The following is a 72,089-nucleotide window of genomic DNA, read 5'->3' on the forward strand; positions in this document are numbered from 1 at the left end:
CCTGAGCACCATTCCCGGTGCATCCAGTGGACAATGAAAGCAGACTCTGGACAGCTCAGCTCCATTGTGGAAATCACCCAGAACTCTCCTCACCCTTCTCACTCCCAACCCTTTCTAGTCTGCTTCTAACTCCTGCCTCAGTTTTATGTTCCAGATTTTGATTCCTATCCTGCCCTTTGGTCTTCACAACTAATGTTGGTTTCATCTGTTGAACCAGAGAGTCCCCAAGAGCTTTTCCTCACATACTCCCCACCTCCTTCCCCAGCCCACTGTGTTCCCCTTATTCATGCTCCAGCCCCAATGAGAATACAAATCCCGACATTAATTCATTTGGGTGTTTCCACAGATGTATCTATCCCTGGTCCCTGAAGGTAGAGTATTGGGCACTATAAGCAAAGAGGAAGGATGGAGGCATCTGTAATGAACAGGGGTGGGTTACAAACAGAAAGGCACATTGACACGAGTTGAAAAGTCATTGGTCAGTGCATGTTACAAGATGGAGGAATTTCTGTACAGATTCATGGCAGTGAGAATAACATGGGTCCCATAGTTTACCATCTTGCCCCATTAGCTGTCTTGGTTGGCTTCATCTACATTTAGTGCTGGCTGGAGAACGTTCAAGAAGAATTTACAGCACCTTTTATTTTGTTCATCTGTCTTCCTATCCAAGGAAGAAATAGTCAGTATCTTGCTTGTATCATCACCTAAAATAGATCATTGACTCTTGTTATTAATAAAACTTGTATTTCCTTTCTCCATGCACGTTCTAGAGAGCAAAGGAGGGGAGCCCAGAGCTGAGTAGAAAGAGCTGCTGAGAGGATTTCAGTGGTTTGCTGGGCTCCCCCGCACCTTGTGTTCCTTCCCCTCCAAACTGGGGCCAACTTTCCCCCTCCACCTCCACTTCCTTGATAGTTCAATTACGATCGTTCTCTGCCACCTTCCAGATTGGATTTAAGACAGCTAAAAACAAAAAGCACACACAAGAGGACAATTTGGAGTAATGATTAAAAATGGCTTCAGAGGACGCCTGTGTGACTCAGTGCTGCTCAGGTCATGATCTCGGGGTCCTGGGATCGAGTCCCGCTTTGGGCTCTCTGCTCGGTGGGGAGCTTGCTTCCTCCTCTCTCTCTCTCTGCCTGACTCTCTGCCTACTTGTGATCTCTCTCTGTCAAATAATAAAAAAAAGAAATGGCATCAGAATCTTAGCTGGAAGATGAGGGAAACACAGTGGAACTGGAAACTTGGGTAAAAATGATAATGGACAGTAAACAATTCTCTATTTGGGTTCTGTTGTCACTGATGGTAAAGACTGACGGTAGTACTGAGTAAGGGCTGTACAGTGACTCTTAGCTCAGTAGGTGATGGGTTTTCCCATGGTTATTGAGCATTTCCTAGGGCCAAGCACTGTTCAGGATACAGAGATGACTAACGCTTTTTAATCCCCATCCTCAAGGTGCTCACAATCGAATCTGTTCCCATTATAACCTTATGTACTGAGAATAGGCATAAGTTTCTCTGTGTCTGTCCCCACCCCATGGCCTGTTCTGTTATGTCAAGCCTCATGTAGGTGGTGAAAACTACCCAAAATTACTGGACAGGTATGTATGTCTAAGCCAAGACAGCCATAGCATGGGGCCACACCAAGTTTGGCAGATGATGTTTTCCAGAATGCCTATAACATATCTCCTATTCCACTTGCTCTTGACACCGAAGGGTAGCATTTATGTCTTCTTGCCCCTGAACTTTGTGACTGTTTCAAATGACAGGGGACAGAGGAAGTGATGAATTGTGACTTCTGAGTCTAGCTTTTAAAATGCCATGTCCTTCCACTTTGTTCTCTTGGGATATTTGCTCTTGAAACCCAGCTACCATGCTGTGTGACAGGCATGGAGAGGACTATGTAGTAGGAGCCAAGGCCCCGGGCCCACAGGCCTGGCTGGGTTCCAATCAAACAGCCAATAACGATACCAGCTTACCAGCCATGGGAGTGAGACATCTGAAGGCAGATCCCCCAGCCCCAATTTTCAGTCGCCCATGGCACGTGATGCCATGTGGAATAGAGAGGAGCCACTCCCAAAGACCCCCCACCCAAATTGGAGACTCACGAACAAAATAAATGATTGTTGCTGGGTTAAGCTCCTAAGTTTTTTGGCTTTGTTTTGTTGTTACTTTGGTTTGGTTTTGGTTTAACCCACCCAGTTCTAAGGTAGTTAGGCAGCAATACATGGGCAAAATGCCAATTCAATCAGATTTTTCTCTTTTGCAAAGTATGACTGCTTCTGGAGGTGGGACTCGAGGTCAGAGCAAATCTCAAACATTGCTGTTCTTCCTCTTTTACACAAGGGCTACGGACCTGCCAGGTTTGGCCATTCTGAAAGTCACAGTGATTATGGCTGTTAAAGAGGTGATCTTTCAAGCAACTCTGCATTTACACGTGATCGCCCTAACCACCTGTATTTGAGAGTAACTGGGCATAGCTCTCTATCCCAACCCTGAAGAGGACAACCACTACCCTGCTGACTTCAACCCCAGTAAATGGGATTTTATTTTTTCACTCAGTGACCAAATCCTTACCGGAAGCTAGATCCAGAAACTAGTTTTTTTCCCCCTTACCCACTTTATTCCAAGCCCAGGCTTCTTTTTCTCAGCCGGATACACCATTTCCACTGGCACTGTGTGGCGCCCTTCCTTCTCCACCAGCCGTCAGCTTCCATTACTTCTCATCCGACCATGCCCACCCATGGGCCTCCTTGACAATGACCAACACCTTCTTAAACATTCTCCTACTGGTTATTACTGGACAGGCGGGTTAATGTAGTAGTTTAAAGCACGTGCTCTGCAGTTGGGAAGACACGGGACAAGTTCATGAGTTCTCTAAGCCAATCTTCAAAGTATTACGGTGAGGATTAAAATGAGATGCTACATGATTAAGTGCTTCACCCCTTCTGGCCTGGATTGCTGCCTCTATAGATATCCAATATTCTCTTAGTGCTTTGTGAAATAGAACCTTATTGTTGGATATGCTAATGTGCCAACCCTGGAGACTACTGTTCCTGGTGGCCTGGCAGATAGGTTAGCTAATAGGATAAGGCTGAGGTGTCTCAATGCGCCAGCAGGAAAGTTCTTTTAAGTGACTCACCCCTGGGCTTGTTCCCTTTCTCTCCTCCTTGTGAACATGATGCTGGAGAGTTTACATCATGTGGCCACCTGGTCGACCGGAGCTCTGCACTGACGGAGGTGGGAGTCTGAGAAGGAACCCAGGTCTCAGGTGACCGTGCACTTACCACACCAGCTTACCTTTGTGCTCCTTCATGTGGGAGAAGAAAAGACCTTGCTTAAAACAACTGTATTTCATGTGTCTACTCTTAGAAGCTGAACTTAATTCCTGAGACACACAATGGATGCTAGGTACAGTTAGTATTATTGTTCTCTCTTAGTATCATTTCCCTAATGTTGTGGGACTCTCTGCTCTTTGGGTCCAAGCCATCTCAAGGCTGATCTGTCCCAACACTTCAGTCCTTCAGTCGTTCTGGTTGAAATAGGAAGGAAATACCCACTGCCACAGACTCTCGGGGTTTAACGTTGCCCTAAGCGACCAGGTTTTACTTCAGCTGGGGCCTGGAGGAGGGATCTTTCTGCTTGTTGTTTGTCAAGGTGCTGACTAGTTTTTGTGACCTGCGAGAACACATCCTTATTCACAGGTGTCTTCGTAGGATCTGTGTATGGTGAACCTGCCTGTCAGCCTTGCTCTAACTATTATAATGTCAATGTGTGGAAAATGAAATTAGAATTAAAGGCATGAAGAAAAGTGAATAATCAGGACAAAGAGAAGGCTTTAGCTCTGAGATTTTCCTATTTTTACTTAAAAAATGTTTAAAAATTATATTCCATAGACAATTAAAATTTCATTTTTCAATTTAAAAATATTTTTCAAAGAAAAAAGACAAGAATGTGTTATAGTATCTTTTTAGATATGTAGAAAATCCAATTAATTTTAGGGTAGATAATTTTGTGTAAAAAAGGTTCAATTCTATAGGAACTTTTAAAATTGTCATTGCTTCATTTATTTAAAGAGATATATAGATCAAAAGAGCATAAGTATCAAAGGTAAAATTTTTTATTTTTCATAGTCACAGAAATTAAAAGAATTTTCCTTTAAAAAGATGTTAATTCACCCCTTTACCCTCAGTCAACATTTTAGTAAACAAATACCTTACCTTCAAATAAACATTAATTTAGAATGTTAATATACATTAATTACATAGAAACTAATGTTAAAGATATTTTTTACTCCTATCTTATAGCACTTTATTTTTCAACTGAATTTAGAAATGCTTTTTAATTCCATTACTGCTGATTGAGCAATGTAGCATACAAACAGGTATGGACTTAATAATTTTTTTAATCAAAAATCATGCAGCTGAGAATAGAACAATTTATACATATGTAATGTATAGCTGGCATTTCTAAAGCCATAAGGTATGAGGGAAAAATAATATTATATATATTATTCTCAGCATGCAAGACAAGGGGAAAAAAACCCTAAAACCTTTCATCAGTGTTAAAACTTTAGTAGTTGTAGGGCGCCTGAGTGGCTCAGTCCGTTAAGCCACCAACTCTTGACTTTGGCTCAGGCCATGAGCTCAGGGTCATGGGGGTCAAACCCCATGGTGGGCTCCGTGCTGGGTGTGGAGCCTGCTTGGGATTCTCTCTCTCCCTCTCCTCTTGTCCCTCCCCGCTCCCTTCTCTCTCTAAAAATAATCAAACAAAAAGAAAAACAAACAAACAAACAAAAAATCTGTAGGGATGCCTGGATGGTTCAGTGGGTTAAGTGGCTGCCTTTGGCTGAGGTCGTGATCCCAGGGTCCTGGGTTCGAATCCTGCATCAGGCTCCTTGCTCAACGAGGAGCCTGCTTCCCTCTCTACCTCTGCCTGCACTCTGTCTGCTTGTGTTCTCTCTCTACCTGACAATAAATAAATAAAATCTTAAAAAAAAAAAAAACCCACTTCAGTAGTTTTGCAAATAAATTCTAATCAATAATGATTTCTTACATGAAGCTTCCAAGGCAGAATTTCTACATTGAAGCTCAATGGTAAATACAACATCTGTTGATCTTACTGACATTCCGAGAAAATACTTTATACTGCTTGAAAAATGAGAGAGTCTAATAAGGTAGGGTTTTTTTTTTTTTTTGCAATATTTTCACTTAACTTTAAAAACAAGACATGTACATGCTAAATTACCAACGATCTACCAGATTATTTTTAACTTGTTGGAAAACTATAATCACTGCTCTTTCTGGATGCTGACATTTATTAAACACTCAGAGTTTTCCTAAGTTCTTGATGTTATATATAATTTCAGGGGCTTTACCTAAGTCAGAGTAATATGGTGATTACTTTCCACTGATCTTAACACTGAAAAAAATGTTTCTTACTATTTGTAGTTTCTATGTGTCATTCATTTAATTCTTGCCATGCAGACCAAAAAAAAAGTGAAAAATGTGAAGATCGTGCTTTTTGTAAAAGGTCCAATTACTTATTTATGAAATACCAAAGGCCAGTGATGATGCTGTGGTGGGAAGTGAGGAATATGGTTATCTGTGCACTCCACACTTGAAGTCCAGTGGAAGAAAATCCAGTCACCTTTGCTTGTCTTAAACAGCTCAGTTTTGTATTTCTAAACTTATACAGCACTGAAATAAAAGTCTCCATGTTATTGGATGTACTTTGGTTTAGAAATTTAACTTCTTGGAGCACCTGAAGACGTTAAAGATGGTGGCTCAGTCGTTAACCATCTGCCTTTGGATTCAGGTCAAGATCCCTGGACCCTAGGACCGAGTCCCACATCGGGATCCCTGCTCAGCGGGAAGCCTGCTTCTCCCTCTCTCACTCCCACTGCTTGTGCTCCCTCTCTCGCTGTCTCTCTCTGTGTCAAATATATAACTAAAAAAAAACTTAAAAAAAAAGAAATTAACTTCTTAAAATATTTCAAAAAGAGCTTAGAGCATCTATGGAATTGATTTGAAAAAGTTTTATATAACTGAATGGATTGCTATCCTATGAATATGACATTTTTTTGGAGAAAAGGTAGTAGGGCAAAACCCAAAAGAAATCAAGAAAACCTGCTGCGTATCTACCAATAGCCACCCCCAAAAGGACTAAGAGGAAAATAAGACTTTGATAACCAAATGGGAGAGTGCCAAGGTAATGTCAAAAAACTGCTCAAACAAATTTAGGATTCATTGTTTGGATGATGCAATTATTAATCACAGTTACAATTATTAATAAGCAATCTGACTAATTTCATTGCACGCTATTATACCGTGACTCTCCCGGTTAACTTAAGATTGAAGAAACGTTATCTGTGCATGAAGCTACTCTGGTCTGCCTGTTGTCCCTGTTAAATGGAAGCCGAGATTCATCCTGAGTATCTTCCAAGTGTGAAAACATAGCATGTGTAAATTTAATTCAGCCTAAAATGTCAATGTTTTCCCCACAATGAGAATTTCAGCGGTGTCTTCCTAGTATGTAACTGTGTCTTATCACTCCAGTACATTCAGAATTTGTATTAATTCTGACGGGAATTTAAACTAAAGTCTATATTTTTTGTTTACTCATCATGGGAGCCTCCTTCCAGACATCGTGCAAACTGATAAACAATCAAAATGTAAAAATAGACAAAAGCATTTTTAAAGCATGCATTTACACTGCTAGAGGCATTTGCCCCCCCTCCCCCACCCCACCATGGCTCTGAAGTTTGATCCCTGCTATATGCCTGTGTCTGGATAACAATGAGCTCGCCAGAAAGAGGAGTCGCATCATTGCAGTAAGAGTAGCTGGTTGATATCCTTACATATTTATTAAAACAAGTTTCCTGAGCAGTTCGACTCGACAACATTATTAACCTGGTTTGCTTAAAATGTACAAAAATGCAGTGAAACTTACATATCTTTAAAATATCCCCAAGTCAGATTTTGTTCTGATTGGCTACCCAATTAAGGGAAAATTAGTTAGCTGTTTATAGACATTAATCTGAAGCATAAAATTAACTTTGAGTTTAAAACAATTCTTAAAATTATCATAAATATATGACACCTATTGATTGAACAGTAATTAATAGATACAGGAGGCTAGGATTGACCCTTCACTGTTTTGATTCCTATATCTTGCCAGAAAAAAAAAAAAAAAAACCTTTAATAAAATGCTTGTATACTGTGCAATTACAGAAGTTAGTACATTTTTCAGAGATAAATCGAAAGGCATGATGCTGAAGTTTGTTTCTAGAATTTGAAATGATTTTACATACTAAATGAGAGTATTTTTATTGTATCGTAAAATATTGCTTCATCAAAATGAGATTCCAAGACCTCTTATAGTTCTCTGAACTTCTAAAGTCGCATTATTGGATGGTCTTGGACAAAATTGACAGGCCTCAGTGTTCCCCCCAAATCTTGGATACCTAGAGAGAAAAAGAAGGAATCAGAGAGTCTTCTGAGAGTCAAAATGTTGAGAAAGAACAAATTAACAAAATAAGCTGAAACGATGATTCAGAAAATGGCAGTTTTGGCATAAGTATCTGGGAGTCACTGTGGACCACAAGTTGAATATGAATGTGCAGAAGTGAAAACAAAGATACCGTATTAGGATGTACTAACGAGAATATGACACATAAATCTGTTGAAATTATATACCATGAAGACGGTCTTTTGCCAAAGCTGTATGAAGTCTCAGGATAGCAGAATAGTCGTGGTTAAACACAACCAGATAGTTTTCTTTCTTTGTGTGGAAAGATCTCCCCAGCTTTGGAGCTCTGTCTTTAAAATTATGGGCAAAGTCCTGAAGGCGAGCATGCCAGAGGGATTCCAAAAGGAGGGAGAGGGGCCGTTTTTGTTACGCTTTAAGGAGGCCTTTCAAACTCAAGACCCCAGATTCAGCAGCAAATGTTTGGTGAACCTCATCTCCCCTCAGTTTATATGTAGAGAATAAAATAAATAAAGTTTTCCTTCTTTACTTCTTTCCTAGAATAAAATATCAGGTGTTGTAGAAGATCTGAGGACTCCCAACTTGCTAGATTGCTTTAAAGTAGAAAATTAAGGATTAAATGAGGAATGATTTTACGTGAATGGGAATGATAAGCAGACCCTTCTGCACCACTGCTTCTTGGCAAGGGTGTCAACAAATATGGCAGAGATCGTCCTCTCTGATGGACTGATTGTGGCCTCCTGGAGAGCTGTGTAGAGGAGGACACGAGGCTTGTCCCAGCCTGATAGGAAAGTGCACTGAGTGATATCTGCCACAGACACAGGTATTTTCTATTCCTATTCTGTTTGTTTCAAATGACCTTAAGGATCTCAAGAACAAAGAAGGCTGACAGCTGATCCTCCTGTGTACATGTCCTTTTCACATACCACAGGCAAGGCAGGTGTGCTGAGAGCAAGAATGAGGTCTGGGGAAAATGTGAACAGACAGGTAGGTGATTTTAGCTGAGAAGGAAATTACTTTGCTCTCTCACTGAAGATTCCTATTCCTCAGAGAAGGTCCCAAAGGGTCCGGCCAACTCAGAGTCCACAAGGCACCAAACAGCATTAGGATGGCACGTTCTCTCTGTATGTCTTCTGGGCAGGTAGGTGAGCTTACCAAGCCCCTGGGATGATGTATACAGTGAACCACTCGCTTTGTTTTCTGTCTCTCCCATGATGTAACTCGCCTTGAGGAAAGTTCCTGCTGAACGCAGATGACCTATCAGAGGACTTGACTAATCAGAGGAAATTATCCAGAGCTAATTTGGTAACAAGGTGACCCAGAAGTAAGCCATATATAAAACAGCTTCCTGATTTAAACTCCAAGGAGTGAAGCAGAAATGTAAGACCTAGAGAGCATGGCCAGAGTGAGTACAGGCAGTGAGAGGCGGGTGGACCGGAGGGAAGAGGCCCTGATGAGAGGTGGATACCATGTGGTTCCTCCTCCCTCAGCAGCTAGCATGGACGGCAGCCAAGCTTCTTCCTAGTGCTGCTCAATTGTGCATTCTTCCAAGTACAGGTGATGCCATCATTAGGAAGAGTGGGCGTTGGAAGAAACAGCAAAAGGTTCTTGTGTCTATGTTGATTTGAAATTAATTAAATTTGCATCCTCTTCATCCTCTGTTGGCAGGCTAGCAAGCTCCCTCCGGGGCCGCTTCTCTTGGAAAACATTAGCACCATTCAGTTTCAGGATTCATTGTCACTGCAAAAAAACAGAACAATCGTATATTTCCAAGAAGCTACCGAGAGCTGGTCGCTCCACTACGGAGGTGACTCAAGAAAACATGAACAGTCAGAAAGCCAACGGTGTCCGGCTTACCATTTCTGAACCAAAGGTTGGTTTGAATTTTTGTATTTGATCCCTGAGGAGGAAATCCTTGAAAGCCAAGAAATAATCCCTTAGCTCTTGCTCTAATATCCCTCCCTAGTGCTGATGTGGAAAGAACCAGATGGAGTTGGAGGTTCCCTCCCTTTAATTAAATCTAATCCCATTCTCTATGAATCAATGCCAAATTGCTTCCCCCCCCCCCCCTTTTAAAAAAAATTTCCATGTGTTGTTTTTTCTCAGGAGTTTGTGGTCCTGGCGTGTTTTCAAAAGCCCATTTTGTTCATATCCACAAAGGTTCCTTCTCGGTGTCATTTAGAATTCAATCATTAGGCATCTTGGGGTGTGAGGAGACCTAAATTATGGACATGGTATTCGGACATGACTGTGCCGGCTGGCTAATTTGTGCTTTTGTTTCTAGCTTGGCTATCTTGGCCTTGTATCTGGCTCTGCAGCTTTTCCCAGTGAGACCACGCCTCCACCCACGGCTCCTGGAAAGCAAGCCACTCTACCCCTCCAGCTTCTTGTTTCACTTTGCTGTCCCATCACTCAGATCCCAGAACATCCCTACTTGAAGTGACCTCTGTCTCCAAGAAAGTGCCTGAATGATAATAGCCAATAGAACTTCGTATCTCCTTAGCTCACAGGCATGGATGGTCTGCAACTGACTAGATTCATCTGACTCCTAGTTCCAAGCTCTCCTGCTCAGGGAGACAGCATGTGTTTCCAAAAAGACTGAAGCAGTTTGATAGATAAATCGATCTATCCGTGGAAGGAGAGGGGAGGCTTTGGGTGGATGGTTGTGTGTTTGTGTTTGTGTTTTAAAAACGGAGGGAAGAAGCTGTGATTAGGGATGGGCAATCGATGGGAAAGGAGGAGGCAGACAGTTGTGAATAAAAGACAAATACCACAGCGAAACTTACCTGAAATGGAAAGCTGATGGAAAATTAAGACTTTTCCCCCGCAAAGAGCAGATATAACCACCCTTCACTTTGGTGACACTGAACCACTCTTCAGCTGGGCAAGGAGGTTCCATTTCTTGGAAATTGGGTGGTAGCAGGTAATTATTTCTAAGATCTAGGAGTTCATCTCTATGCACATAAGTAAGTCTGTTTCCTTCTGTGGCCTTATCTTGAAATGCCAGCCACTCTAAGCAGAGTGTAGCACAAAGCCGGATAGCAGTGGGCACAAGCCCTCTTTTGTCTATAGCACTGATCTGCACCCAGCAGTCCTAACAGAAGTGATTTTCTAAAGTGTTAGAAAACCAATCCATAGTCTTTGTTGAAAAAATAAATACAAATAAGCAAAACAAAAATACTAAGTCTTCCCACAGTTAACATCTTGGTGTGTACTCTCCCAAGCTTCCTTCCTTTGATAAAGATATACATTCTTTATGTGCAAAAAGGGAATTAAAAAAGGGGGATCATATTATGCATTTCATGCTATAATTGGCATTTCTCACCATCACTCACATACAGACATCATTCCTTGCTAATAAATATACAGTATCTTTTTTAGCAGCTACAGAGCCTTCCATTGTCTCACCAGACCGAAAAAGCATTTTTTAAACTGTATTCTTGAGATTAAACACGTTGTCTATTTCCGATTTTTAGTTTTTATTTAGTATAAAAAATCTTTGCACAATTCCAGTTGTTACCTTTGCATAAACATACCTAGGAGAGGAATTGCCAGGTTAAACTAAATGCCATTTCTAAGCTTGAATGGCCCATTGGCAAATTATCCCCTTCCCTAGACATTTTGTACGATTTACCTTCCTCCCCACACTTTCTTTAGGGAGATTTCCTTTCCCCACATCCTTTCCAATACTGGATATTATTGTTATTATTTTTTAAAGATTTTATTTATTTATTTGGCAGAGAGAGACACACAGGGAGAGAGGGAATACAAGCAGGGGGAGTGGGAGAGGGAGAAGCAGGCTTCCCGCTGAGCAGGGAAAAGGGTATGTGTGTGGGTGGGGGGAGGTGCAGATGGAAGGGGAGAGAGAGAATCTCTAGCAGACTCCCCGCTGAGCATGGAGCCCCACGAGGGGCTCGGTCCCACAACCATGAGATCAAGATCTGAGCCAAAATCAAGAGTTGGACACTTAACCAATGGAGCCACCCAGGCGCCCAGACAGCTATGCTTTTCTGATATGATTTTTGACCTGTGTGCCATGCCTTCAACCAATCCCCACCTTAAGTTATAATAATATATTCTCTATTTTTTTCTGGACTTGTTTTTTAACATTTAAACTCATTTGGCGTCTATATTAATCTAAAGCATGAGAGAACTCTTAATTTTAATCATGACATTGTGAAGTCTTTCAGGAGTACAGTAAGTCTCTATTTTTAAAAATCTTTTTATGTCCTTCCATAAAACTGAACAGTTTCTTTTTACATTATGCCATCTATTTTTTGGTTAAGTTTATGTCTCAGTATTAAACACCTCCTGTTGCGTTTACAGCAGTACGCATGCTAGTACGTGCTAACAGTGGCTCTTTCACACAGTAGAAAAGAGCATAGGGTCAGGTGGCCAGAGCTTGAACTAGGGTCCAGCCACTTCCTTGCTGGGTGACCTTGGGCAAGTGCACTTTTCTTAGCCTTAGTTTTCTGTTCTCCTCTCACCCGCAAAACATATATAATAATCTATGCATTTTATAGCGTTGTTGCAAGGAGTAAGTGAAGGGTGCCTGGGTCAGTCGTTTAAGCTTCTGCCTTCAGCTCAGGTCATGATCCCACGGTCCTGGGACCGAGTCCCGCATCGGGCTCCCTATTCAGCAGAGAGCCCGCATCCCCCTCTCCCTGCCGCTCCCTGCTTGTGCTCTCTCTCTCTCTCTCTCTCTCTGCCAAATAAATGAATAAAATCTTAAAAGAAGATGAAGAAGAAGAGAGCAAATCTAAGGAAGTCACTGCTCTACCGGCCTGACCTACAAACGTGTGAACATGTATTATTCTTATTTTGCAGAGTCTACGTTAGCAAATGTTCGTTGGTTCAACATAAGCTTTAACACTGCATCCAACATCCAAAGGCTTTAAGAAACCATCTTCCAAAAACAAACTTCCCATTTCTGAGGAGAATGTACTTCCCTGGGGTTTGTTGAGAACACCCTGTGAGCATTTCGAAGGTGTAGCCTGTGACACTGTCCACCAAGCAGAACCTGTTTCCTGCGAGCACCAAAGAGCCCGGGAGCCCACATGTGGCACCCTGCTCAGCTGCGTGGACAGTGAGTGGTGTGACGGGTCCTGCCACACAAGACGCTCTCAAAGCCGACACCCGCTGCCTCAGGGGCATCAGGTCATGCCTAGTGTCCAACACTCACAGGCCTGTGTTCACCGGAGGGGTGCGGGCCTGGGAGGAAGTCGGCACCCTGGGGTCAGGCCCACCACCTGGGCCTGGAGACATTCTCACTCGCTCGTTCCTTCCTTTATTTAGTTAGTGTGTTCCCTGCTGTCCTTGGCAGCTGTTTATCATCTCTGTGAAACCATGAAGGAAGGCCAGGCGTTTTTAACTCTGGCAAACCCTCGAGTTCCCTGTTAAAAATACCTTGGCAAACTGCCACACGATTGCAACAAATAAAGTCAGGGATCCTGCCTCAAACCTCTGTTGCTTGCCTCAGTGTTAATTCTGGCAGTTTTAGTGTCTTGTCGACGACAGTGGCAATAGTGAGTAATTTTTTCTCAGAGTGTTACATAGATATTTTAAGAATGTGGGACAGCTTCCCCAACAGCCTTTATAGTAACAGGCCTACTACTAACTGTAAAAACAAATTGAACTATGACAAAGCCTCATCTTACGATTTGTAAGAAAGCATTTAATTGGAGGGCTCGCAGTGAAATGAGGACAGAGTCGGCTCTGAACACCTCGCTTCCTAACTACCCCTGGGTTGCAGGCGGGAGAAGATCAGCCATCTTGGTTCTCCTGACCAGTATCTCCTGACCAGCTCCCTCCGTAGGACCACGGCCAATGTTCCCTGGCTCCGAAGATGGCAGTAAACCGGCATTAAACCTTTTTCATGTTAGGATGCTCCCAAACTTGGTTTGGGGGCAGTGCAGAGCTCAGTATGGCATAAAGTCACCTAACAATTAGATCATGCTCCCTTTCTCTTCTCCAATATATCTTCCCTTCTCCTTCCCGAAAGGGGCCAACACGAGGCGGGGGGTAGGGATGGAGGTGGGGGGATGGGGTTGGGGGTGTTTATAGAGGTCACACATCTGGTTAACATCACAGCCAGGCCTAAAATTCATCCAACACACATAGATCATGCCTACAGCAGACACAGTTTCTGGGCCACTCCTTAAGCATTGTTGTGGTTTATTAAATTTAATACATCTTCTCTCACCCACAACATGCACGTCACATGCACACACGTACAACACCTGCATTTTAACAGTGTTATTTGAGGTTATCATCCTGTGGGATTATAAGCGGTTACTCTGTGCCCTCTGATGTTACTTTTTATCCCTTATAAGACAGCGCTCAGATTTGAGGGAAACCAGCTGCCACTTAAACATACTTCCTATTGAATACTTGTTGAGTTTTAAAGGACTTTTGAGAAACTAGAAAGGAAGAAAGGAAAGAAACTCACGAAGAAAATAACTAGAAGTGGCCACTGAGATATACTTGAGTGGAGAAGCCAAAACAGTTCACCAAAACTGCTGGTTTCTCACTATTAATGGATCAGTCTTGTCAATGACTGTACGAGATGATGGCCATGCCACCCACCAAATACTGTCAGGTATTAATAACTTCATGGTGGCTGTCTTTCTTGCTGCTGAATGTCCCTCCTATTTTTTCATCTTTAATTTGTCTTTCAATATGTGGAATGTCTCTTATCTTAACCAGTTAATAAAAGACACACTGAGTTTTATCATAAACTTGCTGTGTAAATTGGACAAATCACTTACCCTCTCTGATTCCAGGTTTACTCATACAGATTAGTTTATTCTAACTGGTTGAATTGGCATGATGCAGACCATGCCAGGCTCATACTAGGTGTTCAGCAAATATATTTTGTAAAACTACATCAACAATCATACTTTTCAAAAAAAAAAAAAAAAGACAAAGAGAAGAGCAGAAACAGGAAGAAATTCACAAAATTCTTTATTAAACTAACCTGGATTTTCCCAAGAAATATTGAAGCGATCCATTTTTATGTCACTGAGCTCAGACATGAATCATAAAATAAACAGCAGAATCATTACAAAACCGGAACAGGTATGCTGTTATTTACCCTCTCTGACTAGCTAACTTCCTAGGTGGTAGAACCTAGGCGTCTGGTATGTATAAAATGCTGTATAAATATCTTCTTGTTTTTTTGTTATTAATGTGCCTTCAAAATTCTAAATCCACTTGGAAGGAACCAAATCAATTTTCCCCTAGTCTTTCCTAATGCTATTACTCAATATGAACTCATCACTGTGGCCAGTTGGCATACAGGGAAAGAAGATGGACACGTGGCTCATATTTGTGTTTCCTTTTCTGTGGTTATTCACCTAAGCTTGCCGAGACAGAAACACTTGCAGGAAACTGTCCGATTCTAAAGGCCTTGGGAAGAAGGGACAGGATGGCTAGACCTTAAGCACTGTGATGAAAGGAATTCTATCCTTCATGTGGTTACAACTATCTAGTGGCATTTAGGAAGATGCTGGGAGGGTTTAGAGTAGACAATAAGGCAGTGCATTCTTTACAGAGAATTTAAACAGTAATAAAACCAACTCAATAGATCTGCTTTCTGTTATCACTGAGTGCTGGCAAAGCTTAACAATGCCACTGAATGAATTCTCTTCAGCTCCAGGCAGACCTCTCCCACTGCCCCACTGTACCCCCTAGACACTATTCCACTGACGCTATTCCCACTACTCCTCCCATAGTGCCTCATGCATAACAGGTAAGAATTAGGGGAGAAATACTAAGGTAGGAAATAACATAAAACTCCCCCTCCTCCACAAGTCTTTTTTTATCTTATTGATTTTCTAAAGACATGAAAACCCTAGTGTAAACTTCCCAGAGTGCTTCCTATGTCTCTGGCCCTTATGAAAGTCCTGTGCTAAATGTTAGGTTCCACAGCGTCAGAGAAAACGTCCATTCCGTGAGGACAGGGCAAGGTAATGAACAATGGCTGGCCAATGGGATATGCGGGAAAAGATCTGAAAGACCTGAGACTAAGGACCCTAATGAAAAGTCTTCACACCCCGTGTGGTACGTTAAGGGTAGCATGGTAACCAGATGGACTCCCTTTTTCTAGAAGCACATGGACTTTATATATAACGGAGGTTCTGTGTCAGAGGATATTTCTAGCATTAAGAAGGACTGAACACTTCAAATGGGTTCTGGAAGTCTTAATGTAGTAAGAGGAGGGAGACATGTGTTTTCTACTAAACTCACTCTCCAGTGAGTACTTTCTGAAGCGTTGTGGTCTACAGCACACTGCCTGAATGGGAGAGGAAGGATGAGTCTCCCAGGGAAAAGCCAGTGGGGAACTTTGGGGGCAATGATGTGTCAAAGTACATTAGCCAATTGGTAAGGAGCATCAATAGTCAGGGACGTTGTGCAGAGTATGTGGGAATCCTCTGTCATTTCTGCTCATTTTGCTGTACACCTGAAACTGCTCTAAAATAACAAGGTTGCTTTTGTTGTTGTTGTTGTTTTTTAATGCCCAACCACAGATATGGATGTGCCTGGCCCCTTGGACACAGTCTCCTTAGCGCATAAGGCAGTGAATTTATGTATATCAAATTTAAGTTAATAATAATAATACCAGGGATGCCTAGGTGGCTCAGTGGGTTAAGCATCTGCCTTGGGCTCAGGTTATGATCTCAGGGTCCTTGGATTGAGTCCCATGCCAGGCTCCTACTCAGCAGGGAGCCTACTTCCCCCTCAGACTGCCACTCTCCCTGCTCAGGCTCGCACGTGCACATGCTCTCTCTCAGACAAATAAATGAATAAAATCTTTAAAAACAATAATAAGGGGCGCCTGGGTGGCTCAGTGGGTTAAAGCCTCTGCCTTCGGCTCAGGTCATGATCTCAGGGTCCTGGGATCGAGCCCCACATCGGGCTATCTGCTCAGTAGGGAGGCTGCTTCCCTTCTTCTCTCTCTGCCTGCCTCTCTGCCTACTTGTGATCTCTGTCAAATGAATAAATTAAAAAAAAAAAAACTTTTAAAAATATAAAAACAATAATAATACCAGTACTTATTGAGAGTTTATTTTGTGGCAGGGTTTGTTCTAAGAGCCTTATATCTTTCCAAGTTTTTAGTAACTAACAATTAGATTTGCTTTATAATCTTGTACTGCTCTTTGACTAATCAGAAAGTACCTATATACCAAAGCCTGGGGACTCACCATTGCTGTTTCCATATGCCAGTGCTGGCTTCCCCAAGAGGGAACAAGGTGAAGCCAGGCTGTCGTCCTATGAATTGAGACCAGATAGTTCTGGACCAATGGAAGAATGCAGACATTCACCTTGAAAATCATAGTTTAGCATAAAGCAGCCCTCCAAATAGCTTGAGGCTTTTTGTCATACAGGCAGAAATGAGCTCAAGTTTATTCCCAGGACCAACCTTTCAATATTTCAGAAACGTGATTTCTAAGATGCTTTCACAACCCCATAATCCTCTAACATTCCTTTTCTTCTATGTTGCCAACAATTTCAAAGATCAAGAGGCAGGTACCTAAAAACCACTGATGTTTCACATCATGTGAGGGTGCCCGTCAGAGATACAGTAACAAGATATTTATAGGGTTTTGGTGGTGATGTGGGTGAGCCCCACATGAAACATAACACAGTGACTCATTTTTAGGTAAGATTAAAATGTGGGGAAAATACTCCTTTGTAATTTCCTTTGTGATACTCCCCCGAGTATTTTCTTTTCTCTCCTCTGCTTGTTATATCTGGCATTTCATTTAAACAGGATAGGCTCTTTTCTGAGCCAGTGACGAATTTTTAACATGCAGATACCTGGAGGGGTAATAATGACTGAAATATTCAATAGGAAGTGGATTTCGTTGTCAAAGCTGAGGTGTGCCTCAGTAAGAATGTGGAGGCCTGATGTGTGACATGGGGGGAGTGACTACATCTCAGACAGGGTTGAGGGAAAGGTGCAGAAGAAGGGTCCAGAAGACAAACATCTGACTGCCCCAATCACTATCAACAATCAGTCTTCCCTTGTGAAGCTCCAGCCTCAGGGACTGCCCAGTGACAAGGGACTGCATTCTGGAAGCATTTAAGATGACAAGCACAGGACCTTTGGTTAACATGGAGGGAGAGAAGACGGGTGGTGTTTATTCTGCTCGAAAGTTTCTTCTATTTAGTCCCACAGAAGCATGAAGTCCAGTCACAGGCTCAGTCACATTCTCTGCTCACTGATCACCTCTGAGTCACCCCTACCAACAACTTGATGCCCCCCAAATCACAGTGGTGCCATGTGGGATAAGGGACCGAGCTGCTGTGTCATCAATCCTTCCTACCGCGACACTTCTCATGTCCCGACCAAACAATTCTCTGATCAAAAACACCTCAAACATGGTCATTCCATCCTCCCAAAATAAAACAGTTAAACACCATTACGGGGTGCTGAACACCATCAGTCCTAGAGGCCAAAATCTTCTATCAAGCAGAGCCACCTAGTGGTAGGATGGAATATGTTTATTAAATTCTCATTTAATTTCTCTCCTGTAACAAATGACCCAATCCAGGTGGGGTTTTGTTTTGTCTTGTTTTTTATATGTCCATTTTGCTCACTTTTAGGTACAGTTATTCCCTTTAAGATGGCCACTTCCATCTGTTTTCCATACCAAACATCTCTTCATCCAAGCTAAACAAGCCTATAGTTTGTTATAATCAAAAATTTGGGGACTATAATGGAAGCCTACTCAAGAGTGTCTCTTTCGAGGGGCAAGAAAATGCCAGCGCTAATTTGCTTCTGAAGATGGAGCCACTAGGATGTATACTTTGCATTTTCCTATTTGCCATAACTCACACTTTCTTTTCTCCACATGACACACACATATATCCATGTAAACCGTCTCGTGAAATTTACAGGCAAAGAGACAGTAAGCAAAAGGTCTCACCCATAGTCTCCCATCCTCACCCCCATAGACCACTCATCAGCAGTGGAAACTAGAAGTACCTTGGGTTGTGGTTTGATTCCTTCTCTTCCTTTAAAGTAGGTAAACATTCACAGTCAGCTAGACAGGGGGAAAAAAAAAGCAAACCCATTATTAGTCACCAAAACTCTGTCTTCTAGCCACAAAACTCATATATTTGAACATCACATTTCCCTGATCTGTACAGTTCCTTGTGCAGAAATGGCCTCACTAGGGAGTTCCAGAGGTTAAAAGATTAATGATGGCAAGGCTCTTGAAATGGAAAAAGCATTAGTAGCACAGATACAAGACTTCAACATGCCTCTGGCCTGGTTGGAAAGGGCACAACTCATCATCGCCTGCTTATTCAGTCCCTGAAGAACCCCACTGTGGCTCCAAAAGCTAGAATCTGCATGTTTCAGGTTAGACACTGGAATAAAATAGCTTTACCAGAGGTCCTGATGTGCCTGCAGAATGATTTCAGTCAAGATGCCCAATCGAAAAGCCGCAAGTAAACTGAGGAACGACTAACCTTCTTAAAGCCATCAGAGCTCTCTCCTATTATGCCACAGTTACTTTTAAGGAAAAACAAAATCCATCCCCTCCATCATGCATGTGTCAAAATAACGCTCTGCTATGGTGGTGAAATAGAAGTGCTTTATTCCAGGTTTCTGGTTTAGTGAATGTGCTAGGATCCTGATTTTGTATTACAATGATCTCAGGCACAAAAGGAAATAAGAAAGGTTATCTTTGGGTAGTATGTATTTTTTTTCTCCTTTCTACTTTTTTTTTTTTTTTTGCATTTTCCATATTATATTACATATGCATATTTTATAAACTAAAAATAACAAAATGAAACTACCTTCAGGATTATCTCTGTGACCCACTCCTATCCTTAAATGCCCTATGGAGCCATTCTTTCCTCAATATTGGGCTATGAAAAGCAGTTCTGCTCAAAACTATACAAGTACCTGAAGGGTTCTAATCTTTTGGAAAGTTTATGTTGATAAAGCCTCTGGTACAGTCATTCTAATGACAGGTCTCTGGATTTGGACTTCACTATTGTTGAACCTGATAGATCCCAGGGTATTTTTTAAAGATGAGTGCTAAAAATACGAATGATATGGTAAAATAAATCACGGATTTATTCATTTAATTGGAGCATTAAAAATAATTTATTGATTGGGGGCGCCTGGGTGGCTCAGTCGTTAAGTGTTTGCCTTCCGTTCAGGTCATGATCTCAGGGTCTTGGGATCGATCCAGTATCGGGCTCCCTGCTCAGTAGGAAGCCTCCTTCTCCCTCTCCCATTCCCCCTGCTTGTGTTTCCATTCTCGCTGTGTCTCTGTCTGTCAAATAAATACATAAATAATCCTTAAATTTAAAAAAAAAATTATTGACTTTCTAAAGGAAATTTAAAGAAGAAAGAACAGCTATCATCATTTTTAAATTCAAATATACAATTACTGCCAGCTATCAACTGGGAAATAAGTTAAGGAGAATATTTGTAATACCACTATATTAGCGTTGTCCCATAGAACTTGCTTCAGTGATGGAAATGTTCTAGATTTACGCTGTATAATATAGTAGTTACAAGCCACAAGTGGCTAGTGCACACTCAAAACATGGCTAGAGTGATGGAAGAACAAAATTTTTAACTTTCTTTTATTTTTTAAAATTTTAATTTAAATGGTCACATGTGGCTGGCATCTGTTGTACTGGACAGCACTGATCTATGTAAACTATATGTGGTAAACTTTTATAACCATATGCAGATTAAAACCATAGATCTCTAAATTCTACAGTCAGATTCTGACTTTTTCCAGATAATTAGGACCTGGAGAGTTCCTCTCTTGAAAAATAAAAAAAATACCATTTTCTTCTTTAAAGAGGTCATTTGAAAAGCTCCACAAAAATAAAAACAAATGGCACCAAATGAGGCCGTCGTTAAGGATGGTCAGACCCAGGTTCATGATCTGCTTGTTCCAGATCTAACATGGATTGGGCTCACACCGTCACACTCCAGGATTTATGGGTATTTCCAAAACCCCGCAGCCTTCTCAGAGCAAAGAAGACAGAAAAAGCAACTTTAGGTGACCGTACCATTTTTATTCATGCTGTTCATCCACTTGTCAAGCTCTTCCATCTCGATTTCCATAACAGAGGGTGTGTCCTCCTCAAAAATGGGGCTACAGGGAAGCAAAAACCGTGTTGAAACCCAAAGAAGCATGGTGTGAGCCTTTCCTTTTGGGAGAGCCTGGAACATTGTGTGGGGAAAGGTGACCTTGACCTCATGAGTGACACTCCGGGGCAGATGGGGGGAGGGCAGGGTTTGCCATCGTCACCATACCAAACTCTAGAAGGAGGAAAGGCTAGAACTAAAACAAACCTTCCTCTATCACCGATCCAAAGACGGAGGGCACAGAGGGAGCTCAAAGGGAGCCTCTGACCGCCCCCTAGAAGTACAAACTTGTGCCAGCCTTCCACTATGACGAGCCTCAGGGGAGTCGCCCTGTTGAGCATTTTTGCCTTGCTTAATTTCACTTCCCTTTCTTTGAGGTTTCTGATCTGTGCCCCAGGTCAAGCGGCCACTGTGAACAGGCTGTTTTCCTCACCTCTCCTTTCAATTCCCAGGCTTTTCTGTCATGGAGAAATAGAGCCCTTGCTTTCAGAAACCCACCGGCCTCACTTACCAGGGCTCAGAATCCACCATTATGGGAAAGAAGACCCTGTTAATGTAAATGGTATTGGGGAGGAGGACCACCAGCTCTGAACCGCAGCATGGGCGTGACACCATGTGGAGGAAGTGAGCAAAGTGTCTAAAGAAGCCCGGTTGCTGGCCAGGGAAGCGGGGGCAGGGCTGGGGGCGGGGGTTGGGCAGGCAGCGGCAGCGGGGGCGGGGGTGGTGACAGGGTCCCAGAACACTCTTCTAGTGGAATCTTGCTCTCTCTCTCCCTCTCCTCCTTACCCTCTTTCTCCCCTTTCCCTCGCTCTCCCTCTCTCTGTCTCTCACTCTGTCCTCCCATTCCCTGCGCCATTCCTCCGTCCTCTCCCTCACCACCCCCACCATTCCCCTCTCCCTCCAACCCAGTGTGGTTCTGCCACACGAACTTTAGGCTTCTACCAGTGCTCGCCTCCTTTAATACCAGGGAACCTATCTTTCCTGGTGATAAAATGTTTAACCGGAATAAACGAACCAATATCCTTGAAATACACCCAGAATCAGAGTATTGAACTACAATGTCTTTGGAACTGTTAGCAGTCAAAAGAGATTTTTTTTTCTGAAGAGGACCTTGTTCGTTGCCCAGATTCCTGAATTGGGGTTGGAGGACTAGTGTGCATCCGCCTCCCCTAGGAGGCTGCTCAGGGCCCTCTCCTGGAGTCCAGGAAACAAGAGCCCCTCAAGGGTCCCTCAAGGGTGTCAGAACAAAAACTCCTAAAAAGGCAGGGGGCTCTCTAATCTGCTCCTCTTCCTGAATCCCTGTCCTCACTGAGCTGGGTCACAGGCAATGAGGACTTACACTTTGATGTTTTCACTTCCCAGTTCACCTAAAGAGAAGAAAATACAAAGGTCATGTTAGTTTTCCCTGTCCGTAACAACTTTTTATTTCAACCACAGCTGAAAACTCCTTTACAAAGATAAGAGATGACTTCAAATAGCATTTTTAAGGGAGCAATAGTGAGCCTGAGTCAGACACGCGCCATATTGAAACGAGGTCCTCATCCGTATAAAATCTGTGTGTTTGTTTTTTTAAGACAAGACGGTCCTCTGAGAGTGTTTACCTCAAATCAGAAGTTTATCCCTTTTTATTTTTTTAATCCATATAAAGAAGAAAACAGTGTGAGGGAAGGCATGTAGGAATGAGACAAGAGGGATGGCTCCTTGCCCCAAAAGTTCCCATTCAAAACATCACTGTTGGGACGCCTGGGTGGCCCAGCAGACTAAAGCCTCTGCCTTTCACTCAGGTCATGATCCTGGGTTCCTGGGTTCGAGGCCCACACTGTGCTCTCTGCTCGGCAGGGAGTCTGCTTCTCCCTCTCCCTCTGCCTGCCTCTCTGCCTACTTGTGATCTCTCCTCTGCCAATTAAGTAAATAAAATCTTTAAAAAAAAGATCACTGTTGCATCTCTGCTTGTGACACATCAAGCCCAACACTGTGACTGTGCCTTTGTCCTGGAGCAGGCTGTGGTAACCTCTGTCAAGGGCTCTCCTCGAACTCTGCTCTCACCCCTGCGGCTTGCTTGGCTGGAGTCTTCACTCCCCTTCTGGTCTCAGTTTATACTGTCTCCTCAAGGAGCACCCTATATCTGAAGGAGGGCCCACCTTCCCGTTGTTCCCCAGCCCAGCACCTTTCTTACTCCTTTATAGCATTTGACCCAATTTGTCACTGATCAATTCATCGGCTTAATTTTGTGTCTCTCTGGCTAAAACATAGCTCCAGAAGGACAGAGATCATGCCGGTCTTGTTCGCCCTGATGTCTCTCACCTTCCATCCAGCTAACACAGTAGCCAGCAAACACCTGGTAAATGAGTATTGAATAAATGAGAAAGTCTTAATATGGATGGTCCAACGCAGATTAAATTCATGTCCAATGCTTCAGACTTCCGTAATGTTGTAAAAGTGCAGCTTTGAGCAAACCAGCTTTGTGTTGCTGTGGGCGACGTGAGAACCGGGTAACAGGACATCAAATGCCCATCGGGCTCCACATGAACGTGCAGCAAGAAGCAGACCCCAGGGCCCCAGTTCCAGCTCTGTTTTGCTTGGCAGGGAAACAGATGCTTCCAGAGAAACGAGGCAGTGATGACATGTGACTGGAGAGCATAGGCCCCCAGCACCTTCTATGATGTGAAACCATTGAGAAGCAAGCCACTTTGCAGAGGTCCCCCGAACAGTCAGATGTTCCCGATCCTCGAAAGTCAGGGGTCTCTTTTTGCCAGGCCTGCAGAAACGCAGATCCCCATTGAGGAAATGCAGCCGGCAGGCACCTGGAACCAAGCTCCTGGAAGCCGGGAGCCGGTGTCATTTCCAGGGGGTTGGCAAGCTTCCATGGTGTTGCTGATCCAGGAAAGCTAGGCACAGATGGAAGTTTCATGCCATGACTGCCTACCTTCCAGGGCCTCTGGGTTATGCCTTTCTGGCCCTGGTAGGAACCGGAAGCTCTCTGCAGATGCCTGATCCTCAGACACTTGGACTGGGGAGAGAGGAGTATATGCATCTTGCATTTTTTATGTATTTTTAAAATCTCAAATTGACATGCTATTTCCTTAAGGGATTTTACTGCACAATCGAGCCTCTCCTATAGGTGACCTATAGGATCCCTCTGTTGTGTCACCTCTCCCCTTTCCCTCCCCTCCTTTCCTGCTTAGTAACAAGCCCAACCCCCAAACATACACTAATTTCTCAGAGAGCAAGTGGCCTCACAGCTCCACCATAGAAGGCAGGGGTTTATCTTTATAATTTGAGCGCCTGCAGGCTTTGTGGCAAGCGAAAGCCAACCCTGCATGCAGACGACAGAAAAGTTTAAAAACCCATTACAAAAGTGCTCCAGACGCACCAAACACGAGGCTCCTGTAATCAGTATTCAAACAGAGCAGAGAGCCTTCTGTGGCCTCATCTCCCCTGCTCTGAGACCATTACCCCTGGCCCAGCCTCCATGGCAACAGAAAAACATCTGGGAGAGCTCACAGGCGCCGAGCATTAAGCCAGGAGGGAGACCAATTACATGTCCCCAGCAATCAGGCGCTGCCCGCACCACTCCACCTGGCCTCTATGTCTTTATTAAGAGCCATCTACTCCCTTCGCAACCGGAGGGCAAATGCACCTCTTACACAACCTCCATCTGCTCTTAATTCTGTCTTTCCTCCTACAGTTCTTCCATTCCATAACCTCCTTCCCACTTTGTCCTCCCCCTCCAGTTCCCAGTTACTCCCCCTTAGCCACCCGTGCCCCACAGTCAATCACTCTCTTCTGTGCACCTCTGGTGGTGGGATTGCTGGGCTGGCAGGGCAGTGGGGATGGGGGGCCTTCGCAGTGGGGGCCAGAGCCCCATAGGAGACTGGCTTGCGTAAGCTTTTTTCCCACTCAGAACCCTCAGCAAGAGAGAGAGTGTCTTTCTGGAGATGTACTGAGCCGTGCCAGGTGCCAAGGCGTCACAGCCTGCCTAAAGTGAGGCTTTCCTGCCAGCTGTTTTCCCTGCAGCTCTGGTAGAGACACAACCCATGGAGACCCTTAATAAGTGTTAAATAAGAACAACTGCAAATGTAACTCCTGGAGGTCTAGGAAGGACAGTAGAACAGGGTTACCGCCCAGCACTTTCCTTCTCCTGGACTTGAAATGGACAAGCCCAAAGGAAGAATATGATTGCCAGTCGGAAGAAGGGTTCTTGCTACAGGTGTTGGCCAGGTCCTCCCCTGTCATCAAATGTACAGGCTTACTTCCTGGTGATGAAGAACACACCAGGCTCTATTCACATGGGGGAGGGCGGGGAACAAATGTGTCTATTTCTAACTTGCTGAGGGGACATCATCCATGCCCTCCCACAAAACATTGTTTTAGATGTTTTCCAAGCAAAATGCTGGTCTGACCCAGTGTGACAGTTTTATTTCTACTGGAAAAAAAAAATATTTAAATCAGATTTTGTTAATTTGAACCGTCTCCTTTTATCTATTTTTTAGAGAGCTGGGAGGGGGTGCAGAGGGAGAGGGAGAGAGAATCTTAAGCAGGTGCCCTGCTGAACATGGAGCCTGATGTAGGGCTCGATCTCAGAACCCTAAGAGCATGACCTGAGCCAAAAATCAAGAATCCGACACTTAGGGCGCCTGGGTGGCTCAGTGGATTAAGCCGCTGCCTTCGGCTCAGGTCATGATCTCAGGGTCCTGGGATCGAGTCCCGCATCGGGCTCTCTGCTCAGCAGGGAGCCTGCTTCCCTCTCTCTCTCTCTCTGGCTGCCTCTCTGTCTACTTGTGATTTCTCTCTGTCAAATAAATAAATCTTTAAAAAAAAAAAGAATCCGACACTTAACCAACTTCTCCACCCAGGAACCTCTCTCTTTTAATTGACTTGCATTATAACATTAAATATGGACTTCAGAAGACAGGAGTGATCAACTTTCCAGCATTTAGTTTGTTTGAAGAGATACCCATGTGTTAAGCAGTGAACCATCCATATCTATAGTAAAGGAAATATTCAAACAAAGCTCTCTCTATCAAAACTTGTGATAAGCAATTGTTTTGAAAACCTAAGATGTCTGTGTTGTTTCTCTTAAAGTGAGGTATATTTAAAACAAAAAGAAAGTGCCAATTTGTATCAAGAGTAAGTTTCAAGTTTTTCTTTATCTCTGGGAATAGGTAGATGCTCTTCTAAAAAAAAAAAAAAGAGAAAGAAAAAGTGCTAACACAGTTTCATGAACTCGCTCTTTCAACCACAATTATCGGGCCGCTGATATATGTGGTGGGCTACACACTGTGTCAGGTAGAAGGGGCAGTACTCATAAGCAGCAGCAGCTACACAACATGCCAGCTACTCTTTTTCCTAAGCGGTTTACATAGATGAACCTATTTACTTCTCACGACGGCTCTGTAAGCCCAGTGTTGGATTTGTCCATTTCACAGATGAGGAAACTGAATCAGAGAAGTCATAGGGCTAGGGAACAAAGCCACCCAGGCAGTGTGGTTCCAGAGTCTACACTCTAACCTCCAAACCACACCATTAAACAAGATAAACAAGGCAAGTCCTTGGTTCTTTTGGTCCTAAAGAGAACAAAACCTAGTAAGAGAAACCAAAAAAAAAAAAAAAAAAAAAAGACAAGTCACCAACTTATACCAACATAAATACCATGCACCGTAAGTGAGACCATAGTCTGTAAGAGCCGAGAAGAGGCCATGATTCATTCATTTTGCCCAGGGAGTGATTACTCAAGGCTTCACAAAAACTTGGGCATGGAAGAAGAAGGTGGCAGGTTGCCAAGCAGGCAAGAAGGAAATCCCAAACAGGAGAGTAGTGTCAACCAGTCATGTAAGAAAACATCGTGAACTTGTAAGCCAGGCTCTGGGAACAGCAAATACTTGGGAGTGTGGCTACAGTACAGGGTGCATGAGCCCTCTGAGAAGGAGGCCAGTTCTTGACGGCAAATGGCTTTTGAACTTGGAGATGCTCACGATGAAGTTCCATGAAAAATCCCTTTCTGTATTTAGAGCCTGAAAGCATGCATATTTGAACGGACACCCCCATCCTGCCCCCCAAGCCCCATGACATCGTTAGATAAGACGGGCTACTGGTCTACGGTTTAGGCAGGAAGTTCTCACTGTCCCTGAGGTTAAAAAAATGGGGTTCAGACAGCTCTGTTTGCTTTATCTTTTTCTTTAGCTTACAAAGGAGCTCCCATGTGACCACTGTTACTAGGTCACCCTGAAATTTCAAGCAGTGGAAAAACATGTGTTTTTTCGACTCCCTTGGAATCTATGATATTGGCTCTTGCCAAGAAAGCTAACACACATCAGTGCGCCTTCCCTAGTTCGCATTTACCATACCTGCTGGTATAATGGAAAATGACCATTTATAGCTCCTGCCAAGAGCTTAAAGGCTCTGCCGGTCAAGGACAGTGAGCCAGTCCCGCAGGCCAAGGGCACTATCTCAAAGCCAGAGGTGTCCTGTTAGTGAGTGTGAGGAATATTGAGTGAGTTTTGTATATGCATATCAATATGTAGCTCATTAGCGATGTTCTCATTCTTGAGTGATTTTTGGAATAACCAAAGGCTTCAACTTTAAGTCATTTTTACCAGTACAAGCCAAAAGTACTCAAGTCTGCTCTGGACTTGGAAAACCCTGACACCTAGTATTTGTTGCTCCTCGATTTGGAATTGAATACACACAGAGGGATCTCTGACCTAGGGAATTCTCCATCAGATTGGTTTCAGAATGATACTGGTAATCTTCCTCCTACTAGGAATCTCATACGAAAGTTAGCATAGCTTTAATGAGAATAAGAGCCATGCTTACTCGGGTCTTTTCATAATCAGATTGGGATGGGGCATGGAGAAGAAAACAGTATCTTCAACAGAAATATACAGAATATATCGTATATTATACACAGAATATACGACGGAAGAATTCCTCTTCCGGTGGAGACGAGCCCAGGGTATCAACCTTCCCTGCCCCAATCCCAAGCTGACCCACTGCTTCGCCATTTTGAATGTTTCCTCCAATTTAGGGAAAGCTGCATGGACCTCTTGGCCAATATTAGATAAGGCCCTCATCTGGATTAGGTACAGAGATGACAGCTGTGTGTTTTAAATCCCAATTTAGGCCAAAGCCATTCCCTTTTTGAAAAATAAGGGAATAGTCATCATTTACTCTTTCGTGTAGTCCTGGCTGATCAACTTGAAAACCTCTCCCTTCTTTTACTTCCCCCACTCCCCACTCCCCACTCCAGACAGCGTTAGGATCCTACTCACATGTCTGTAAGGCACTCTGAGATCCTCGGCTAGAAGTTTCTGTGTAGAAGAAGCAAAAAAATATTTTGTTTTACAGATGGTTTGTTAACAGGTGAAGCAATTGTCCAGAAATGGGAACATACAAAATATTTACCTTGTTTGGCTTTTTTTCTTTTATAGCGTATTACAAGGATTATCACTGATAAAAATAGGAGGGCAAATAAAACCAGTGGGATCAACACCATTAATACAAATTCTAACTGATTCTCATCCTCGTCAAAGTCGCTGAAACTTGAATTTGCAGTGAGTGCTCCTGTGGTCACTGTATCAAATGTATTTTGTATATTAAAATCTTCATGTCTTCTTTCCTCTTCCAGGGACATATCTGCTGACTGTTCTATTTCCTCAAAAAAATCTGTAGGGACACACACAAAATTGAGATTGCCATGGAGACAAAGCTACTATGTCATGTTTTCAATGATTTTTAAATACATCCTACACGCATCCTGTGGTAAACTTGGTCCCCTGCCTTTGATTTCCAGTTCAGTGTGACTGAGTATCGATTAAACGTAAATGGGGCTCAGGCTGGGAGTATATTGAACATGGGATCAGAGTCTGGAGAGAAACCTTCCACAAAATGCAGTCAGGTTAGCCCTGACCAGGTACGTTAGACAAGCTTGCGCAAAGGGCATTGAGAAGCTTTGTTGTGTCAAGGCTGATATTCCAGAACATCTCCTATAGGGGATCATGCTATTTCAATAACATTTCTGGGTAAACCTAAATTCGTATCTACTAGAAGTGAACTACTTTCCTTGCAACACTTGTGTATAAAGGAACGCACACTGTCCCAATTTTCTTTGAAGATTTTATTTATTCATTTATTTATCTATTTAGGGAAGCCTGGGTGGTTCAGTGGGTTAAAGCCTCTGCCGTTGGCTCGGGTCGTGATCCCAGGGTCCTGGGATCAAGCCCCATAATCGGGCTCTCTGCTCAGCAGGGAGCCTGCTTCCTCCTCTCTCTGCCTGCCTCTCTGCCTACTTGTGATCTCCGTCTGTCAAATAAATAAATAAAATCTTAAAAATAAAAATCTCTTATTTATCTATTTATTTGACAGAGTGTGATTGTGTGTGCTCTTGCGTGAGGAAGGGCAGGATCTGAGGAGGAGGGATGGAAGGAGAGACAGAATCTGAAGCAGACCCCCCACTGAGCACAGAGCCCAATATGGGGCTTGATCCCACAACCCTGAGATCATGACCTGAGCCCAAACCAAGAGTCCAAGTCTCTGACACTTAACTGACTGAGCCATCCAGGTATTCCAGACTGTCCTGATTTTTAATAAAAGGTTACCTATCAGTGTGGAAGAATTCTTAGAAACTGGGGTGACTGATTGGGTTTCAGTGTCAGTTCCCACATAGTGCAGAGTATTGAGTCTCTTTAGGATTATCTGACAGAAATTTTCCTGGGTTCTAAATAAAAACATAGCGTGTACTTCATTTGTAAGGCGACGTTCTCAGGAGGAACTTCCCCTAGGGACTGAGGAAACTACACCAATATTTAAATGTATTTCATAAAAAGCATTTTCAGAACTTTCCCTATTAAGAAACTTTAAGCAAGTTTATTCTGTTTGAATTTCCGATTGTGTGGAAAGCCATCCTGGGGTTCATCCCAGGGCTGGGAAGGACTATGAGCCTGACGATTATCTAACAAATCTCCCCTCACCTTGGCTATGTAGTGATCACAGTAAGGTAAGCAGAAGGTATTCATCCTATCATAGCATAGCATAGCTTATCCTTCATATGGGGCCCACCAAGGAAGAGAGCATATGAGTTCGGGTCATAGAAAACTAATCCAATAAGGTGATGGATGGGAAAATTCTTTCTAAAGAGCAAGGTGCTGTGCAAATAGAAAAGTCAGTTGCTACAAGCCAAGCTTTCTACTCAGAGGTCAGTAGCCCTGCAGAACATCGGAGCAGGTCCCTGCAGGGTCCATGTCACTCCTGTCTGTCTGTGCTACTCAGTGACAATGGATTCCTCTGATTTTATTTATAAAAACATTTTTTTGATCATAGTCTAATTTTTTGTTGTTGTTGTTGTTATACAGACCAACGTCTCAGTTTCCTCCAAGAGCAGACAATCCACTTGAAAAATCTCATTGGTAAATGCCACCCAAAACCATCAGAATCAATCACAAACTGCAGAAACCAGTGTCCCTCATGTGTTTCTGCCAAAAGCAGGATTTCAAAAAAATGTCTACTATTTATTGACCTCTGTCTGGGGTAAGTGGCTTTGTCTATATATATGTTTTTGAAACAAGGTAATAAGTTAATAATAATAACCTATGTGAAGAGCTTTGATTCATCATGTATCACCCTGAACCAGGAAAAGATGTTTGTCCTTTATTAGAAGACAGAACAATCTCTTCATTAGAGTCACCTTGTTTGCAGAGCTATTGGAACCAAATAGCATGCTTCACTGATAATCCAACCAGAGATGACTAGACATTTATGGGACATTGGGGGGGGGGAGCAGCACCTTTGCAGGTGCAGTTGGTGGTACTGACCCTGTTTCTTTCTTTTTTTTTTTTTCTCAAAGATTTTATTTATTTGACACAGAGAGAGAGAGATCACAAGTAGGCAGAGAGGTAGGCGGGGGTGGGGGGAGAAGGCTCCCCATTGAGCAGAGAGCCGATGCGGGGCTCGGATCATGACCCGAGCCAAAGGCAGAGGCCTTAACCCACTGAGCCACCCAGGCGCCCCCTGACCCTGTTTCTTCAGGTCAGTGCTCATGGACCTTCCTCGAATCCCCAGACTTGCCTTTTATCTCATTCCCTTACTTCTACTACAGCTGAGGCTGCCGCCACTATGTCAGGCTAACCTTCCCAGAGAACTGACCAAGACAAGTCCTGTGCTCTGTCTTTTACGCAGATTATCTCATTTGCCCTTACCATTTTTCCAGATGGAAACTGGGGCGAAGAGGTTACACAGCTTACCCATAGTCACAGAGCAATCATGGAGGAGGGTTTGAACCCAAGAGGGCCAGTGGCAGAACCCGAGCATTAAACCTCACATAGTATTTTCCTTCCGATAAGATAGGAATATGATGATTACCAGTCATCAAGTGATGAACAAGAGAGGGAACCCCCTGTCCTTGCTCCTCTGCCTATAAGGAGGTGGCTTCCTGTCACGAAAGGGAAGGGTGAGGGGATGGGTCCCAGAAACCTTGGCTCTGCAGGACTCCTCCTCAGCCCGGGTGCACTGTGGGCAAAGCTGCCCAGAACAGCAAGATGAGCTTGGCACCTCTCCAAGGAAGTCTTTTTTTTTTTTAAGTTTTATTTATTTTATTTATAAAATTTATTGATTTTAGAGAGAAAAAGAGAGAGAGAGCAGGTGTGGGAGGCAGGGCAGAGGGAGAGGGAGAGACAATCTTAAGCAGACTCCCTGCTGAGCACAGAGCACAATGCAGGGCTCGATCCCACGACCCTGAGATCATGACCTGAGCCAAAACCAAGAGCTGGACGCTCAACCATCCACCCCTCCAAGGAAGGCTTTGAGTCACCACTTGACCCTTGCCCCAGAAGAAGAGAAAATAAGGAAGGAAATATGGTAGCTGGAATAACGAGGGCATTTGGATAATCAGGAATGAAAGAGAAATGGTACAACCAGATGGTCCCAGGTGGCACATTCATTTTTCAGTATAAGGAGCAGTGCTGGTCACAGGTAGCCTTTACTGACAATTGGCAGTGAAAAGGGCTGGCATTTCTCTCCCCATATCCCTCTCATATACACCCTAACATACATCTTCCACATGAAGCCTCATTTACTCTCTCAGAATCTCTAGTGACTACCTGAATAAATAAGAACCAAGGGGTCAGTCTCGCTCCCTATTTTATTTTTCTTTACCTTACAAGCCTTCATCTCCAGATGCTTCTATGAGAACCTTCCTCCCAGCTCTCTCTGCCCCATCCAACACCATCATAGCCAAAAATAATAAATAATGGCAACTGGCATGAATCCGATGCTTTATATGCTAGGAACTAGCTAGGATAACAGGCACTGCCTAATTTCATCTTCATGACAAATTTATTGTGCACATTTTACAGATGAAGAAACTGAGTCTCGAATGTCTTGCCCTGGGTTACAACCCTGACATTTATAAGTTCTGCTACATGGGGTTTGAAAACCGCATTCCCTAGAGCATAGGTGCCAAAGGACAGTGAAGTTTCCAGTCACAGCTCTCTCACTTCGAAGTAGTGGGAATTTGAATGAATTCTTCACCTCTGTGGCCTACTGTCCTAGTTTGTACAACTAAGGGGTGATCCCCAAAGCCCCATCTACTTCCACATTTCCACACATATAGTGTTTATCTTGTTTTTAATTAGAATTTTTAAAAATTATTAGACACATGGTATTTAGACATGGTACTTGTACATGGTACAAGTACTTAGACATGGTACTTAGGCACATGGTACTAAGGTCAAAAAGGAAATGTCACTACACCACGTCCCCTAGTTACTCCTGTTTCTTCCCCAGAGGTGGCCTTCCAGAGAAACTCCCTGCCTATGTATCATTTCCTGTTTTTGTTTTTGTTTTTGTTTTTAACACAAAAGGTAACAAAGTCTACATATGTTCTACCCTTTGCTTTTTTTTTTAACTTAAAAACTGGTTTTCAAGATTATTTCCTGTCTCTATACAGGGAGTTGTTTTCCCCCTATTATCTGGTTGTATCATAACCTATTCCTATTCACAGAAATTTAGGTTGTTTCTTTTGCATTCTCAGAGATGTCATAATAAATACCCCTGTACATCCTTCAGTTGGCACTTGTGCCTGTACAATGTGTATTGTTTTAGAAGATTTTATTTATTTGTCAGAGAAAGAGAGAGACCAAAAGCAGGGGGAGCAGCAGGCAGAGGGAGAAGCAGTCTTCCCACTGAGCAAGGAGCCCAATGCAGGACTAGATCCCAGGACCCTGGGATCATGACCTGAGCCAAATGCAAATGCTTAACCAACTGAGCCACCCAGGCACCCCTGTACTGTCCATATTCCGTCTCAAGTGTAGAGAGAGGGGGTTGGGTGCCGTGGGGAGAGGAGACAGCACCAAACTACTCTTAGAGGTCTGCCCTCATAACTTCTCCGAGATAGCTCCAGCCCAGGCCTCACACCATGAGGACTGGCAGAAAGTTAAGTTAGGAAAATACTGGGTGTGCAGAGTGTGTGATGAGAAAGGAGGGGCAGAAGTTGACCAAGAGTGGGGATCAGTCCCAAGAGTTCATGCCAGGAGCATTATATGTCATTAACAGGGGAGCTGGGAAATTAGGGTAGGCCATTGAATCAGGTCAATGACCAAGCATGGGTGACCTGGGTAAGAGTTCAGAAGAAAACCAGGGATGGACAAACCCAAGGTGGGAACTGCAGAGGAGCCAGGGATCACAAGACAAGGCAGGGGAGTCCAGACGGCAGCTCAGAGGATGTTTCTCGGGAGCATTATGGAGGCTGTCCTGTGGCTCATGGGGTAACAGCAACTCTTAACCCAATGGACACAGGGCCCCCTAAAGCCACACTACCTCGGACATGCCTTGGACCCCAGCCTTTTCTAAGCAACCCTCACTGAGGCCCATAACTGTCAAGAGTGATTTCCTGTAGGAACCATCCTATGCTGCTGGGATAACCAACCTAAGGGGTCCAGCACTCTTACGGGAAAACCCAGAACTCTCCCTCAGGAAGCGAGTCTGGGGCTTCCGTGTGAAGCAGAACATTCAGGGCCGTGTCTTGTGTGATGTGTGAACTTTGTGGACATCTCCGTGGCATCGTGGCAGGCAGGATGCCGACCGACAGGGCCTGCGAAAGCCCCTCTTGGCTTCAACCTTCCCTTTCTTAAAGGCCAGAAAAGGAGGACCCTTTCCTGCCTACCCCAGCGTGTTCCCCCAAAGAGCAAAGGGAATCACAGACATGAAAATGCAGCTAAGGCTAACCCAGAGGGCCCCACACTCCTGCCAGGTGCTGGTGGATTTGCTACTTCCTTTATGGTCCGCCCCTTCTCCCTCCCCCCTCTCTAGACTCACTGGTTTCTCTGCTGCTCCCCAGGGGACTAATCTGTCCGCAATAACGGCTTCATTCTTTTGTCGTTGTTGTGTCTGCTTACCTAAATTTGGACATATTTCGGGGTAAAATATGTATGGCCCGGGAGCTAAAACTGAGAAAGCTGCAGAAATGGAGAGGGTCCAGCCTGTAAGCGAAAAGGGAGAGGCGTTAGGCTGCAAAAGCACAGAAGAGAAGAAGGAAGAGCAAGGACAGTATGGGACAAGCAGACCCGCAGTGTAAGGGACACCCGGCGGGGCCTGGGCCCGCAAGTGACCTGCCCAGGGAATCCGTGTGGGGTGGCGAGGGCTCCAGGCCACCATGGAAGCTCTGTCTTCAAAGGGTCCCCAGGCACACTCTCCCGCCCCCACCCTGCACTCTCCCTTTCACCGGCTCTCTCCCTCCACTCAGGTCCCGCCAAATCTCTGTATCTCTGGTGTTGGCATGGGAATGAGGAAAGCGCTCCACTTGGCTTTTAATCCTCAAATCCTAAAATTACCAGCTCATCAGTTGCGCCTGCAGCGTCCCTTCCGAAAGATTTTTGACAATATCATGCAAACACATCTGGGGCGCATACTCCACACATCTGGCAAGGACCCTGGGGCAAATCCTCGGAGGTAGGTTGGAAAGTGGGGGAAATGTTCTCAGTGAGCCTGAGGGGTCCCAGCCTCGGAACAGGCACGTGACCCCCCCCTCACCTACCCCCCCACCCTCCCCCCACACCCCCCCCCCACCCCCGCTAGGGACTCTGCTAAGTGGAAATGACTCTGCTTCCCAGCCAGGCAAACCAGCTAACTTCCTCTTTTTTTGAAAGTGGAACAAATATGCAACCTAGCTCTAGTTTTTTTTTTGGTTTTTGTTTTTGGTTTTTTTTTTTTAAGTGGGAAAAAAACAAAACAAAAAACCCCAAAAGATAAGAATTAGTACCAACCGAAAGAATGCCACGTGGCTGTTATAATGTAAAGTAGAACAAGGCTGGGCGAATGGCATAAACCTGGGATAGCATCAAGTATGTTGGGCCTCAATCAGAGGACCCATTCTTTCATTTGTCATGTGGACTCTGTGCCCATATTATGTTAACTTTTATTTCATTTTATTTTTTTAAGAGTTTCTTTCTTTATTTTTGCAAGATAGAGAGGGAAAGAGAGAGAAAGCGTGCACGTGTGCCCTCAAGGGGGGTAGGGGCAGAGGGAGAAGCAGAGTCCCTGCTGAGCAGCAAGTCAGATGCGGACTGGATCCCAGGACCCCAGGATCATGACCTGAGCTAAAGACAGACGCTTAACCTACTGAGCCACCCAAGTGCCCATATTTCATTTTATTTTATGATTTTAAACAACTTGATCATTCAGATAATGAAACGAAAGGAAACAAAAGGCAGGCATTCAAACTCACTCCTGCTTTGAAGAGTAACGGGAGGATATGAATTTCAAAACATTCAAGACACTAAACCAAGAAGTCAGCCTACTTCTCAGCCCCCTGTAGGGCTGCACACAGCAAAGAGCCAGTCAGTGTGAGAAGGAGGAGACAAAATCAAACCAAGAAGCTCTCCAGGGGTTCTCAGCCTTGGCTGCATGAAAGAATCACCTCAGAACCTTTCCACTCTTTTGATGCCCAAAACTTTACCTCCAGTATCTGTGGTGAGCCCCGGCCTCAGTACTTTTTAGTTCTCCAGGTTGAGAACCACTGTAGCCCAACCTTACCCATTTCCAGTCACCCCCTGGGCCACTCTAGCACCCTCCCCTCCTGCTCTCCGTGCTCCTCCTTGGCAAACCGGGGAAGAGTCAGAGGTCAGGAAGTTGGATGCCAAAAGCTGCCAACTCCATCACCAGAATGCAGTAGCTGAAGAATCATCACTGTAGCCTGGAGCTCCTGAGAGACTCTGGCCAGGCTGGACTGAGAGAGCACTGGGACAACCACGACTTCCTGAGTAAGTCTGAACATAAGAGACTGTGCTGGAGCGTAAAACCCTCATCTCCAGCAGCAGTGCCTGCAGACAGTTCAGCCTGGAGGTTTATACCAGTGGTCCTCAAACGTTAGCGTCAGAATCACCTGGAGAGCTCCTCAAACAGAGTGCCGGCCCCTGCTCACAGAGTCTCTGCTTTAGCAGATCTGGGATGACACCAAGAATTTTAAGGGTTTTTTTTGAAAGATTTTATTTTTAAGTAATCTCCCCACCCAACATGGGGTTCGAACCCACAACCCAAAAATCAAGAGTCACATGCTCTACTGACTGAGCTGGCCAGGAGCCCCAGGGATTTTCATTTCTAAGACAATGCTGCCGCAGCTGGTCTGGATGCCATACTTTGACAGCTATGGGTCTAAGTTGCCCAGACAAGCTTATTTAGTTGTGCTTAATTATTGGTAACACCTCTTATTCTCAACACTCACGGTCCACCAACACTGCCTGGTGGGTTTTAAGCTACACCCACATCCGTTATGTGAGGGTATCTGCTGCTGCACCTGGGCAACGATATGTCCTCAAAGCTGCCCCAGAACTTTCAGCAGTAAGCTTGCAGTAAGGAAGGATACTGGGTTGAGAGTTACTGAGTTAAACTGTAAGTCCCTTGACTTTATTTTAATTTGTTGTTATTCATGAAGATAGTCCTTACCCGCTTTAAAGGTGATTGGAGACCCCTACACAGAAAGAAGCCTCTGGAAGTGAAACTAATAGGTGAATAGGCGTATGTGGCTATCAAGTAAATGGTCTCTCTCTCTGGTTCTGGCATCTTTTTACAAACCAGTGGCTCAGCATCTGTGGAATCTGGCTGTGATGGGCCAGGGAAGAATGAGAACAGATGACTCAGCAGACTCATGGGGCCGCAGCCCGTCTGTGGGAGGGCGATGGCGTTTGATGCCAGAACATGCCAACAGCAGGTGGACAGACAATGGCTCCTTGATGGTGAGCCACTGGGACACAATCCTTCATGGCTTCTGAAGTGTTCTGCCCTTTCTCTGGTTTGCTTGGTTTCAAAACAATGCTGACTTACTGTGTATCATCTGAGAGGAGTTCATTCAGGTACTTGTTTATTGCCAAATGCCTCCACGGTTTGGCGCCGTATCTCTCCCTAACTCCTGGAACCCTGTCTGCTGTACAGTCGCCGTTGTGTACAAGTTGCTCAGGAAATGTAAATAAGTCAGGTTAGTTGGAGAGACAATAAGAGGACATCTCTCACCTTTTTAACAAGAATATCCTGTCCTCCTCTCTCTGTCCACTCTCTTCCAAGAATACACACAGTGCGTTCTTAGTTACAAAGAGAACTAGGTGGTGTCCTCAAAAGGTTACCTGAATTTTAAAGAAAACACTGGAAAATGAGAGGAACGGTTTAATGCCAGTGAAGACTCCTGAGAAATGTCATGTTTGTAGTTTTTGTTTGGTGGGATGGAGGGAATCTAGTATTCCACATGGTTTCCCACAGGTGACCTAATTCTCTGGGAACAGGACTAGGGACTCGGAAGGATTGTTGTTTTCATTATATGCTCTGTTGTATGATGTATTTAATAATTTTGGTTAATTGAAAATATTCCTGAACATATTTTTCCTGACATATTTATCTGAAGAAGATATGGTCAGCATAAGCGTGGCTGAACGGATTGGGAGGCAAAGCACTGAAGGAGAAGGGCAGGTTCTACCACAGGAGATTCAGGGGAAAGCGGTGCCCGTGTTTTGCACACCCTGTCTCTCCAGCCATCAGCTGACTAAAGGGGATGATCTCGCATGTTGAAAGAAGGTTGACAAATGTTCCTTTTGCTTATTTTGAGGAGGGTTTTCTGGTAAAATGCTTCCCTGTGGTAGTCTGCTCTGGGAATTTACTTCTGAAGCTTGGTTCTATTTTCACCGCATTGCCTTGAGACACACCTGCAATTACAATTTACTATCAGATGAAAACATGCCCCGCGAAGGAGGCCCACGGTGCTCTGATGTCTTTTCTGTTTTAAACTGTTTATTTTTATGTCTTTTTAAAAGAAAGCTTACTCATATTTAATCAGACTTGCCCAGACCCTCAGGCTGTCCCGGTCTAAAGTTACTCATTTGCAGAAGCTGCATTTTTGACAGTCTGGCTACCTTTTTGCACACTGGAGACCTACTCTAGCCTGTGGTACCTGGCAGTTTAAAGGAATTCAAGTATTTTTATGGGACAGAATACACATGCATTTTTCATATTTAAAACTCTTTCTACCATCAGTGGGATAATAGATGCACAAGTGCTTTGAAATGGAAAAAAAGGATTCTATTAAAATAATATCTATGGTCATTCATAATCTGAATACTTTTCTATGTTTATTACCTTTCTATCTCTCTTTTGAATAGCCAGTTTCAAGAATACAATTCTAGAGAGTAAGTTGGAAACAAATGTTCTTGGCCAAGCCCTTGTCCTCTCCCTGGCCTGCTACCAGCCCCGCTCTGAGTAGGGGAGGGAGACAGGTGGGCTCTTCCGCGGGGCACAGAGGCCCTCCACCTACCGGTGACAACTCAGAGTTGTCAGAGAAAGCAACCGAAAGACAGGGACAAGCCAAAAAACGAAGTGGTAGATGGATGTTTGCGACAAATCAGAGGACAGGAGAGCAGGGAAAGGAGATGTGAGCTGGTTGCTCAGGGACTACGGTACCTCATCACCAGCTGCAGGAGAAAGGGGGACAAGGGGTACTCAGAAGTTCCCATCGCTAGCCTACTGGGGAGCACAGAGCAAGAGTTTGAGAGGCTGAGGAAGGAGACAATCTCCCGAGGTCCCTAGAGTAGTGTCTGAGGAGGGCAGATTGGGGATTGGATATTCTGGGGTCAGCAAAGTCCCTTACCAGGTGTCTAAGCCCTGCTTACTTCTGATCCTACTTTACCTTGAGAAAAACTCAATCCTGCCCTCCATCCCGGCCAATCTCACAGGGCTCCAGCACTGAGAAGTGAGTGTTGCTGCTTGAACTACTGATGCTGGGTGGTCCCACTCTCTTGCCAGGCTCTTTTCTGCATTTATCATTATGATCCTACAATTTTTTTTCTCTTCTGGTGTTTAATGAGATGAATTACATTAGAAGATTCTCTAATGTTGATCCACTCTCGGATTCCCGGTTTTAGTCTATGCAATCACTGGGATGTGTTTTGCTTTTTTTCCAGCACACTTCCTTTATTTATAATTTGTATGATTGATCTAGGATTCAGCCTAAATTTTCTTCATATACGTGTTAATTGGGTACATGGCCAATATGCCTGGGCTCTTAGTGATATACCAACGTAAGGATGGTCTTTGCTTGAGAAAAGATAATCCTAGTCATAGAGTTACTAAAGTACAGGATGGCCAGTTTAATTTGAATATCAGATCAACAAATAATTTTTGTGCATAAATGTGGCCTCTACTTATACTGAATTGTACAAGATGTTCTTAAACACACATGAAAAAGTGTGTATTTGAAATTTACCTTTAACTGGGTGTCCTTTATTTTTATTTGCTAAATCTAGTCATCTTAACCATAAAAAGGAAGCATTATGTTTAAAAAAGAATACATGAATTTTTAAAATAATACTGCCAATGGAAGAAAGAAAGCACATGTCCGCAAGCCCTAGGAACCACTGGTCTCCTGTTTCTGAAAACTACAATGGGGTGGGGAAGCAGGAAACAATAAAGACATTTTAATTCCTATATAGCAAAGACACATAGAAGAAATATGGAAATTTCAGAAACAAACTAGATTTGGTGGTTTTGTTTCAAGGAAAAGAAACCAAAATGCCACCACCAAGTGGACCCTTCTCCAGTAAATAACTCTTCTTTCAAACTACCTTCTTTAATTAATCAGGAAATGTTTCTGTGCTCTCATTCCCCTCCCCCCACCACCCTGGCAGATTTTTCTGTTTATTTTATGTTACAGAAATTTTATTTCTTTTTCAAGTTTTTAAATAAGCTCTTACTGGCTTGAAATTTATCATCTATGGAATTTGTTTTCCTTTTGTATTCTTTTCAAAAGTCTCCCCAAAATGTTTGTGACTACAAGACATTTCTGCAATTTGTCACGCTGCTCAATGCATATTTCCTGGGTCTGAACTTCATCCCTAGTTTGAGAGGAAGATGGATTAAGTATACATTCTCAGGGTGCACCTGGGTGGCTCAGTCAGTTGAGTGCCTGCCTTTGGCTCAGATCATGATCCTGAGGCCTTGGGATTGAGCCCAGCATTGGATTCCCTGCTCAGCTGGGAGCCTGTTTCTCCCTCTCCCTGCTGATTGTGCTATCTCTCTGACAAATAAAAATCTTTTTTTAAAAGTACTTTCCCGGAGTGCCTGGGTGGCTCAGTGGGTTAAGCCTCTGCCTTCGGCTCAGGTCATAATCTCAGGGTCCTGGGATCAAGCCCTGCATCAGGGTCTCTGCTCAGTGGGGAGCCTGTTTCCCCCTCTCTTTCTCTGCCTGCCTCTCTGCCTATTTGTGATCCCTCTCTGTCTGCCAAATGGATAAATAAAATCTTTTTTTTAAAAAAAGTACTTTCTCAGTACTACTCATAGATACAGCTACATAATATTCTCTACAGGAAGGGAAGCAGTAACTGTTGCCTGTTTGGGTGTGAGAAGACAGAAGTAAACTATTTATATATAAAAACATTTGGAATAGTTAACATTTTGGAATAAAATAAAACATGGTTAACTAAAAAATCATATTTATCCAGGTATTACCACAATTTCATTTTATTATTTAAATGGTTACTATTTTGTCATGAATATATGTAACTCTTGAATAAATTTCATGTCATTCCTCAGTCAGTCATGTGCCTATAATGTACCAGACACTGTTGTAGGTCCTGAGAAATGAAACCAGGTCTATGCCTCCCAGGAAAACACGGGTAGGTAGGGACAATGGCACATACATCAATAACCATAATGTGGTTTAATAAAAGTCATTGTGTATGATTGTTTGTGTATGGAGTCCCATGAGGACATGGGAGTGAAAGATTCAGGAAATCTTCACAGAGGAGGAGATCCTTCAAAGGAATCTCAGAAGTTTATCCAGCAAAGATGTCAGGGAAAGGCATCACAGTTGAAGCACACAGAAAGACTCAGAGTTTGACACACATTCAAGTAGTTGTACCTAGAGCGTGTGGTGGGGAGTGTCAGGGGATAAGCAGGAAAGGAACTCCCCTTTCATAAGGGGCCTTGAAATGATGTCAAGGGGTTTGGAAGCTACCCCAAGGAAATGAAATCCCACTGAAGGGGTAAGTGCAGGAGGAAATGATAACTTTTTCTTATAGAACTATTGCTCTGGGTGTTACATGAAATGGGGTTGGAGATGAGACTAAAAGCTAGGAGATAAGTTAAGAAGTTAATGAAGGAGACGAGGTGAGAGCTAATAGGGGCTTAGGCTAGCAGGGAGCTGAGGAGTTCCTCTCTGGACATGCTGAGCCTAGGGTCCCTGTGGCATGCCCAAGAAGAACTGAGGGCGAGAATACAGATCTAGAGCCAGGCAACTAGGCATGGTGGGGGGTGGGTTTTTTGGGAATCATCAACCACGGAGTGAGATGAAAGCCATGAACATGGATGCCATGGCCCAGGAAGAATGTAAGGAATAAGAAATAAAAGATAGACATTACTATGAGATGAGCAGGTGGAAGAAAAAAATCTCTAATCCCAAAATGGAAGGGGGCAATCAATGTCCTAGGAAATCAAGGAGAAAATGGCATCATAAGACCCAAGGAAGAGGAGCATTTCCATCACCGTTGATTACATTGAGTGATAGAGAGGAGAACATGTAATATGGACAGAAATGGGTCCTTTGGGTTTAGCTATTAGAAGGCACTGGGGATCCAGAAAGAGGAATTTGAGTGGCTGCTCTTGACACAGCAGCCAGATGGCAGTGGGCTGAGATGAAGGCTTGTTGACTGTCTTTCAGAGAGATTGGGAACAATGGAAAGGAAATATAGAAGAAAGCTCGAGAAGTATTCAAAGGTACTCTAGCTATTTTTCATTATGAATGTATACCTACCTTTTTTTTTTAAAGGTGTTGATATTGTTTAGATCCGAATTTGAACAGAATAACTATTAAAAAACATTTATAAGATAATTATCAGAGCTAATTAGACATTGATTGGATATATAATGATATTAATTTTTTAAGGTAATGACTGTATTGAGGTTATGCTTTTTTTTTTTTTTTTACCTTTTTTTGAGAGAACAGTGTAACAGATAACTGAGTACCCACCACTGATTTTCTTATACCTTTCCCTGTTGACCAAAGGTTGGCAACTTTTTCTTAAAGAACAGAGAATAAATATTTTAGATCTTGTGGTCCAGAAAGCAAAAGGCAGGTTTCATTTAACCACTTAAATAAGTTTTCACTGAAGCATTCAAATACACAAAAACCATTCCTAGCTTCCAGGTCAGAAAAAAACAGGACACTCACTGGAATGGACCCCTGGGTCTCCATCTGCTGTCTCCAGGCCTCTCGTGGTGTTTTCTGAAAAGAATCACATCAGAGATGCAGTTGAAGCCTCTCTTGTACTCTGCCCCAATCTCATTCCCTCCTACCCTCTCCAAAGGTAACTGCTCTCCTAAAGGTAACAATATCAGTTGCAACTTTTCAAATATGCCTATATCCCTAAGCAATATAAGCATAATTTGGAGTGTTTTTAAAAATTTTAAATAAATGTAATCATTCTGTGCATAATGATCTTCAATTGGCTCTTTTGGCCAACACTGCATTTGAGATTGAGATTGAGTCATCTTCATACATTTGGACTACTTAATTTTACCTGTTGTAGGATATCTCATGTTGTGACTGTATTAAATTTCATGTATTCTTCTGTGCACGCACATTTAAGTTGTTTCTATTTTTTCCATCTTTACAAACAATGCTACAATCAACATTCTTGGCCATGCCTCTTTGCTGTGCATTTGTTCTTCATCTGGGATATATAGCTAGGATTGGATTGTTGGGGTTGTCAAGTATGAACATATTCAGCTGACTAAATATTTCCAAATTGTCCTCCAAGCTGATTATATAGAAAAATTTCCTTTTCCAGTAATCTGATACAGTTGGTAACCTGAAAAATTCTCCCAATATGCAGCACCTAGAGATACTGAATGAAATATGAGACAACTTTTTACAGTATAACAAAATGTCAAAAAACAAGGAAATCCCCAGACCCCAGAAATTTTTTTTTTTTTTTAAAGAAGAAAGAAAAAATGATTCAGGAAATTTAAATTTAGAGACAAATTTACCTATGGGGATTTCCTAGAACAAAGGTTGGGCCCTTTGGGCATAAGAGGCTATATAATGCTTTCAGGGGACTTCGGTGCATCTCTTGGGTTAAAAGTTAAAGCTAGGGGCACCTGGGTGGCTCAGAGGGTTAAGCCTCTGCCTTCGGCTCTGGTCATGACCTCAGGGTCCTGGGTTTGAGCCCCGGAGTCGGGCTCTCTGCTCAGGGAGGCTGCTTCTCTCTCTCCCTCTGCCTGCCTCCCTGCCTACTTGTGATCTCTCTCTCTCTCTCTCTCTCTCTGTCAAATAAATAAATAAAATATTTTTTAAAAAAAGTTAAAGCTAAAATATCAGGCTGTGGGAAGGAAGGGAGGGGCGGGGAGGGAAGAAAGAGAGAGAGAGAAAGAAAGAAAGAGAGAGAGGGAAGAAGGAAAGAAAGGGCGGGGGAGGAAAGGATAGAAAGAGGGAGTGAAGACGGACAGGAAGGAGCAATGATTTGGCAGAGTTCAGAGTCAGAGTCAGGTGTGCCACCCCAAGGCTGATCTCACCATCATCTTGACACTGTGGACCCTGGCCCCTCTTCTGATGTTCAGTTTAATTCTGTCTACTTCTTTCTCCTTGGCAATGACTTTGGCATCCTTGTCTGCCCATTTCTGGGATTGACCCACCCCCACAGAAGACTCTGCTTTGTTGGCTCGTACATTTCATGAGGTTTTGGCACCCCCTCAGACAGCTCTTGGAGTCTGGCCCCTGAGGACTGCTCAGCTTGTCCCCTCTCCAACCCAAAGCCAGCCTTGAAGCCTGAGGTCCAAGCTTCAGCCTGGCCCATCCCTGCCTCCGTATCTTTCAAACACAATTTGGAACAGGAGTAGGTTGTATTGGGAAAGTATTTACAGTAACTTGGTGCTGGAATCAGAAATCTGGGTTTCTGTCAAATGAGGTGAAGTCATCCTCTGTGTGCCACAGCAAGTCCTCAGTGCCCCCACGATTTCTTTTCTTTCCTTTTTTTTTTTTTTCTTCTAAAGATTTTATTTATTTATTTGACAGAGAGATAGAGAGCACAAGTAGGCAGAGCCGCAGTCAGAGGGAGAGGGAGAAACAGACTCTCCTCTGAGCAGGGAGCCTGATGCAGAGAGAGCTCAATCCCAGGACCCTGGGATCGTGACCTGAGCAGAAGGCAGAAGCTTAACTGACTGAGCCACCCAGGCACCACTTCCCCCACAAGATAGCTATCAGGAATGGGAATTGACAGATAGAACCAGTGACAAGATTAGGTCTACATAAACTGCAGATAAAAGTTAGCACAGAAGACTATGTTTAAAAAAAAAAAAAAAAAAAGACCTGAGAGAAGGAATAATTAATAAGAAAAAAACAAGCAAGACACAGCACACTTTTTTTTTCTGGAAATGAAAAAATCTGTCTAGAATGAAAAATATAAGTGAAATGAAAAGCCCAAGGCACAGGCTAAGCAGCAGGATAGGCTAGCGGATTGTGGGAACCCTCCCACCCGTGCTGCAAAGTTCCTTTTTCTCCACATCTTTGCCAAAATTTGAGGGTGGTGCAAACTCGACACAGGTAGGCAGATTATAGGTCATACTGTTTCTTTGCAGAATCGGGCCCAATCCAGCCAAGATCCAGGCCTCTTCTGGATCCTTAGGTCAGGCTTTTAAAGACACAGAGGGACTTTAAACCCCAGGAAATCCGTTTCTGCCTATTTTCTTTGGTACCTGAAGGCTATTTGGTCCTCCAGGTCAGATCTCAGCAGGGCTCTCTCAGGGCAGCTAACACAAGACTGTGCTGTCTCTCCCTGGTTCCCACACCCTAAAGCCTCTTACCAGTGACTTTGTCATTCCACTTTTCCTGCTTCTGGTCTTAACTTTGCTAATCCCCAGATGCTCTGTTCCTCCTGCTGCAACTTGCAGCCCTTCCCTTCCTCCACTACAAGCCAAAGTTAAACCAATTTGCTCCATCCCTTTTGCTGTAGGCCGGTCTCTGACCTAACCAAACAAATACAGTTCCTTTATTAACATGCAATAGCCTTAGACCCCAACTGAGGGGGTCCAAGATGTATGTGATACATTTACAGTTGGAAGGGTACCAGAGACATATTTTTCTAAACCTGGAACTAGACCCTATACTGGCAGAGCTTAAAAACCCAAAGGTGTTATAGTATACGTTAGAGCATGGATTCCTGAGACTGAATCTTACTTAGATGCACTATTTAGCTGTGTGACTCGAGTCAAGTCACTTAACCTCTCTGTGCTTCCATTTTCTCATATGTAAAGCAGGGATACTCGTACTCACTATATAAGGTCATTAGGGGAATTAAATGAGTGAGTATATGTAAATTATTTAGAAGGGCACCTGGCATGCAATGAGGACTCTAGGCGTCTGCTCTCGTCATTATGGCTACTTGAAATTGGAACTGTCCCACGCAATAGCAGATGCCCGTCACACTCAACGAGACAAGATCAGTGTCAGAAATCGCAGTTCCATTTACGTAAATAGTATTTTCTTTAATTCCTTCTTTTCTTCTCAAAGTTTATCTACTAATTAATGGTTCTTACTCTTCTGAATCGGTGCAGAAAATCTCCGAGTCTTTCCCGTCAAACCCGCTGTTTAACCCTGACCCAGCAAAACACAGCCTCCTTGTTTCTGCCTGGTGCCCTCAGCTCTCCTTTTACAGACCATCCTGCCCACTGCAGCTAATAAACCCCACGCTTTCAGTGTCTTGGGAGGCTGCTTTTAGCTCTCTGATAGTGTTAAGCTGACATTGACAGGACACAGGGCAAGAAGCCAGGTGAAAACGACTCCCTCACCCCCTGGACAGAATGTCGCCTTGACATAGAGTCTGAATTTTCTTAGCGTCCATGCTGGCCAAGGTACCTAAACCTGCAGCTTTTCTTTAACTATGCTCATCTGTTTCGTCAAAATCCCAGAAAAGCTGTTTTCTCATTTCTCTCCCGGTGACTTCTAAGTAGATTATTTCACTTGGGACAGTAATCAAGACTGCAGCAGGCTCTCCGTATAGAGAAAGGACACTGACTCCAAGGTACTGCGGCAGAGCCTGGGACTGCTGATAACTGACTTGAGCCGTATCCTGGAATATGCTTGCAAGGAGGGGGTATCAGGCTGCTCAGCGGACTGGATTCCACTGCTAAACATTTCCAAGATACTTCCTTAAGAATTCAAGGAAATACAAGTGTGACACCCATTTAGTAACTCACATCCTCACATCTTAGGCACCATTAGCTCAAAAGGATATACATTGATTAATTAAAAAATAGATAATCAATCCTTAATTTATAAAAGACTTCTCCTTGGCTTTGATTATATAGCTTTTTGTGAGTGGACATTTTTGCATTTTCTGACATTGGAAATCCAGACAGGGCCCAATAAGCATGTTGGATTATCTAGGTAAACCCTACTTTCAGCTGAAATGCAGGTTTTCCCCTTTGATTTCCCTGACATTCTCGCACCACCTGTTTTCAGGAGCTCATCAGCTTTTAGTGCTCAACCTCAAATCCATTCTAGAATGATTTTAGCATTTGTCAACAATTACAGAGTTCTTTATTTATGTGGATCCCAACAAGTCAAAGATAAGCTACCGAGCATTTTCTCTGGTCGCTCTCACAGCGGTTATGGGAGATACAGACACATACACACACTTAGGATTCTATGCAATCAGCTATGTGTACTGAAGTTGAGTTTTATGTGGGCATGACACAGATAAAGCCATCAGGCAAGGCGCAAAGGAGACATCAAGGTAACTTCCAGTCTAGGTCTTTAGGGTTACATAGGAGTTCACTAAGTAGAAAAAAGGGAACTTGTCATTCATTCTTGACAAGAGAGACCTGGAGCACCCACTCCCTTCAGTCTGATTGGGCCGTGGGAGGGCACACAGGAGGAGACACCTGGGAAGAAGGTTGAAACAAGGGACCAAGTGGTATAAATGAGGAGCAACCAAAGGTCTTTATTGTGAAAGAGCCACCGATCAGAGCCCAGCATTAGAAAGAAAACTTGTACTGAGTCTTTACGTGACCCTTTTGCCTCTCGTGGATGCCTTACGCTTCAACTCAGATATGTCAAGAAGATACTCAGAAGCTCCAGAAAATACTCAGGCAGCCTTAAGTATTACTCTCAGGGCATGTTTGAGGCACCTGCGGTAGCGTTGAGACTCACAAGACTTGGAAGTAGGAAGGCCGAGCTCTGCCCCCTGGGCTGCTGAGAGACACCCCACAGGGAAAGGAATCTCCATTGGGGCCCAGTTGGGACGTGGGGTCCCAGTTAGAAGAGCTGAGCAGCCGCGGCACTTGGACATCTGACCGTCCCCTGCTTCAGCGACTTTCCCTGTGTCACCCGTGCGGCTGGAGCTTCGTCATCATCATGCTCGCTCCCAGCCCCCAAACTGTGCCTAAGACAACACACTGTGTCCCTCCCCCCGCCCCAGGTCTCATCTGAAACACACCTAGCATTTCAACCGGACATCTTTCCAGTGGGCATGGTTTGCCTTTCACTTTTCATTTTCCACCCCAGATGCCTGGCAAGACCACATGGAGAGCACCCAGGGCAGGAGAAATTGGTGGGGCGGGTGGTTTGTTTGGCTGCTGACTGTGACTCTCCAGGAAATTGCCACAGGCTAGGTCAGTGCCTGGTGCCTGCCCCCCAATCCCCATCCTATTCGAAGAACCCTAGCGTGAGAACTTTCCTTTTACTTGAAATACTGACCTGCACTACTAGAAACAGGTAGTATCTGTTGACAGAAGTCATGGGCAATGAGTTTATTTACCCAAGGGCAAGTCAACAAAACTGTATGAGGCAATCGAGGGAGATTGCGCTCGTTGTAGCAACTGTCAAGGGTATAAATCAATTGCCGCTCTTAGTTCAAAATAATGAGATTTAATATTTTGTCTTCCCAATACATTTGATTTGCTACAATCACATTACTTTCTAAAGTAAAGGTTCATTAGTAAAAATGCATGCAAAGAAAATATCCCCCAAAGTAACAAGCTCAAAGAAAAACAGATGAAAGATTTCTCTTGAAAAGTTAGAATGGATGCCTGGTAACTCCTCTGATAATTTCCTGTTTACTTTTTTTTTTTTTTTTTTTTTTAACTGACTGGTTTTCTTTAGTATACATTCCAGTAGTACATTTCCATACCTCAGTTTTTCCGGGAGATTTTGCTACTAGCAGATTTCCCAGCCCACATTATTAAAAGGAAATTCACGACTTCTGATGGAAACATTCTTTTACACCAACTGACAAAAAAATTTATGGTTTCTTTAAGATGCCCGTCCAAGCCGGGAAATTACAGGGACCCCGCACTTGGTAGAGGACAAAAATTGCAGGAAAGTTAGATGGAGTGAGGGAGCGGGAGGAGGAATGGGCGGCTGCGGGGGAAGCCAGCCAAGCCCTCCCCCCACCAGACTCCACACCCCCGCCTCCCAAACTACAATTCTAATTTCATCTTCTTCTTTTATAGAAAGGACTTGGTTTTCTGGGTGTTCCCCTTCCCGGCAGAGTTCTGTAGCCTCGGGCACTGACCCAGCCTGGCTCTCCTCCTTCCCGGGGGTTGGAAAGCGGGACGTAGCTTACCCTGAGCCTGGCCGGTGGGAAGGAGCGCGATCGCCAGGGCAAAGGCGAGGGCAGCCCCGGGAGCCTTCCTGTCCGCTCGCCGCCGCCCCGTCATGATGCTGCGCTGGGCTTCAGCCTCCCTGAAACCTGAACATTTCCTGTTTCCTGCTTGTTTGGGTCGGTGCTAACTTGAAGGAGAGGTGTTTGCCTGTTTTTTAGGAAGTGATGTAATTCTGTAGGAGCCTGTCAGACCAGCAAGGATTGCAAAAGAGAAGTTGCCCTGCAAGGTCTCACGAACCCTTTTCAGTCCCAGCCCTGCGGCGGGCGCCCATCTTTTGAAACTGGCTCTTAGAAAAGGGGTCTAGAGCTCAGCTGTCCTTTGGGATCTGGGCCTGAGGATCCTGGACCTCAAGCATTCTCCAGTGGTGATTTTGCTGCACCCAAGGTGAGCCTCTGGGGCGGCCCAGAGTCTAGAGCAGCGCCATCCAGTAGAACTTTCTGAGATGATGGAAAGGTCCCAAATCTGCCAAATAAAGTAGCCATTAGCCACATAGGCTATAGCGCCCTTCAGATGAGACCAGTGCACAATGAATTTGTACTTTCATTTTTATTAATTTAAATTAAAAGAACTCCATGCGGCTAGCAGCTGCTGTGTTGGACAGCTCGGGCTTAGTGGGCAGGGGTACCTGGACCATCAGAAAATGGCTGGGACACTTCTCTCCAGCCAGACACACTACCATCGCTGGGCCCTGAATGCCACCTCCCTCATAGGGAGATAAAGGACAACGCTATGCATGTGCCCAAATGTACTCTGCACCCCCCGAGAGAAATGATTTCTATTATTTTTTTTTCTTTATAAAACTCATGTGTTTTTAGAGCAGTTTTAGGTTCCTAGCATAATTCAGAGGAAGCTACAGAGATGTCCCATACACTCCTTACACCCACACACGCACAGCCTCCCATTGTGGACATCCTCCCAAACTGGTACAAGTTGTTACCATGGAGAAATTCACGCTGATCATTGTCATCACCCCAAATTCATAGTTGACATTAGGGGTCTCTCACGTGTGGCACATTCTGTAGGTTTGGCAAACGCAAAATGACACAAATCCACCTTGATATTATCCCCCGGGATGGTTTCTCTGCCCTAAGTATCCTCCATGCTCCACCCATTCATCCCTCCTCCCACCCTAACTCCAGGCACCCACTCATCTTTTTACTACCTCCAGAGTTTTGCCTTTTCCCCAAACGGCGTGCAGTTGGAATTACGTGGCATGTAATGTAGTTTTCCCGATTGGTTTCCTTCACTTAGTAATGTGCATTTACGTTTCCTCCATGTCTTTTTGTGACACGACAGCTCATTTCTTTTTGGCGCTGAGTGACAGTCCATTGTCTGAATGTACCACACTTACCAATTCCTTCGCCTCCTGGAGGACATCTTGGCTGCTTCCAGGTTTCAGCACTTAGAAATAAAGCGGCCAGAAACATCTGGATGCACGCATTTGTGCAGACAGAAGCGTTCAGATCCTTTGGGAAACTGCCACAGGGCTTGATTGCTGGCTCTATGGTAAAGAGCAATGATCTCTTAAAGGGCCCATTTCTGAAGCAGAATCTGTTCTCAGGGGGTAAAAAAAATCTGCATTTCGCTTTTCTTCCTTCTTACATAACAATAACATTCTCAGAGGTGGTTAGCAAACAAAATAGGACTGAATTGGATTAGAATGGGGGTGGCCGTTCTGCCCAGGGGAAACAATGAGATGTTTAGACCAGCAAGCAACAGGATTAGAGTGTGTTAGGTGTTTGTGTTCTAACTGAAGTCATTCCTTTGGTTTAGGTTTAGGGCCCAGGCAGGACAGAAGGAAATTTCATAGTTATGTTTGTGGTACTGCCAAGAAAGACAGAGAGAGAGAGAGGCACCAGACATCCACCCGGTCTCTAAGCCCCTGCCTGCAGGTACCATGAGTAACTCCCTTGGAGCCAGTTCATCCCTGGTGCTCTGCTTGGTGTGAACACTGGAAGCAACCAGAATTCCTCAGCCCCTGACACAGCTATCTGTTTTGGGGTTAGTGCGTTATTGCTTTTCGGTGACATTAGTCACTGTTAATCTCCATTCGTATTCACAAGAAATGGGTTGGTGATTCATGAAATGTCCAGTTGGTTCCTGGACCTACAGTATGCATTTCACCGTTTTAAAGTGGCTTAAGTCAACAGATACAATCGCTTTGCAGCTTAGGTGACAATGCAGAGCACACAGCTGGAGGAAATAGACAAGTCCAACACTGGTGGATGGACTGGAAAACAGCAGGGAGAGAACTCTTGTCAAGCAAGTGAGCAGACCACTGGTTTGGGCAGAACTGGTGCAGAGTCCACCTGGCAGTTTTTCCCCCCGTCCTAGCATGCACATCCTCACCGCTGTGACCCCCACGTGCGGGAGAAGATGCCCAGCATTGGAGTTCCCTCCATTAGGCCACTTGCATCTTATTAGGACTAGGGATGCCAGGCTCCAAGTGCTCACTGGTGGGGGTGGGGTGTCAGCCCTGGTTTCTTCCATTTTTAAAAGGGAAGCTCACCAGGGGGCTTTGTGGAATCAGGTTTTCTGTGGCAGGACCCCAGACTCTTTCCCGTGGCAGAGTCGGGAAGCTCTGCACCATTTATCTGAGTGCGCAGGGCGCAGCTCCTGGGCACCACAACCTCCCAGCAGTTAGCGTGATGTGCAAAATATATGGAGGTCCTGCAGAAAGCCTGCACAAACGTGCAATTTTCTTTTGACCCCTGTGTTCTCTAAGACCCTTAGGGTGATTAACCGCATCTTAAGGGGAAGAAAGTTACCATCATTGATCAGAAAATTGTAAAACCGCAGTGATCTCTTTGCTGCTATTAAAATCACAGGGAGATGGTGTGCTAGGTAAAGGCTATTTACCTCTGTTTGTTCTAATTTTAACAACCATTAATTTTGGCAAGTGGCTACCTGGCCTCAGATTAAATCCGGATACACTGGTAACTAACTTGAAGTCAGGGACGCAGTCACAACCGTAAGACACCAGGGAGGCTCCAGTGTGAATGGGAGGCACAGAGATGGGGAGGGGAGTGGGAACCTTGTCCTGGAATCTGCCATTGGCTTTCAACAATGAAAGGAGAAACGGAGGTCTTGAAGTACGGTGGGCTGGGAAAGCTCTGAGGTGTTGTACTCTAGAGGGCGGTGGGGGGAGTAGTAGGACTGGTTTGATGATCTAGAGACTCTATTACTCCACACAAAAGTCTGGCTTTTAATCATCAACTATCTGTATCACGGAAGTGTCTCTCATCCAAATCCAACTCCCTTCCCTCCTGCTTTTTCCCCCGCCCACCTTCTCTCCCCATCAGCCCTACACGAGGAGGGGCAAAGGGAGCAAACCCAGAAGCAAGGAGATCTGATGGTGAGTGCGGCATCCTGTTCCACCATTCTCCTTACCCCACACCCTTGCCATTCTCCCCCACACAGACTCACACACACACACACAGCTCCCTCTCATACTCACGTGTTCATACACACGTGCTTCTACACGCTCCTGCACACTGCAGAAATACATGAAGATCATCCAAACAAGAACAAGCAAAGACCTTTGATTCCCAGCCTGCTCGAACCATGGAGTCAACCACCATGGCTTGCACTGTGGCCGAGATGCAAAGGCAGAGACAGGAGTGGGAAAACTTGTTAGTGGGAAAAGGAGAAGGTTTCACATATGCCCCGAGAGCAGAGGCTGTTGGCATGAGGAACTAGAAGCAAGTTCTAATTTTTAGTTCTGGTGACTGGCTAGAGGTGCATATTTGGCTTCTCCCAGCTTGGAAGAGGAAATAAAAATAAGGGCCATTGTGACAGGGGTTTGGGATTGCTGTTTGACTTCCAGGGCCTGTTGCTAGAGATAGGGTCTGACTTGGACATGTTTGCTTTATAGCAGACTGGCTTCCTGAGTCGTTTGCTGCGGACCGTGGGTTACAGTATTATTATTACATTTATGGTTTGGCCTTTGTCCATTTATATATTGTCTCTCAACACACACCCACATTTTGCATACTCACACAAAATCCCCACCCACACTGAGACACACACACACACTTTCTGGGACTTCTTTCTCTGTCTAAATGCTAGATGGTGGCAGCTAATGATCTGCAGTGTTTACTTTGTCAGAAGGACCTCAGTCATGGTAACAGTAAAAGCACGTGGGCATATAATCACTCTGAAGCTGATTGACAGGGTGTAGGGAGCAAGCTAAGGTCCCTGGCTGGAAAAAAGTGTGTCCATACAGATAAACGGGCAGGGCAAGGCTGGGGCCGAAGGATTAAACTGAAGCCCAGAGTGTGCAGAGAGACTACAGCCAGGAGAAGGACTGATGGCAATTCCACCATGTTTTGGTTAGCATGGGCTGCCATACCATAGACTTTTACACTTGACTTCTGAACGACACAGGGCTTAGGGTGTGTAACCCCCCACATGTGTGTAACTTTTGACTTCTGCAGAGCTTAACTACTAAAAGCCTACTGTTGACCGGAAGCCTTATGGATAACACAAGTAGTTGGTTAATGTCAATTTTATGTATGTATTATAGACCACATTCTTTTCTTAAAAAAAAAAAAAAAAGATTTTATTTATTTACTTGAGAGAGAGAATGAGAGAAAGAGCGAGCATAAGAGGGGGAGGTCAGAGGGAGAAGCAGACTCCCTGCCAAGCAGAAAGCCCAATGGGGGACTCGACCCCGGGACTCCAGGATCATGACCTGAACCAAAGGCAGTCTCGCTTAACCAACTGAGCCACCCAGGTGCCCCTATAGACCACATTCTTACATAAAAGTAAGCTAGAGAAAAGAAAATGTTAAGAAAATTGCAAGGTGGGGTGCCTGGGTGGCTCAGTAGGTTAAACCTCTGTCTTCGGCTCAGGTCATGATCTCAGGGTCCTGGGATGGAGCCCTGTATCAGGCTCTCTACTCAGCGGGGAGCCTGCTTCTCCCCCCCTTTCTGCCTGCCTCTCCACCTACTTGTGATCTCTCTCTCTCTGTGTCAAATAAATAAATAAAATTTTTTTAAAAAATCTCAAGGAAGTATGGAATCAGAAAAGACCCCAAATAGCCAAAGGAATGTTTAAAAGGAAAACCAAACCTGAAGGCATCACAATTCTGTACTTCAGGCTCAGTTACAAAGTGTGATCATCAAGACAGTATGGTACTGGCACAAAAACAGACATAGATCAATGGAACAGAATACAGAACCCAGAAATGGACCCTCAACTCTATGGTCAACTAATCTTCAACAAAGCAGTAAAGAACATTCAATGGAAAAATGACAGTTTCTTCAACAAATGTTTCCGAGAAAATTAGACAGCTACATGCAGAAGAATGAAATTGAACCATTTCCTTACACCACACACAAAAATAGACTCAAAATGGATGACAGACCTCAATGTGAGACAGGAATCCATCCAAATCCTAGTGGAGAACACAGACAGCAACTTCCTTGACCTCGGCTGGAGCAACTTTTTGCTAGACGTGTCTCCAAAGGTAAGGGAAACAAAAGCAAAAATGAATATTGCAACTTCATCAGGGTAAAAAGCTTTTGCACAACAAAGGAAACAATCAACAGAACTAAAAGGCAACCAACGGAATGGGAGAAGATAGTTACAAATGACATCTCAGATAAAGATCTAGTATCCAAAATCTATTAAGGATTTACCAAACTCAAAAACAAAACAAAACAAAACAAAACCATCAAGAAATGGACAGAAGACATACAAATGGCCAGTAGACACATGAAAAAATGCTCAACATCCCTCAGCATCAGGGAAATACAAATCAAAACCACAATGAGATACCACCTCATACCAGTCAGAATGGCTAAAATTAACAAGTCAGAAAAAGACAGATGTTGGTGAGGATGTGGAGAAAGGGGAACCCCTTACACTGTTGGTAGGAATAGAAACTGGTGCAGCCACTCTGGAAAACAGTGTGGAGGTTACTTAAAAAGTTAAAAATAGAACTTCCCTATGACCCAGCAAATACACTACTAGGTACTTATCCAAACATACAAACACAGTGATTTGAAGGGGCACATGCACCCCAATGTTTATAGCATCAATGTCCACAATAGCCAAACTATGGAAAGGGCCCAGATGTCCATCAACAGATGAATGTATAAAGAAGATGTGGTACATAGATGCAATGGAGTATTACTCGGCCATCAAAAAGAATGAAATCTTGCCGTTTGCAACAACATGGATGGAACTAGAGTGCATTATGCCAAGCAAAATAAGTCCTTCAGAGAAAGACAATTACCATATCACTTCATTCATATGTGGAATTTAAGAAACAAAACAGATGAGGTTGCTTGGAGAACTCAGTTGGTCAATTGTCTGCTTTTGGCTCAGTTCATGATCCTAGGGTCCTGGGACTGAGTCCTGTGTTGGGCTCCCTTCTTAGCAGAGAGTCTGCATTTTCCTCTCCCTCTGTCCCTCACCTCTGCTCATGTTCTCTATCTCTCTCTCCATCTCCCTCTCTCTCTCTCAAATAAATAAATAAAATTGTAAAAAAGAAAGAAAGAAAGAAACCAAATAGATGAGCATAGGAGAAGGGAAGGAAAAATAAAATAAGACAAAAACAGAGAGGGAGGCAAACCATGGAGACTCTTAACTCTAGGAAACAAACTGAAGGTTGCTGGAAGGGAGGTGCTGGCGGGGCATGGGATAACTGGGTGATGGCATTAAGGAGGTCAGTTAATGTAATGAACATTGGATGTTGTATACAACTGATGAATCACTGAATTCTACCCCTGAAACTAATAGTACACTATATGTTAACTAAATTGAATTTACATAACAATTTTTTTAAAAAATGAATCAAGGAAAAAAAGAAATTCATAAGGAAGTTCCAAAAAAATCGTAAGGAAGAGAGAATACATTGAGAGTAGTTTATCAAAGAAAATCTGTGTGTATAAGTGAACCCATGAAGTTCAAAGCTGTGTTGTTGAGGGTCAACTGTATTTTCTCAAAGTTCTAGAAACTGAAAGTCCAAGATCAGATTGCTCACATGGTCATATTCTCAGGAAAGCCCCCTTCCTGGTTTAGAGATCATTGTCTTCTCCCTGTGTCTTCACATGACATTGACAGAGAGCAAGCTCTCTGATGCCTCATCTTATAAGAACACTTATCTCATAGTGCGGGCCTCACCGTAAGGACTTCATCAACCCCTAACATCTCCCAAAGTCCCCATCTCTGAATTCCTTCATATAGGGGGTTGGGGCCCCAAAATATGAACTTGGGGGGCACACATATTTAATCTATAGCACACTATCTTTGAAGCTGGGAGCCTGGATCCATCTAGGTCCATCTGGTTGACCAGCCCCTCTGCACTTGTCAGGATCCTCAGTGGTCCCTGTCCCTGCATCCAGGCTGCTGACTCTGGTGACATACTCTTCAGCTGGTCACTCCGAGAAGCTGCTGCAGCATTTGGAGAATCCTGGGAGCCTCCATCCAGTGCCTCAGTGGGCACCTCCTCCACAACTGAGTTTTCTGAGCCCAGGCAGATGGCCTCGTCACCAAAAATGAAACTGAGAAAGATTGTGGTTAGGAGCAGAAGTGGCAATGAGCACGTGGGACGAGGCACAGGTGTCTGGTCTGGAGGGTCCCGTGGGGAGCACATGAGAAGAGGCTGGCTGGCCCAGAGACCCTGTGGCCCTCCTCTTAACGGCCCATAGTGCCCCTGGGGGCAGACCACCACTCTGTCTCCTTCTCCTGTCAACCCCCAACATTGAGGATGGCACTTAATTGTTTTTTGAATGAAAAGATGAATGAAAAATTGATTTTAAAAAATTCATTTGATGGTGGTATTTTTTTTAAATGGGTGGAAAATCCATTGGAATTATTGGGGTGACTTGTTTATTTCAGAGTCCTGGACCGCACCCCAGAATTATCGAGTCAGAATCTCTGGAATGGGGTCCAGAACTCTGCGAGTTTCATGGTGTTCAAGGGGATTTTTATATGGGCTAACACTTGAAAATCACTAATCTAGAGTTTCATCTTTAGCTCCTTGAATGGTATTTCCCTTTTCTCAAATAGTAAAAATAAGTAGCACATTTCCCGCGTTTTGGCCTTGTTTGCCAGGAAGCCTGGAACTGAGTGTAGAACTTGGTGGTATAACTCTGCCTTGCCCAGGGTCCTTAACCCCTTCTAGGAACATTTCTTTCCTTGGTTAATTGAACTTCTCTTTCAGGACCTTGTTCGAGGCGGGTCTCCACCAGGGAGCCCTCCCAGAAGTCTCCCTTTGACTCTTGCAGAGCTAAAGGCCATCCCAGCTCCCTACCCCACAGCACAGAGCAGAACAGACCTGACTGCCCCAGTCTTACTCAGCTGGGGCTTCCCACGCCCATTAAAAGGAACTCAGTTTCCTTCTACTGCTGTTTCGGTTTTGATCAAATGATATCTTGATAATTTAGTTCTAAGTCACTTCAAGTAATTTTTAAGTAGGGCAGACAACATTAGCAAATGCATAGTATCTGTTCTGAAGCCCACTTCAGAATGATAAATCAGATTAGTGGTCTCAATGCTTTTTCTTTTATTGGCTTTTCTATTTAATTTGACTTCGCAGATTCGGCTGATGTCTTGGCCAGCTAAATCCTCAACACCAATGAAACGAGAAAATACAAAGGCACAAAGGTTTCGGGGAAGGGGTGGGAATTGCAAAATTGAATAAGAAAGATGTAAGGAGAAGCAACTCCAATGCCAAGGTATGTGGATTGTGCCAAAAATAAGTGAAAATGGAGAGGATCTGTATTGGGTAGAAATGAGTAATGGAGGGTTGGAGGGTTTTTTTTTTTTTCAGTTAAAATATTATTTTTCTTATTACAAAAATAGTGCATGTTTATTGTGGAAACGTTCAAGTGTACATAATCAAAATGAAAGTATTCCGTGTTTAAAGTGTTGCAGATCTTTTTCCATACATATTAGCTAAGAGGGTACTAGTAGTACTAGTAGTACCTGTCAATAGACAGTAGGTTCAAAATGCACATCGCAAACTCAGGCCTGGAATATAGTAACTTACTCTATTTTTCCATTATAAGATCAGTTATGAATTTCAATTCTGATAGTGGAAAAAGGAAATAGAGTCACTTACACAAACAACCAGTCAGTTTAGCAATTTCTGATTTGTATGGGATAAACTTTCAGTTACTTTAGGGTCCTTCCATCCCCTTCGTTTTCTCTGAGATTGCCCTGGAAGTGCCAGGGTTGGTGACTGGGCACGGGTATCAGTCGTATGTGATGTTCCAGTACCCGAAGGTCGGCAGCTCTGGTCCCCTTAGAAGATCAGAAGCTAAGGGTTATCTCTTTATAGTTATCTTTGCATTTTAGCTGAAATCTCCTTTTCCCAGGCCAAATAGTCCAATTTGCTAGTTTGGGGAGTTCTCGATGAATGTGTATAAACAGAGAGAACCCAGGGCCCCCAAATCTTTGTATTTATAGAAGTTCATCTAGTACCTGCCACACATGTTCATGATAATTTTAATAAGAACTCAACTGACTCCCTCAGGGAAGGATGCAAGTGGTGAGATACGCTGGGTCCCCTGGATTGAGAATAAGAAGTCCAAGACCCTGGTCTTAGGTCTTTCAGTAAATGGATTCTCTGCAGTGTGGAGATTCCCCCAACCCCCAAAATTAAAAATAGTGCTACCCTATGACCCTGCAATTGCACTACTGGGTATTTGCCCCAAAGATAGAGATGTTGTGAAAAGAAGGGCCATATGCACCCCAATGTTCATAGCAGCAATAGCCACGGTCGCCAAAGTGTGGAAAGACCCAACATGCCTTCAACAGATGAATGGATAAAGAAGATGTGGTCCATATACTCTATGGAGTATTATGCCTCCATCAGAAAGGATGAATACCCAACTTTTGTATCAACATGGATGGGACTGGAGGAGATTATGCTGAGTGAAATAAATCAAGCAGAGAGAGTCAATTATCATATGGTTTCACTTACTTGTGGAGCATAAGGAATAACACGGAGGACACTGGGAGATGGAGAGAAGTGAGTTGGGGGAAATCAGAGGAGGAGATGAACCATGAGAGACTGTGGACTCTGAGAAACAACTGAGGGCTTTAGAGGGGAGGGGTGTTGGGGGATGGGTGAGCTAGTGGTGGGTATTAAGGAGGGCATGTATTGTGTGGAGCACTGGGTGTTATACGTAAACAGTGAATCATGGAACACTACATCAAAAACAAATGAAATATTTTATGATGACTAACATAACACAATAAACATTTAAAAAAGAAAAAAAAAAGAAAAGGAAAAAAAGTAAATGGACTCTCTGGGCCTCATTTGCTTTATCTCTAACATAGCAGGATTGGCTAGCTGCCGTCTAAAGTCCCAGCACTCACACTGTAGGAGGCTGTGAGTTTCTTTCCGAGGCAGGCTCACGGAAGCATTTCCAGAGGAGACCCGGACCTCCGTTTCCAAAGACAGGACCTGCTTCCAAACAACCCAGGGGGTTCTTGAGATGTTCCTTCATCACCGAGATTCAGACGTGTATTAACCGCAACGTAGCAGGGCCTGGTGGGTGAAATTGGAGGAGAGCATCACTGCGTGGAGGGAGAGCAGCCGGAAACGCGGTGGGCTGGAGAAGCCTGACGGTTGTGGAAGAGGGGCAGGAGGAAGGGAAGGAGCGGGCCAAGACACTAAAAAGAAGGGTGATGTGTTTCCTTCACTGTTCATGAAGCAGCGGGCCCAAAGCTTATTGGAAGCCAGAAACAAAAGCCCTCAAAGTCGGCAGTTATGGTGACTTCAGCTCTAAGCACTCAGAAGCACTGGGCACTGGTATCAGTCGTATGTTATGTTCCAGTACCCGAAGGTCGGCAACAGCCCCACTGCACTTACTTACGTATCTCATTGTTAGTTTCTCTCCCACAGTAGATTAGATTGTTGTTCTCAGTTCCTTATGCTTTCTCTGAATTACATAAATTATATCCACACTCTTGTGACTTGGCAGTTCCTGCTGCTCAGATAGGCAGAGATTATTTCCCTGCCTTAGCGTTGTGGGGCCAGTCCTGTACCACTTGCTCTCACCAATGAGATATGCGGGGAAGAGATAATATGCCAGGTGCAAACAAGTCCTTTAAAAGCCATATTGTGTAATCTGGCTTCTTGCATTTCTGCGATCTGAGATCATGAGCCCCATAATGTGAAGCAGACCTCAACAAGGTCAGAAACCTGGAATCCAGCCTAGCTCAGCCAGACCTCTGCCTGACTTAGAGACCCAGGGGCTTGACAATGAGTGTTTCTGATTATAAGCTATGGAGAGATTTAGGATTGTTTTTTACCTAGCATGAGTGCAGCAAGAGCTGACTGACATATCCCTTAAGCGTCTTCATTCACAAGTTGCAAGCCTGAATAGGGAAAAATCAGAGAAAATAGAGCTGTTTTTGGCAAAGCCATGAAGTTTTGCGTCATGTGGCTGTCACCCATACTGCAGATAGTAAAGGTGGGGCTTGTAAAGATAGAGCTGCTCACACTTAACTTGCCACTGTTCTTTCCTCCTCCTGCAAGAGCCACTGCTCAATCCGGAACCAGCAAATGTATCTGGCTGAGTCATGCTCTGTGATGACTCAGGGTATGCCTGGATCTCTGAGTCCCTGAATGGTCTTGCTAGAAACACTGTTCATGGCCGTGATTACTGGAGAGGAAGGATACTGACAGCACCTGTAGCCTTGTAGCGCTACTCATGACCTTTATCACAACACATTGAGATTATATAATTTAGACAATCTCTTTCTTCCCTAATCTACCATGGGCTTCTGGAAAGCAGAAACCCTGTCTGAGTTAACTTTAGGGCTTCCTCTAGCTCAATGCTCTGCCCCAGAAGAGAGCTTAAAACCAATTAATACGAGTTGAATGAACAAAGGAATTAAAGAATCTAAAAACGGCCCTTATTCAAATGGGATTTTTAAAAAATCTCTTCTTTGCCTTTGTAAATGGGTCACAAGTTACCAAATCAGAAACAAAATAATTCTCACTGTCTCCCTGCCAAGAGTTTAGATTTGCGAACATTTACTAGCTGATGCAGAGGCTGCCTACCTTCTCTTCCTCTGGTGTGGTTATTTTCCCATTGCATAAAACTGTCCTCCATCCTCAAGGGGTTTTGCTTGTTTGTTTGTTTTTGTGTTTGTTTGTTTGTTTGTTTTTGCAAAACACATTGGCTCTTTTTTTGGGGAGGGGGGAGGAATGTCAGCCACAATAAAACGAAGGTTTTAATGTTTGGCCTTTCGTATATGAACTCTTGAAAGTGTTTGCGTGGTGACGTCTGGAGATTTGTTCCAGCTGAGCTGGTTTGGTGGCCTTGGGGAAGAGCGATCTCATGTGGTTGGAAAGTAGAGTGTGGGGTTGGAAAGGAAGTCAGGGACAAGGTCCTAGAGGAATGGAACTGGGTTCTGTTGGCAATGAAGCAGCATATGTCTTGACCGGCGTTCTAGTGAAGTCCACCCCACAAAGGACATTTTATTTTAAATAACATGTTTTCCCCTGCCCCTGTGTTGCAGAATGGGTTGCTTTTTAAAAGCATTGCATTTGATGTTGGTGGGTTTTCACTGAAGATTGGGTGGTTTTCGACAATTTGGATAAACAAATCTCAGAGGAATTAGAGGCAGACAAAAATAGCATCTTGCACAGCTGTCCTTTTGGGTGCATTCTAAATCCACAGCAAGTGAAGTCACAGCACAAATACTCATAGAAGTAGCCATCATCTGACACTTACCCAAATAGGTTTATTACCACAATTCTAAATTCAAATGAATCAAAATAGGCTCCAGTGTGTTTCCAGGGTATCTTGTGTTGTTTACATTTGTCAGCTCTGGAATGGAGATCATTACCCTCAGAAGCATTAGAAAACAAAGCACTTAAATTTACTTAAGTCACCACACTGGGCTCTACACCAAATACATTTCTTTATTTTCCTTTTCCTTACTTAGGGGTCATACATTAATGCAACATTTCCATATTTTTTTTAAAGGTTTTATTTGTTTATTTGATAGAGAGAGAGCATGAACAGGGAGAGGGGTAGAGGAAGAGTGAGAAGCAGACTCCCCGTGGAACAGGGAGCCTGATGGTAATGTGGGGCTCCATCCCAGAACCCTGAGATCATGACCTGAGCCAAAGGCAGATGCTTAACCAACCAAGCCACCCAGGTGCCCTACCATTTTATTATTTTTGAAGTGATATATGCTCACTGTAGAAACATTAGAAAATGCAGATCAGTAGATGGCAGAAAATAAAAGCATCACCCACTATTTCTTTCCAGAGTCTCCTCTCTCTTTTTTTTTTTTTTTTTAAGAATACTTCTGAAATTACACTTGTGTTTTTCTACTTAAAAATAAAAATTTTCCTGGAATATAGTATAGAGGTTCCTCAAAAAGTTAAAAATCCAGCAAATGCACTACTAGGTATTTATCCAAACGATACAAAAATACTGATGCAAAGGGGTACATGCACCCCGATATCTAGAGCAGTGTTATCAATGCCAGACAAACTGGGAAGAGCCCAAATGTCTATTGACCAATGACCAATGAATGGACAAAGAAGATGTTTTATATATATATATATAACAGAATATTACACAGCCATCAAAAAGAATGAAATCTTGCCATTTGCAACAACATGGTTAAATCTAGAGTGTACTATGCTAAGCAAAATAAGTCAGAGAAAGACAAATACCCCATGATTTCACTCACGTGGGATTTAAGAAAAACAGATGAACATAATGGGAGAGGGGAGTAGAGAAGAAAGAGACAAACCATAAAACAGACTCTTAACTATAGAGAACAAACTGGAAGTTGCTGAAGGGGAGGTGGGTTGGGGATGGGCTAAATGGGTGATGGCATTAAGGAGGGCACTTGTTATGAAAAGCCCTGGGTGCTGTATGGAAGTGTTGAGTCACTAAATTTTACATTTAAACCTAATATTACACTGTATGTTAACTGGAATTTAAATAAAATGAAAACAAATAAAGGTAAATTTTTTTCATTTAAGTGGTGCCTGGGTGGCTCAGTCAGTTAACTGGCCAACTCTGGATTTCAGCTCAGGTCATGATCTCAAGGTCAAGGGATAGAGCCTAGAGTACAGCACCCAGCTCAGTGGGGAGTCTGGGTGAAGATTCTTTCTCTCCCTCTCTGCCAAACCCGCTCATGTCCTCTCTCTCTAAAATAAAAATAAATAAGCTTTAAAAAAACATTTTTTCTGGGGTGCCTGGGTTGCTCAGTGGGTTAAGCCTCTGCCTTTGACTCAGGTCATGATCTCAGAGTCCTGGGATCGAGACCAGCATTGGGCTCTCTCCTCAGCAGGGAGCCTGCTTCCTCCGTTCTCTCTCTGCCTGCTTCTCTGCCTACTTGTGATCTCTCTCTCTCTGTCAAATACATAAGTAAAATCTTTAAAAACAATTTTTTTCATTGAACTATAAGTACAGGAACCTAATCTATCCTCCAGGTAACTCTTTTTATTCTTGGTGGAGTTGATGTCAGTATGATAACCTCTTGCTCTGGGAATATAATTACAGGTACAGTAGTATTTGACTGTAAAGTAAAATAACCACAACAGTAGTTGTTTTTATCTTAACTAGTAATTGTTATCTTAACATTTACTTTATCTAGTTAATTCGATATTTCTAAATATTGTTAGTCCTTTATAAATTATTACACTGTGCTTTGTTCCAACAGAGCACATTTTTGTTTTAGCCTTGAGAACTTGGTTTCCATTTCGTTTCCCCAAAACAAGTTATGAATCATTACTGATCTTATTTTATTTTTTAAGATTTCTTTATTTATTTTAGAGAGAGAGAGAATGCCACACTGAGTTGGAGGGGTAGGGCAAGAGGAGAAGAGAGAATCTCATGCAGACCCCCCACTGAGTGCAGAGCCCAGCAAGGGGCTTGATCCCAAATCCCTGCAATCATGACCTGAGCTGAAATCGAGATTCTGATACTGAGCTGACTGAGCCACCCAGGTGCCCTGAGAATCATTACTAATTTTAAAAGAGAGAATTGATTCTCTTTTATTTCATTCTTTTGATCTGAGGAGATAGAAATTATTTAAAAATTATTTAAACAGGGCACACAGTGAAGACATAGCAGCAGTGACTAAAGATATGAGTTCTGGAGTTATTTTCTGTATCACTCTTTCAAAAACACGTTCAACATCCAAGTCATGGTACCTTTTGTTTCCAACTTCCTCTTAGCATTTGAAGGAAGATACATCAGGGTATTTTATAGTCTTAAGGTAGTCATTGGCTGACTCAAGATGGCACTTGACCCAAAGTTGTCCAGTGATCACAAAGTAGAGTGCCTGAGGGCTTTTTCCTACAAAGGTGATAAAATACTAACATAAATGTGTCCCTCTGAAACTTGAAAGAATTTTTACCCCTTTGGCCATTTGTTTGGTGGAAGGAGAAGGATAGAACTCACAAAAATAGAAGGAGAGGCCCACGCGGGTCAGATAAGCTGGAGGCAAGGAGAGGACAGAGTCAGAGCTGTGAGATGTGAAAGGTCTGTCCACACACAGCCTCACAATAAAGCTTCTGCCTATAAAGGTGATCAGATGTCCCGTTTTTGTTTTGAACAACCACAAGCTGTACGTGCGTATGTTCATTTTAGTGTTCCAGTGATTAGCATAAGTTTAATATGAACTAAGTCTTAAAATGTTTGGAAGAGAAATAATTACAGAAATGAAATAATGAAATTGTTCTCTCAAACCACGTTGTATTAGAGACCTTTGAAAAATTCTGCATAAAATGTCATGATTCCAATAGACAATATTAAGAGTATTAGAAGACAAGACCCAGACTGGGAGAAAATATTTGCAAAGGACACATCTAATAAAGGACTATTATCCAAAATATATAAAGAACTCACAAAAGCAACAACAAGAAAACAACCTAATTGAACACTGGGTCAAAGACCTTAACGGACCCTCAACAAAGAAGATATACAGGTGGCAAATAGGCATGTGAAAAGATGTCCCACATCATACGACATCAGGAAAATGCAAATTAAAACAACAGTGAGATTTTGCTACATATCTATTAGAATGGCCCAAACCTGAAATATTGGCAACACTGAACTCTGGTGAGGATGTGGAATAATGGGAATTTTTACTTCTTGCTGGTGGGAATGCAAAATGGAACAGCTACTTTTGAAGACAGTTGGGCATTCTTGCAAAATGAAATAACCTCTTCCCGTACAATCCAGCAATCATACTCCTTGGTATTTAGCCAGAGGAGCTGACAGTTGATGTCCACACGGAAACCTCCCACGCACGAATGTTTATAGCAGCTTTGTTCACAACTGTCAAAACTTGGAAGTACTCAAGATGTCCTTCAGTAATTGTGAGCACTGTGAATCGTGTAAGTCGGGTGAATCACAGACCCGTACCCCTGAAACAAATAATACATTATATGTTAATTTTTTAAATAGGTTAATTTTTTTAAAAAGTCCTTCAGTAGATGAATAGATAAATGAACTGTGGTACATCCAGACAATGGAATATTATTCAGCGCTAAAAGAAATGAGCTATCAAGCTGTGAAAAGACATGGAGGAAACTTAAATGCATATTACTAAGTGAAAGGAGCCAATCTGGGAGGCTACAGACTGCATGATTCCAACCATCTGCTGTTCTGGAAAAGGCAAACAGTGAAAAGATTTGTAGTTGCCAGGGGTTGGGCGGTGGAGGGATGGATAGGCAGAGCACAGAGGACTTTTTTAGGGCGGTGAAATTACTTTTTATGAAACTGTTATGGTAAATTTATATTATTATCCATTTGTCCAAACAACACCAAAAGCGAACCCTAATGTGAACTATGGATTTTGGATCTCGGTGTAGGTTTCTGAGTTGTAACAAATGCACCACTTTGGTAGAAGATGTTTTAATGGGGAAGGCTAGATATATGGGGGGGAGGACAAGGGGTATCTGGTTAACCTCTGTACCTTCTTAATTTTGCTGTAAACCTAAAATTACTCCTTTAAAAATGAAGCCTTCTGGGGTGCCTGACTGGCTCAGTCGGTGGAGCACGCAACTCTTGATCTCAGGGTTGTGGATTTGAGTCCCACTTTGGGTATAGAGATTACTTAAAAATAAAATCTTATTTTAAAAAATACTAAAAAAATTATGATTCTTGGTCTCAAGAAATTTAAGACGTATACACAAATACCTGCAGACAAATAAAAATAGAGTAATCTTCGGGTGGCTAAAATAACGTATGTCATTTAGGATGCTTTTGACTTGAGGAAACAGAAGACCTAACTTCAAATGCCTTAAACAGAGAGAATCTCACGTAACACAAAGTCTGAAGATAAATCAGGTCCAGGGTTTGTGAGCTCAGTGGCTCAAGGACATGATCAAAGGCCCTGTTTCCTTCCACCTTTCTGCTCTGCCATCTTCAGGGTATTGCCTTGGCTCCTGAGGCTTGTTCCCTCATGGATGCCAGATTGTTCTTTCTTCTCTCAGGATCAAACCTTCACACAACAGTCTGAAGCCTGACACACAAAATGTTCCTGATCCCTGTTCTGATGAAAACTTTACCAGGGACCACCAGCTGACTTTCCTTCACATTGACATTTTTAGGCTAGTCAGAGGCAAGGAAGTGGAATTACCTTCATTGGCTTAGTCTAATTAAGAATCACCCCTAATAACACTGTATCATATAATTGAAATTCACTAGGAGGGTAGAACTTAAATGTTCTCACACACAAAAGACATACATGTGAGGTGATGGACGTGTTAATTAACTAGATGAGAGGGACTCTGTCACAGTGTACACGTACATCAAATCATCGTGATATATACTTTAAGTATCTTACAGTATCAAGAAAGCTGAAAAAAAAGATCACCCCGGAGACTAGAGGCTCTGGTGAGACAATGACGACCGAATACCTCAACAAAATTCAGGTCTGGTTAACAGGAAAGGGGGATAGAAAATGACCCTTGAGTGGGCAACTAGCAGTCTGTTACATGGGTCAAAAGGGAAAATTTCAAAAATATATTGGTAAAATAAAATGGTGTATAAATTAGCATTAAAGGCAGCAAGAAAGATCTAGATAAACTATAAATGAAGGGGCGCCTGGGTGGCTCAGTCAGTCAAGCGTCTGCCTTCGGCTCAGGTAGTGGTCTAGGGTCCTGAGATCTGGCCAGTGAAGGTCTCCATGCTCAGTGGGGAGTCTGCTTCTCCCTGCGCCTCCCCCCCATACCCTCTCTTGCCCTTTCTCTCTGTTTCACTCTCCCTCTCTCAAATGAATAAATAAAATCTTCAAAAAAATTTGTAATTTAAGAAAAAAATATCACATAGTTTAATGGGAAGAAGAAAACAAAAGCTGAGGAAAATCAAGATCTAACTGGAACAGTAAATCCAGAGAACTAAAATACTAAAAGGATGAAATGATAAAGTAAGACTGGAGGTTGTCAAAGTGTGGTTCTTGGAGGCAGCACCAGTGTAACCCGGGGACTGGTCAGAAAGGCAAATGATTTGGCTCCCCATTGGGAGTGGGGCCAGCAATCTGTGTTAACAAGTTTGCCTGGTGGTTCTGATGAAGCTCAAATCTGAGGCCCCAGAAGGAAAAGAGATATTTTAAAACATTAAGACTTGCAAAATTCAAAAGATTGATAGGCAAAAGGGCAAAATAAAAACCAGCCCCTGGATCGATTCCAGGGCTAATGCCCTCGTGTGGGGAAAGCGGGTCCTCTGATCCTCTTCACTTGCCCCAGCCCTCTCCCTCTCCCGAATGACCACTGCTTTGGTTGGTCCTCCAAAGGTCAAGTCAGTGGTTGTCACTCTAGCTACACTTCAGAATAAGCCAGAGAGTATTTCAATAACATGGCTATTGCAAATCCCACCTCAAACCAAGTAAGCCAGAAGCCCTGGGGGTGGGGACCTGGCATTTGTATTTCTAAGAAATCCTTGATCCTTGGAACCACTGCCTTAGCGCCTCTGGGCTGAGAGCGGAGGGTTGGAGAGGCCTCTTGCCCTTCCCGGCTCCCCTTGCCTGCTCACATTTGCTGCTCACATACCGCATAGCCTGGCTAAGAACCTTCAGGAAAAGATGAAGCAAACATGAGAGCAGCTCTCATTTCTTTTCTCCAGTAAGTCTACATATACCTGCCCTACCCACAGGCATCTAACCCTCAGATAAGAAGACCCAGTGTGGGAAAGCATAGACCAATGCTGAAATCCTTGACTGAGGGCTCGTGTTTTCTGAACACCTGCTAGGATGTCCATCCTCACTTCCAGCCTGGGCCCGTTCCGCAGCTAGCCAGCGACCTATCAATGCTATGAAAGCAATGCAGCTGCTGTGGATGGCTACAGGGTGGGACCCACAGAGGCTGGGCATGGCCTTTAAAGGCAACCCATTGGGTTCAACAGCTCAGCCAAGCACGCCCTCAGAAAGTGAACCTGCCTAGGCTCATCTGGTACTTTGCTTTTTCACCGAGAAGACGCAACCCTTTTTTCCCAATCTTGGTCATGGGTACTAGCCAGTTTTCCTTCGTGGCTCATTTCTGTCCCCTCTCCAACATTCGTGCTCGCTTGAACCTTTAGTCTAATGCAGGGGACTCCAGGAGCCCATGGCCCATAGCACTGACCTTTCATGGAATACCAGTGCCTAGAAGGTAAGGCACTTCCTGTTGACTTGGAGAAAGATTTCCAGAGTCCTGAACATTAAAGGACCAGAATCCAGGTCTCCGGCCTATTCTTGAGCCATTTCCTTGACTGACATGTCTCTACAGATAGAGTCCTTCTCTGCATGCCTTACTTGCCTTACTGCCTCCCTGCTGACTCATTTCCCCAGTGTGTCCTTTAGCTCCTTTGACTTCCTGAGGTCCCCTTATCACACATCTTAAATGTCTGTATCGATGATGCTTAATCATGGCTAGACTCCCCTGAGAAGATTTGGTAGATAGACGGTGCTTTGTAGTAATGCTTCTTAAGAGGATGAGGGCAGAGAGGAAACAGAGGGCAGTAAAGAGGGAACTTAAGGGAACCCAGGGAATTTATGTGATTACATATATAATGTATAAAGGGGCTCTATTAATATATTATTACATAGAATATGTAAATTCATATATATAAAGGAATTTACATATATAATTATACATATTATATATGTATGTACATTTATTTATGTAATGATAATATCTATATATGAATTCCTTAAAATCGTGTATTATTTTATATATATTTTTATATTATATATAATAATATATCTATCTAATGTAATCTGTAATATATATTAATTATACACATATACACATGATTACATTTTACATGTAATTGTATTATATATAAATTCCTTTATATATATAATACAGAAATATGGATTCCTTTATATATGAATTCCTTTATATATATCCTTAGGAAATTATACATATGCATAAAATAATTACATGTTTAAAGGAATTTATATAAATTATATAATATGTTAATTACATATCATTACATATTATATAATTATAATACTTAAAGTTCCTTTATGTAGACTTTCATATGTAACAATATATGTAAATCCCTTATGCATAATTATAATATCTTCTATATATATAAATTCCTTGGGCTCCCTTCTTAGAGATTCTGACTTAAGTGGTCCAGGTTGGGGCCTAAACGTTCTCGAAGCTTCTCAGGTGATTTTCCCGTCCAGCAAGGATTGAGAACCACTGACTTAGAATGAAACCTTTGTAAACTGAGATCTCCAGATAAGGTAAATATAACATATTGAAACTGAAAGGGAGAAATACAGTTAACCAAAGTCCCCAAATAATTCATATCAAAGGGAACAAGGCATGGCCGGCTGTTCCCTCTCTACACTTACCATGGAGCACTGTCCACAGCTCCTTTAGTCACACTGGCTCTTCCCCTTGGCCTTCTGTCTTTTCATCCTGTCCCAAAGGCTTGGCTCTTACTCCCTGCTCCAGGAGTGAGCTCAGCTCAATGGCCTTTTCTCGTTTGCCCTCTAAGGCTAAGCCTCACTTGAACCAACAGACACAAATGATGCCTCTGGGGCTCCTTCCTGTCCTCAAGGCTCGACTAAGCTGAACGTCCCCAGGAAAGGCAGAGCTGGACACAGGAGAGAAGGACCGTGCAGAGCCCAGGAAGTGGTCACGGGTGAGCAAACGAAAAGAAGACAGAAAGGGCAGGGGCGTAGGGTGACTAACTGTGCTGGCTTGCCAAATTTTAGTGCTAAAACCAGAACGGTCTTGGACAAACCATGTCTTATGGCCAAGCATGGCTTTATATTGTTCTGGAATGGAACCTCAGGAGTGGCAGCAGGACCTTACTTAACATAAGCATGTGTTAAGTTTTCTTTTGATGTCCTATGAGCATGCAGGAAGTTAATTTCCCAATTTTAGTTTTTGCTTTTTTTTTTTTAATTTTATATATAATTTTTAATTTTTTATAAACATATATTTTTATCTCCAGGGGTACAGGTCTGTGAATCACCAGGTTTACACACTTCACAGCACTCACCAAAGCACATACCCTCCCCAATGTCCATAATCCCACCCCCTTCTCCCAAACCCCCTCCCCCCAGCAACCCTCAGTTTGTTTTGTGAGATTAAGAGTCACTTATGGTTTGTCTCCATCCCAATCCCATCTTCTTTCATTTATTCTTCTCGTACCCACTTAAGCCCCCATGTTGCATCAACACTTCCTCATATCAGGGAGATCATATGATAGTTGTCTTTCTCCGCTTGACTTATTTCGCTAAGCATGATACGCTCTAGTTCCATCCATGTTGTCGCAAATGGCAAGATTTCATTTCTTTTGATGGCTGCATAGTATTCCGTTGTGTATATATACCACATCTTCTTGATCCATTCATCTGTTGATGGACATCTAGGTTCTTTCCATAGTTTGGCTATTGTGGACATTGCTGCTATAAACATTCGGGTACACGTGCCCCTTTGGATCACTACGTTTGTATCTTTAGGGTAAATACCCAATAGTGCAATTGCTGGACAGCATGGTACTGGCACAAAAACAGACACATAGATCAATGGAACAGAATAGAGAGCCCAGAAATAGACCCTCAACTCTATGGTCAACTAATCTTTGACAAAGCAGGAAAGAATGTCCAATGGAAAAAAGACAGCCTCTTCAATAAATGGTGCTGGGAAAATTGGACAGCCACATGCAGAAAAATGAAATTGGACCATTTCCTTACACCACACACAAAAATAGACTCAAAATGGATGAACGACCTCAATGTGCAAAAGGAATCCATCAAAATCCTTGAGGAGAACACAGGCAGCAACCTCTTCGACCTCAGCCGCAGCAACATCTTCCTAGGAACAACGCCAGAGACAAGGGAAGCAAGGGCAAAAATGAACTATTGGGATTTCATCAAGATCAAAAGCTTTTGCACAGCAAAGGAAACAGTTAACAAAATCAAAAGACAACTGACAGAATGGGAGAAGATATTTGCAAACGACATATCAGATAAAGGACTAGTGTCCAAAATCTATAAAGAACTTAGCAAACTCAACACCCAAAGAACAAATAATCCAATCAAGAAATGGGCAGAGGACATGAGCAGACATTTCTGCAAAGAAGACATCCAGATGGCCAACAGACACATGAAAAAGTGCTCCATATCACTCGGCATCAGGGAAATACAAATCAAAACCACAATGAGATATCACCTCACACCAGTCAGAATGGCTAAAATCAACAAGTCAGGAAATGACAGATGCTGGCGAGGATGCGGAGAAAGGGGAACCCTCCTACACTGTTGGTGGGAATGCAAGCTGGTGCAGCCACTCTGGAAAACAGCATGGAGGTTCCTCAAAATGTTGAAAATAGAACTGCCCTATGACCCAGCAATTGCACTATTAGTTTTTGCTTTTTAAAAAATTAAGCCATTAGAAAAAAAATTATACAATTGATGCATCAATCATAGAAAAATTTAAATACTCAGAGAAGCAAGTAAAAAAATGAATGACATAGCTTGTGATCTCACTTCCGCGAGAAAACGGCTTTTAAGATTTGGGTGTTTCTCCTTCCAATTTTCTTAAGCACATATATTTTAATTTTCTGTATGTATATAAATGGGTTAAATTTATTTTTTTCTATTAGGAAAATCAAAGGTGTCAGGAGAACAGCAGAGATCATTAGGCACAAATAAAAGATGGCATGCCAAGGGTAATGGAAAATAAAACACGAATGACTAGGTAAACTGGAATAAAAATAAAAAGCGTCTGAACTGTCTGGAGCCACAGCCTCGTTCTGTGGTGTCAGAGTCACACGGTGCTCCTGGAGGCCGATGTCCTAGAACTATGCGGCCATGCTCCCAGCCCAGATGGTGACTGGGCATCTGTGCATATTTCTGCACACCAGAACTCAAGACGCCTGGGCAGCAGGTGCATGAATGGCTA

The 72,089-nt window shown here is 43.4% G+C and overlaps 1 protein-coding gene across 3 annotated transcripts; it reads right to left on the minus strand.

Moving 5' to 3' along the window:
- Positions 1 to 6,843: 6,843 nt before the first annotated feature.
- Positions 6,844 to 48,882, minus strand: TMEM154 (transmembrane protein 154). 3 transcript variants are annotated; one of them, XM_059373833.1, is made up of 9 exons: positions 48,697 to 48,882; positions 42,306 to 42,359; positions 34,000 to 34,083; positions 28,016 to 28,276; positions 27,883 to 27,921; positions 21,951 to 21,978; positions 20,533 to 20,618; positions 18,476 to 18,533; positions 6,844 to 9,225 (listed from the first exon to the last, which is right to left on the minus strand). In XM_059373833.1, the coding sequence occupies exons 1-9, from the start codon at positions 48,788 to 48,790 to the stop codon at positions 9,210 to 9,212; spliced, it is 720 nt and encodes a 239-aa protein (XP_059229816.1). In that variant the 5' UTR covers positions 48,791 to 48,882; the 3' UTR covers positions 6,844 to 9,209. The 3 variants fall into 3 exon arrangements, with proteins under 3 accessions (XP_059229816.1, XP_059229809.1, XP_059229819.1); XM_059373826.1 differs by lacking the exons at positions 6,844 to 9,225; positions 18,476 to 18,533 and adding an exon at positions 19,575 to 19,778; XM_059373836.1 differs by lacking the exons at positions 6,844 to 9,225; positions 18,476 to 18,533; positions 34,000 to 34,083 and adding an exon at positions 19,575 to 19,778.
- Positions 48,883 to 72,089: the final 23,207 nt, after the last annotated feature.

Source organism: Mustela nigripes, chromosome 1, assembly GCF_022355385.1.
Source record: "Mustela nigripes isolate SB6536 chromosome 1, MUSNIG.SB6536, whole genome shotgun sequence".
NCBI classification, from domain to species: domain Eukaryota; kingdom Metazoa; phylum Chordata; class Mammalia; order Carnivora; family Mustelidae; genus Mustela; species Mustela nigripes.

Bases quoted from the DNA above. Each gene is read 5' to 3' on its own strand.
- TMEM154 (XM_059373826.1), bottom strand. From the start codon at position 48,790: ATGACGGGGCGGCGGCGAGCGGACAGGAAGGCTCCCGGGGCTGCCCTC. The intron at 34,084-42,305 runs GTGAGTGTCCTG...TTTCGCTTACAG, and splicing joins AGACCCAGGGGTCCATTCCA to GCTGGACCCTCTCCATTTCT. The intron at 27,922-28,015 runs GTAAATATTTTG...TCTTCTACACAG, and splicing joins AAGAAAAAAAGCCAAACAAG to AAACTTCTAGCCGAGGATCT.